General features: G+C 46.4%; 1 protein-coding gene and 1 pseudogene across 2 annotated transcripts; one reads left to right on the top strand and one right to left on the bottom strand.

The window, feature by feature from the left end:
* Positions 1-14,141: 14,141 nt before the first annotated feature.
* On the top strand, positions 14,142-34,345 carry LOC119464110 (venom protease). Of its 2 annotated transcripts, XM_049655585.1 has the most exons (9): positions 14,142-14,240; positions 21,422-21,504; positions 22,327-22,360; positions 23,118-23,185; positions 24,843-24,940; positions 26,114-26,255; positions 27,742-27,856; positions 28,366-28,502; positions 34,033-34,345. In XM_049655585.1, the coding sequence occupies exons 2-9, from the start codon at positions 21,454-21,456 to the stop codon at positions 34,216-34,218; spliced, it is 831 nt and encodes a 276-aa protein (XP_049511542.1). In that variant the 5' UTR covers positions 14,142-14,240; positions 21,422-21,453; the 3' UTR covers positions 34,219-34,345. The 2 variants fall into 2 exon arrangements, with proteins under 2 accessions (XP_049511542.1, XP_037580881.1); XM_037724953.2 differs by lacking the exon at positions 14,142-14,240 and having other exon boundaries at positions 21,385-21,504.
* Positions 34,346-58,253: 23,908 nt separating this feature from the next.
* On the bottom strand, positions 58,254-60,235 carry LOC119463821 (WD repeat-containing protein 37-like; annotated as a pseudogene).
* Positions 60,236-60,948: the final 713 nt, after the last annotated feature.

Raw genomic sequence — 60,948 nt, 5'->3', positions numbered from 1 at the left:
GAAGCCAACATACTTTTCAGCTTGCGCTCGCACGCCTTGCCTTGCACTCGCAGCATAGCGCGCCTTGCCCATACTCATTTCTGTCCTAATCGCACTAGGTACGGAACATCACGGCGACGTCGAATGTTGCTGTGGAGTTTCCATGTGGCTGCTATTACAATAAAAACACGTATTACGGTGCTTACATACCATCCCACTGATATACTTTCCCCAATATTTGCAGATTGATAATCCGAGCCTGAAACGAAGTTTCGCCTTCATCCTACTAGTAGCTTGCGGGACTTTACTTTCACAAACACATTCATACAATGGAAGAGCACTGCTTCTTATCATTTATTCACTGATGCATCTTACACCTCGCGATCAGCCGGTTCACCATTTGTCTTATTGATATTTATTTATTTATTTATTTATTTATTTATTTATTTATTTATTTATTTATTTATTTATTTATTTAAAAATACCTTACAGGCCTAAAGGGCATTGAGTAAGGGGGTTTTACTTAATACAATCAAAGCACAAGCAAACTAGTATGGAACAGGGTTACAATGCAAGTGAACATCAAACCGCAACGCAACAGAGTAAATTGCAAAATGCAAAACAAGTCTCCAACGCAAGTGAAGAAAAAAAATGCAGCACAACAGAATACGTTTTCGAAATAAGCACTAAAAGAGCCTTTGAGTGCAAGTGAAGAAGAAAAAAAAACAAGAACGCAACACGTAGCAAAATGAACAAAAGAACTTAAACGACGAGACCATGTTACAGCACTATTTAACAAAAAATATGTGCCTCAAGCTTGTGGCAAAATGTGTTAAGGTTATTATCAGAGGTGATATCATGGGGAAGATCAATCCACATGCGGATGGCTTGTGGAAGTGCGGATGTGTTAAAAGCGTTCGTATTGCCAAAGATGTACGTGAAGCTGAGGTGATTATGTAGCCTGCGTGACGTGAAAAGGTGTAACGAGGCTATTTTATTGCTGTAGACGTACTTGTGAAACAGGCATAGGAGAGACATTTGACGGCGAATGGCCAATGGTTTAAGGGAACGATCAAGTTTAAGTGGAGTCACACTTGAATGATTCTCATAGTTCCTTGAAATGTAACGGGCGGCTCTGTTCTGAACTGCTTCAAGCATGTTAATTGGATAATGAGCGGAAGGGGACCAAACAGATGAGACAAACTCAAGTTGTGGGCGGGCGAAAGTTAGATACGATAATTTGCGAACGTTTCAGGGGCAATGACGGAGGTTACGTCGTAAATACCCTAAAGTTCTTGAGGCCTTCGCGCACGCAGCAGTGATGTGTTCAAACCAGGAGAGGCCTGGTGTAAGGTAAACGCCAAGATATTTATAACATGATGCCCGCGAAAGCTTATCTCCCTTTATGTGGTAGAAAAAAATGGAAACGTCACGCTTACGTCCGAAGGAAATAATTTTACATTTGTTAGTATTTAGGGTCATGAGCCAGGTGCTACACCAGATAGAGATAGTGTTGAGATCGTCTTGAAGGATCGGCTCGGGACTGTTTATTGCTCTGTATAACATGCAGTCGTCAGCAAAGATTCTAATACTTGATGATATGTTATTTGGCAGATCATTTATATAGATCAGGAAAAGAGGCGGGCCTAGAACAATGCCCTGTGGAACGCCAGAAAAGACGTAGGAAGGGTGAGAGGAAGTGTTATTAACAATCGTGAACTGCTTGCGAAGTGAAACGAAATTCCGAAGCAATGATAAAGTTAGAGAATCTAATCGAAGGGCAGTTAAATAATATGTGTTTAATATACGAGTTAAACTTCACTCACTAGCCATCAACTCTTGCTGAGTAGAGAGAATTACGTTTCTGCAAGGACTTCTGTATCTTTTTGACCAGAGCACATCAAACACACTTCTGCTTAATTTATAGAGACTGCTTGTCGCTACTGACAGCGATATCCCAAAGAACCGGGAAAAACCCACAAGTCAGATCAATAAAACAGCTGCTCCTTACGAACTGAAAAACGCGAATCCTGCGCTTGCTGTTGAAGTCACCGACACAGCTGCTTCCGCTGCAGCCATTGTCGGAATCTCACGTACACCACTCTCATCGCTTCTGTCTATTCCGCCAGCATGCTTCATTCCGTCCGCAGGGGTGTGCTACATAGACGGGAAAAAATACGGGCACAGCACTTTTTTAGTGGGTGGATAACACGTACTCAATTGAACAGTTCCTGTCGCTACAAAGACCATTCATACGCTTCCCCATCACGGACGGCCGGTTGTTCTTGTAGATTCAACGCTTCAATTTATCTGTCACACATACGTGTACATACGGCAGGCCATTAAAATTATTGGACATTATTGTTTGCACGTTGCCTGCATCAACATTCAACCTCTTAACGAACACAACCTCTTATTGAAATCCCTCCTGATTCATATGAACACCTTCGCACAGACAAAGATGGTCCTACATATTCGTTTATTCACAATCTTTCCATAATTCATCCTACCAATTTCCACACAATTAGTCCATGCTTTCTCCGTTCATTTTTCTTCTCGTTATTGAGCTCTTTGTTTCCCTTTCTTTGAACCCATACAAAAAATGCATCCTTGCTTTCTTTAGAACTCTTTACAACTATATATAAACTTCATTAACATCCTTGTACTTTTAATTTCTATGATCACATGTTGCAAGAAAGTTGGTAGGCTCTGTTTTTATTTTCGCTTGAAGAAAGCTTGTTTAAAGAAAGTTGGCTGGCTCTGTTTTTACTTTTGTGCAAAGAAAGTTATAACAATTGTGTTTGCTTCATTCATTTGCTCATTTAACACTAACACAAAGAAGCATAACACACAAAACTGGTGATACAATAATTACTACGAATACCAGAGTGTCATAGTGAATTTCTTCCTGCAGCGTCAGAGAAAGCGAGGAGACAGAATTTTTCTTTCTTTTTTTCTTTATTTTTTTTTGCTGCGCGTGGGTGGTGAACAGTAGCAAAAGTAAAACACATTTGCCTGCCCCAGTGAAATGGTCTATTTATGACGCATCTTCTACTTCAAAATAAAATTAAATTATGCACTAGTAGTCGAACCCAGGACTTCTGCGTGTGAGGCAGAGATCAGCCCAGCAATTCACCAGGCTCCCCAATACTGCCGCATCGTCATCATGTGAGGAACCACTACCTACGTTGCAATCGCCGGTTTCGAACACTTTGACACGGATCGTTCGCCGGGCAACATAAGGGCAATGTAGCATCCCAGTCGCGGTGGTCGGCAGAAACATACATGGACAGCATGTCGGTTATGGTGCGATTCAGGCGTTCGGTGAGGCCGTTTGTCTGAAGGTGATAGGCGGCAGTGACTTTGTGTTTCGTGGAGCATGAGCGCAGAAGGTCATCGATGACACGGGACAAGAAGTAAGGACCGCGATCGGTGAGCAGTTGACGAGGCGCTCCGTGATGCAGAATAACATCGTGAAGGAGGAAGTCGGCAATATCGGTAGCACAGCTGGTTGGAAGTGCGCGCGTAATAGCGTAACGCGTGGCATAGTCTGTCGCGACAGAGACCCATTTGTTCCCTGATGCTGATGTAGGGAAAAGGTCCGAGCAAATCGAGGCCGACGCGGAAGAACGGCTCTACTGGGACATCGATAGGCTGAAGAAGGCCGGCGGGAAGCGTCGGTGGTCTCTTGCGTCGCTGGAAAAGTTCGCAGCGGCCAACATACTTCTGTACGGAGCGATAAAGCCCAAGCCAAAAGGAACACGACGCTGCACGCGATCATAAGTGCGCGTTACACCAAGATGACCTGCTGTAGGTTCGTCGTGAAGCTGCTGGAGGACAGTAGTACGCATGTGGGAGGGCACCACAAGCAAGTGTTCAGGGCCTTCGGAGTATACACTGTGGCGGTATAAAGTTCCATTATGTAAGGTAAACATCCGAAGTGACTCGTCACGGGGCCCGGAACTGAGACGGTTGATGATGGAACGTAACGCCGGGTCACGCCGCTGTTCATGGCAGAAATGAATTAACTGAGATGTAGAAAAGACACAGGCATCGGTGTCAGGGTTGGTGCTGTCGGGTGGATCCACGGGATAACGGTACAGGCAGTCCGCGTCCTGATGTAATTGGCCTGACTTGTGGATGACGGAAAACGAGTACTCTTGTAATCGCAAAGCCCAGCGTCCGAGACGGCCTGTAGGATCTTTCATCGAGGAAAGCCAGCAGAGCGCATGGTGGTCAGTGACTACCGTGAATGGGCGGCCAAAGAGGTACGGCCGAAATTTGCAGATTGCCCAAACAAGGGCAAGGCATTCACGCTCGGTAATTGAGTAATTGCGTTCTGGGGCTGAGAGCAGGCGGCTGGCGTACGCTATGACGCAGTCACGACCATGCTGGCGCTGGGCAAGGACGGCTCCGATTCCGATTGGCGGAAATAAGGTGCCTTGATGCGCTGGCATCGAGGCACCCTAGGCGGACACTGAGGATCGCGTTGATTGCGCGCCTCGTCTGAATCGCATGTCGTCGTCTGCACCTGCGCACGCTGCATTTGCAGGAGCCTTAACTAGATTGCGCTACCATACTGGCAGAGACTCGGGATCGCTTTGATAGCGCACCTGGTCTGAAACACATCTCGTCGTCTGCGCCTGCGCGCCGGCCTAGGGAGCGCTTATAGGGCATTTTTCCGCTGTCCGATAGCAAGCGCTTGCGTAGCTCAGTGGTAGAGTGTCTGACTCCTAGGCAGGGGGTGCGGGTTGGATCCCGGGAAGAACCAGGTACTCTTTTTTTCGCATTTCCGGCGATAGCGGTTACGTTCACAGGCGGCGGTGGCAGAATCGGCGGCGGCGGCGAACACCATCGCGAACGGAAACGGCTATTGGAATGAGCCCGTAACTGCTTACGCTGTAAAATATAGGCAGGACATTAGGCAAAATAATAACAAGAGCTTGGTGGCGCAATCCACCACCCCTTTTTAAAGGAGATGCTCATATCTTCCGTCCTTCCTGCAGGAAAGAAACAATTTATGATAACTCAAAGGGAAGGTCCTCGCTTTTCGAAGCGAGTTCAGGATGCCTTAGAACGCTTAGTTATAAAGCACAGAACACCAATGACGACGACTCATTTTCATGCTGCGGTAAAGCTAGGGAAACGATGCAACATGTTTTATTGGAATGTGAAGATATCTACCCAGCTGCCAGTTTAGGCTTCTCTGAGCTCCTTAAAGCCCTTGTGTTCAAGGATAGCAGGCGGAAAGTAAACATGTCCGCTATAGAGATTAGTAAGAGGCGATTGGAAGTTTGGTGGCAGAAAAGCAGGGAGACCACAAACAACGGAGACGTACAAACACAGAGTTTCCGGTGATAATTCAAAAAGTTTGATGCTGAGAATTCTTTGCATCTGGGTGTTTTCTCAAAAATATAGGCAGTACATTAGGCAAACTAATAACAGGAGCTTGGTGGCGCAATCCACTACCTCTATTCAAAGGGGATGCTGACAGCATCCATCCATCCTGTAGGAAAGAAACAATTTGTGATGGCTCAAAGGAAAGCTATTTACTTTTAGAAGCGAGTTCAGGATTCCTTAGAACGCGCAGTTACAAAGCGAGGTACAACAAGGAAGAAGGAGCACGGGCTTGCTGCGGTAAAGCTTGGGAAACCATGGAAGATCTTTTTTTGGAATGTGAAGATATCTACCCAGCTGCTAGTTTAGGCTCCTCTGACCTCCTTGAAGCCCTTGGGTTCAGGGATAGCAGGGAGTAAGTAAACATGTCCGCTGTACAGCTTAGTAAGAGGCGGTTGGAAGTTTGATGGCAGAAAAGTAGAGAGACCACAAAGAACGGAGACGTACACAGAGTTCCCAGTAATGGCTTAAGCAGTTTGATGCTGATAATTCTTTGTATCTGTGTGCTTCCCCAAATATATAGGTAGGACATTAGGCAAAATAATAACACGAGCTTGGTAGCGCAACTCACCACCCCGTTTTGAAGGGGACCCTCATAGCATCCATCCACCTTTCTTCCACCTGTCACAGCGCTTACTCAACACACCGCTGTGACAGCGAGTTCCCGCGGTCATCTAGTGCGATGCGTTCATTTTTGCTTCTGCGTGCGTAACACCATGCTTGCTAATTTAGCTAATCTGCCTATGTTTACATGTTTATACGGCCGATAAAACTACTATCCTTACTTCGTATAGCTGTCCACAATTTGCTATCGCAATCGATGCTCCGCCTTTGGGGCAAAAGTGCGGCTTTTTTTTAGGTATATTTGTGGTATATTCCCCACCCGGCTGTATGACATGTGGTACGTGCCGGTTATGTTGGCACACCATTCTATCACGGAAGTTGCTCATACCATTTCTTTTGTTTTTGACGAAATTATTTCCTCAGAATTTTGAGGATGGCAGCCCACAAACAAATCCATTGAAAGGAAACACCGACAGCAGATGTCTTTTATATCAAACCTTCTCAGACTTAACTATTAAAAGTGCGAAACAATAACAGAGTTCAAACGCGCAGATGATGCAATTTATTGGCGCGGTTGTGCACCACCACCGGGATCGTTCCATCAAATAGGTTTGAAACATACCCGATACGGAAAGGAGCGGTAAATGCGCGGAGAGAAACGTTGGCTTCAATTAACAAACATAAATATAAATTTTCCGATGGCAGGATTCAAACAGAGGACCTTCAGCACAACAGCTCCTTTTTAGCCCGCTTACATTTACTTCAATTCATACTGCCACTGCAGCTACGAGTCTTACAATTGGTGTATCATGCTAACGCTTTGCTATCGCATTCATTGCTTCGAGCTTATGGCGAAACTGTGATAGCTTTACATATTATCGGTGCCGCAAACATTTTTAGATCAATAGACATGAAGGATGAATTTTCATATTCTGATGGAATAACTTTTCCTAATTGCCTTGTATTAGCTTCTCGGAAGGCTATTCAAGTCGGGAAGAATACCCTTTCTCAAGAGTGAACACTTATATGTAGTGAGTAAACTTTCTCGCCCTATTAAGTGATTTCGTGTGAGGCGGTCGTAGGAGACGATGCGTGTTTGTTTTAAAACAAGGCCAGGGTGTACGTGGCATTGTTGTAACAATGTTGCCGAGAGTGGCATTCATGTACTTATGTTTAGCGTGCTAGATGACCTGTCCCAGTTTGCTGCTGAGATCACTAATTTTTGCAGATAGGTTTGAAGAAGGAATGTAGTTCGTGTTGCCTGTCAGGAGATAGCCTGCGTTTCATATGAATAATTTCATTACTTTTTCCAGGGGTTCGTTCTTCCTTTGGCCTGTGTTTTACTACGGAACGTAGGCTGATAGGAAATGCTCTATTTCATAATGAAACATTAGCCACAATTCGTTAATAGCAGATTCTCATAATCGACACGGTTTCCGAATTTGTTAACGGAGTTGTCAAGAAAATCAAGAACGCTGAGGACTTCAGCTCGCGTTCACTCATAACTACGGGTTTTATTTATGAATGCTTGGTTTTACTCAGATGAAAAACAGCCGATATGCCCTGTGCTATCCCACATGACACAAGATTGCCTGTAATTCACTCAACAACAAACGTCAAATCTGGTGTGCTTCTACTGATGTCAGTGCCAAGCGTAATGTATGACCTGCCTTGATCCAAAGTTGATTGCAAATCAAGAAGTGCTGCGCCATTTTTATCCTCAAACTGCACATCCTGATTCGCGTGCCACGTCATAAACGGAAGAATTAAATCGCCGGTTAGCCCTAGTGTTGAGTCATCACGTATATATAGACTATAAGCATATAACCTCAATAGGATATATATATATATATATAAGCATATCATCCAGTATGCCTTGCAACGTGTCTTTCTTATCGAAAGCGTCTGTTACATAGTGGAAATATGTAATTCCATTGCCCAGTTGAAACTTTGTGCCAGATAGCTTTTTGAGTTTTCAATGACTAGCAAATGCGATTAATACATGCAATCTTCAGGAAAGATCGTGACTCCACCACCAGGCCAACATAGCTCTTTACAAATGTTTTTACATAGCCGGGGGCAAAAAACGCCTTATTTGCGAGATCAGCAGAAAGCCCGGTCCCGGTAACAGTCTGGACATTTGGCAAGTGCTCTAGAGGAAAAGCCTCTGGTTCAACAGTTTTGCTGGCTACATCCATTGCATTGACGTTGCAAAAGGCAACTTGTGAAACAAAGACTTTCACAAGTTGCTTTTTGTTCGGCATTTTTTTACGCTGCGTTATTGTTTTGTAATCGGCTCATTATTATTCTTCTTTTCATTCTAGAAGAAATTCTTGTCGGCCACTTTATTTTGTTGTACACTAGAGTAACATTGTAATCATTTTCACGATTCTGCCTGCAAATATAACCTTAAACTTTCTGCGAATTTTATGTGCGCGCTTCGGAAAGTCACCACTTATCGATGCTGGAGTCTCTTAGTTTTTTCATCTACTTCGTATTTGCGCCTTATCTCCTAATTTGCTGGCCTGGTTCTATTTGATTTTTCGTTGCGAAGCAAGAAAACTAATAAATCTGTCGATGCAAAAGGTATTTGGATTTTTCTTCTTTTATGATCCTCTTGGATACTTTACTTAGCAACTGCTAAGCTGTCTCACACTAACTTTCGGGTTGGCCATAAATTATAACATTGGAGCGCGTGTTCTGTTTCTCGAGATTATCAGTCTGGCTTATGTAGTATTTCAAGTTATGCGCAAGCTGCTCAATTTTGTCTTCTGCCACTGCCATCCTACCGTGAAACTGTGTGATCCTGCCCAGCTTCTCGACAACTAGTGCAAGAGATTGCTTTGTCTGCTCACTTTCCCTCTTGATGCCACTAACAACAGGAGCAATCTTTGTTATCTCAGCAAGAACATCTAGCAGGATGGGGCAGGGATTAGATTTCACATCACGAGACAGTAAAGGTAGCTTTTTCAAACATATAACAAAGCTACCGAGATGAGAACATTTCCGGCATGGTAATGGCAGCACCAACAGAAACGTTGCTAGTACGTAAACATTTTCCGAAACGGTTCTCACCGGGTTTGTAAGCAATATTGTTGCAGCGATGTCACCGTTCCCAAATGCCAATACCTTGCAATTCACGTAGTTTAAACGTTTCCAGATGTGATGCTGTCACAGATTGCTGGTCGATATGAGGCGGCGTTTAAGAGTGTGTATATTTTGGGTTTGTGAGCAAACTTCTTGCTGCTCTGCCACAGTGCTTAATGCCAGGACCTTCCAATTAGCCTAGTTTAAATGCTTTAAAATTTTATGACGTTACAGATCACTGCTCATCGGTTGGATTAGAAACGAGAATTAATTTTGCGCTGATGTGAACCAGCCAATACTCAACCGTCATACTTATCCTTTGACTCCCAATCCCTACCCAATACTGGACTTGTCCCATTGCCAACAGCTTCAATGGATATACTTTCTGCCACCGTCACTGTTGTGACTGCTGTTACTACTACTACAACTAGCACAGCTGCTGCTGAAGCTGCTGTTACTATTACTGCATCCATCTCTTATCGACTTCAATTAATCGCTGTTGACCTTCGTGACTCCTCACTGTTAAATTTTCGCATCAGTAATTGATCCTCTAACATTACTTAAAGAGGAGGACAATATTCATTTTCATCTAAATAAAGCAAACAAATTCAACTCACGTTGTTATGCAGTATGCAGATGTGAGCACATGACGGCTGGTTATAATGCTCCGTTGACATTCCTTGTGAAAACGTCCTTCGGTGAACACTTTCACGTAGACCTTAACAGAGCAGACGCCAGTGTCGTGAGAATTCATGAGGTGTGAATTTATTCCATACGGCGAATAATTTGACGCAAGCGCCTAGGGACCATGAGGTCCAATCAAGTGGCACATAATTGGAGGCAAAGAGAGAGGGAGAGAGAGAGAAAGAAAAAAAGAGAGACGGGTGTTGTTTTATGAAAACTGGGGATTCGCAGTGAAGACACAGTAGGCCGGTCTAGACTGGTAGGCTGTTCTTTCAAAGCCACAATTAAGTTAATTTCGCGTGAATACATTTATTTTTTTTCCTTACTCACAATTTTCAACCGCCATTAAATCCACGTCACTTCTGTGAAATTGAGGTCAGCCCTCAGGAGGGTGTAACCTAGTGAGGACGCCTGCATATGACCTGTGTCACAGGGTGGGTGCGCGCGTCCATCTCGACATGGCGGCCATTGCCACCGCAGCCGCATCAGCGCTTAACCTGTGAGGGACGGAAGCTCCCCATTGTTCCTCATGTCGTCCGACCTGTTCGTCACGTGAGTCGCCGGCGCGTGAAGAGGGACGAGATAGCCGCGGTGGGCAGGTAAATCGGTTTGAAAGGCGGACTGGCATGGTGGTGCGTCGAGACAGCTGAAAGATGTGGTCAGTGAGCTGAAACCCCAGCTCGCAGTCTTTGGCACTGGACTGATGGTCGGTGAAAGGCAGCCATGATCTCGGGCATCGGGATGCCAGCAGCCCGACGATTCCTGAGATCGCGTTTTCGACGAGCACGCCACACATAAGCCTCATGTTCCAACCTGCTCTCAGAACTTCCCGCCGAACACTTTTAAAAGCGAATCCTCTCTTTGCGAACATCGCCGGCTTTCGTGACCGTGGCTGTGGCCTGGCTGTTCTCTTGCCGAATAGGCCAACCAATCACAGCGAAGTAGGCGTGTCGCTGGGTTCCTTGCACCACCACCACCAGATAGCGCTCACCTCTGCGCATCCGCTGCGGCACCGGCCGTGCGGGGAAAGAAAGAAAAATATCCAGAAAGCTCGCATTCGTGCATCCGTGGCTGCACGGTAATGAGAAAGTAAACGCTTCTTGCTGATAGAATGAGTTCGAATTGCGCGACTTACGAATGCGCATGCTGCGTCTGAAACGATGATGCGTTCAAGACGTCCGTCAGCGGCGGTCAGCAACTCCGCTTAACAAAAGGCTCGGTATAATTTGTGCGCGCCGCGCTTGTGTGCGTGTTTGTGTGTTTGTGTGCATGTGGGCGTGTGTGCGCGCTTGCGTGCATGTACTCGTGTTTCGACTGTTTATGCACTTACACAAAGCTTGGCTGTATGTAGATCACAATGGAATGAATCGCATTTCAAGCATGCTCACTTATACTCTCTGGACCCAAACCTAAGCCTTCGAGTACCATCAGGGCTTCGCCGAGGAGACGCAACCCTTTTGTGCATATTATGGTTGGGCGTTGCGTTTACCAACGCCTATGCGTTCCGCATAGGAATGGCCGACAGCGCACCCTGTGACCACTGCGACAATCAAGAATCGATTGTACATATTTTGTGCGACTGCCCTCAGTACAGTTCGCAGAGACAATCTTTCAACAAAACGTTCAACCAATTGGACAACCGGCCTCGGTCGGAAGAAAAAATTCTCCACCATAAACTGGACCTAACGTCAGAGAAGAAGGCCGTGCAGGCGCTTCTGCGCTTCTTGCGACCCACCGGCCTATCTGAACGACTGTGATTAGAACGCTCTTCCAGCGTGTGCGTTTTTTTAATGTGTGTGCTTTATTTTCTTTCTCAATCTCTCTCTGTCATTTTCTAACCCCTATTTCCCTTCCCCAGTTAAGGGTAGCAAACCGGATTCTAACATCTGGTTAACCTCCCTGCGTTCCTCACCATCTCTCTCTCTCTCGCTCATGGCGCATTTCGGCCGTGGCCGTCGCCGCGAGGTTCCTTATAATATCCAAGGGCGATAACATCGCCACCGCGCGCCATATGCTGTATGTGCGAGTGAACGCGTGCGAGGGTGGTAAAGTTAATCTTGTTTATTGCCCTGAGCGGCATATATGGCTGTGATCATATGCTTTTCCACTTGTACATAGGTTAATCGTGCTGATATCTGAATCTGCATGTGTAATTATGTGAATACGTCTTGCTCCCCATTCTTCTTTTGGTGTGAATATTGCTGCCCATTAAATATTGACCTGCTTATAACCATTGATATTTTTTGTGATTGTCTGCTTCTGCTTTATTGGGTTTCAATTTGTATCCGTTCTGAGTGGTGCTATTTTGATAGTACGATGTCTTATATATTGTTATGTGTCTTATATTGTACTATTGTACCTTATAGTCAGGGCCCCATCGTTCTTACTCAAAAACTTAAGCCATTCGTTATTATTGTACTTTTTTCCCGACCTTATTAATGCTGTGATTCTTGCCTTGTTCCATTGTCGCATGTGCTATTTTGATTCAGCTTCTGTTCTTTGTAAATATTCTAAGCTTCCCTACGCGCTCTAGAAGTCTTTAGTTATGATAGATGTGTTCTCTGTCACAACTGTACAATATAGTGCTTATGTAAGCTGGGAGTTCCCAAATAAATCACTTGTAACCGCCTGCATCTGATTGATTATATTACCATATTTGAAAACCTGCGCTAAAAGGCTTGCTTTTGAGGACAGCACGTTATGGTCCATGAATTATACAGTAATTTATTAGCGGCGTAGTCGGGGTTAATGTTTTCATCCATGTTAATCGGTTCAACCATGCAAGGAAATTAACTTATCGTGTGCATCCGAAAATGTTTGCGTGCACCTGAAGATATCTATTGACGTAGTTAGTTTTCCAATCAGTATAAGGTATCCAGCTTCAGTATGGCAATAATTATTGCTCAGTAATAGCACGCCGCAAAATATAGCAATTAAGGCTGCATGACAGCGATCACAGGCTGCAGAAAGAAAGAAACGGGGCGGTTTTTCAATCCCATAGTCGTGTAACATTTCTGTGTCTCCTTTTATTACTATAAAAGAATATTAGTAAAAATAAATTCGGCGTTTGGGTGGACACTGCAGGGACCAACTCGCCAGAAAGCGTTTCTCGCCTGCGGCGCCAGGCTTGGGCGCTATAACGGAAAGCTATTACAAACTTTTCTATTCCAAGTCTGTAATCAGCCGTCCACGATTGGTAAAAAAAAATTTTTCGGGCCACCCCGCACTGTGCCTGTCTGTCACACGACCTCACTAAAACGCTAAAACGCCCCATCTGATATGATATGCGCGCACTGATTAAGCATGATTTAACCTAACGTTATTGGTCAAGCGTTTTCGGGCTGCGCCCACTTCGCCTGTCTGTCACGCGACGTCACAAAACCGTGAAAACTTACCGCGTCAAAGTGACGTGTACGCGTTAAGGACCCATTATATGCCCTACAAAACTGAATTTTTTTTCTGAATAGCCGCACACTGCCCCGTGCCAAAAGGAATAGAAGATGCCTGCCCGCCGATCGATGTGGCATTGACTACTCGAAGTAACCAAGGCGGAGGGATTTTCTTGCTTAAAAGAAAAATATTTACGTCTCAGTATAGCGTTAACGAAACCTTTCGGCACGTGTACGACATCGCTCTGCCTACTGTTCTTTGCTGACGATCCATTTTAGCGACATTGCTAACCTTCCGTTGCACGCCGCAGTGACTTTCGACTAGCCACCGTAAGCTAATTAAGGGGAAGTGGACCAATCGCAGACACCGGCACCACCCTCCTCATCCAGTTATCTACTTTCACTGTGCTGGCTCGGCCCCATAGAAACTCTCTCCACTTGAGCGTGCTTCTCACCTCTTCTCATCCCATCAAATAAGAAAAAACGGATCAATGTAGGCAATGATATTCGCTTTGAAAGCTAAAAAAGTGACATCCTATAACGGAGAAGCGCGTTTGATCGGGTTCTTCAAACGCTGCGGGTTACCGACTGATGCTTGCGTCGGTCGTTCGTAAATTTGACGTCAGGATATTGGAATAAAAACAGATTGGAATAGTTTTCCATTATAGAGCTTATAGAGATGGCCGCCGTTCTATACGAGTGAGAATGTTCACGGACCGTGAAGCATGTTCGCAGACTCTGCCGCTCTTCTGACAGCGCGAACCAACGTACTTCTCGAATTTCGTCGAGACTTTTTCACATGAACATCTCTCGCTGAGCAAAAACGAACGGCAAGCACATCATGAAGTATTTTTAGACGCATTGCTTAGTGGAAGGTGGCTGAAGAGTTGCTGACGAGGAAGCGGACGCAAGGCGGTGCAAAGGAAAAGATCTAGATATACGCCTACTACCGACACATTGCTGACGCTGACTCCGGAAGTGGCATAGCGGAGCGTGTTTTCTGTATCGATGACGAAAGCTGCGCATCGCGCGAGGGCAACGGTTAACCGTTGCTACAAAAAGACGCCGCAAGAAAGTGTTCATCAGCAGTCCAGCGGCAGTGCACTTTGGCATCGTGTACTAAAACTACGCCTCTTTCAGGTGAGAAACTTCCTGTTGCATTTAGCAGCAGTTTAATTTTGCAAGCTGTGCACTGGTGCCAGACGTACTGTTCTGGGCTCTGGTGCTTTGCTAGTAACTTCATTTGTGTTGGCTAACCATGTCGAAAGATGTGCGCGATACCGCCAGAGTCATCGAAGACTTACGACGTGAATTGAGACAGCAACTTTGAGATGTAAAAGATGCTTTGAAGGAAGCGAAAGATCCCTGAGAAGATATGAGAAATCACTAATAAGGGTAAACGAAGAGCTCAGAGCTGAAAAGTTAGACTGGACTGCAGCATAGAGGAAGTTGAGCAATATCAGCGCTCAAATAATCTGGAACTTAAGGGTGTTCCACCTGATGTTGAACCACTTGTAGCGGTGAAGAAATTCGGTGGTCTCATTCAAGAAGACATAACTGCTGATGACGTCGATATCTACCGCAGAGTACCGCCTGCTCATCATAACAAAAGTAAAATAATTGTCAAAATTATGCCAAGGACAAAAAACGTTGCTGTATTAAGCAAGTCAAAGAAAGTCAGAATTGATAGCAAGGACTTCGACAGCCAGGCGTCCTCTGCAGTATATGTCAATGAGCATCTGACGAAACACAGCAAACAGTTTCTCTGGTCCGCCATACAGAGAAAGAAGGCAATGCGGTGGAAACTTATTTGGACATCCCGGGTCAATGTCTTTCCAAGGAGAAAGGAGGGCTCACCTGTACTGAAAATAAGAAATGCAAACGACCTCGATAAGATGACCGCAGAATCGGCAGAAACTGCTGCAGAATAAGCACGGTATTTGAATAAGCCCAACCTGATAGACGCTCGCAGTATCATGAACAGCGATGAATATCATGATAGCTATTCTCTGAATAGTCTACTTCGGTATGCGCGCAGATGCGTAAAGGTCTTTCAGCTAAACACCGGCAGTATACGCAACAAGACAGATATGATCCTTGATATATTTGGCTCCGTTTCATTTAGTTTTGACTTACTGTTGTTCTCTGAAACGTGGTCAAGATGCACCATACTTTGAAAAATATATTTACAATGGCTTAGGGAGTCCCTTAGGAAGAGGAGGGGTTGTGGCTATTTTCGTTAAGCAATCATTAAACATGAAATTATCTCCCCATTTTCCATTATGAACGAGGTTGCAGAGTATCTTATTGATTGATTTATCTTATTGAACATACCATCAGCCCTTTACAAGGACAAGATAGGAATGAGTACAATAACGTGTTGCATTCTATACAACACTTGGTGCATCAGTTTGTGGCACTTAGTACAGTACTAAAGGTAACAAAGACCAAAGTCATCCGCCACTAAGAAGTTAATTGTTGAAGGTGGGTGCGAAACTGTTGTTATGATAGGCCTAGAAAATCATTTGCTTGTGGACCAACCTCTGGGAGTAAATCTGGGTTTGCTAAGTTCATAGAAGACGTTATGGAATACTTGTGTCACACTGGATTTCCATTTCTGTAAATATTGATATGTTATCACAGCATGCATCGTCGCGGCAGTTAACAGTACTAGCAAATTTATTTGCTTGCAAAAACGCAATTTCCAAGACAAACCCGTCTGACTGCACAGACTGCAACAATGTTTGATATGTTTGACGAACACACACACGCCGCATTCCGTTCCTGAAGTGTTGGCATTTGAAGTAAGCGACCATTTGCTTATATTTACAGCGAAGCTGTATATGGCTACCCCGGCAAATTTTCTGCGTCCGTGCATGTACACCGTCGCGTCGACAAAGAAGCATTTTCGTCTCCAGAGCTAGTGTAATTTTGAGTTTCCGCGTAACAGAATTACGTTTTCTCTTATGTTCAAATTACCATTGGATGCTATCACGTCTGCAGGTTATGTGTAAGTCGTATTTTACAAATTTTGTTACGCACTCTACTTTGAGAAATTGAATTAGTTCAACTGAAAGGGCGCGAATCAGGTCGTGGACGCTACATTGACCTCGACGGTGCGATGCCTTGTAATGGTGGCGCTTGTGCAACGTCGGCAACTGCTTCGCTTTACATCTACTTTCCCAGGGTAGAATGGAGGCGCAAATGTTTTGTACCCTTCCTTCCAATGATGGTCGCGAAACTGGTCGTGAAGCGTCAGGACATTAGAAAAGCATGGATCACTAATACCTTAGATAAAAAAATAACAAAGCACAGTATGTACGATTAACTTGTGAAGACACGCGACCTGAATTTATTCACTGGGTATAAAAAGTCCGGAAACTAGCTAAATGGTGAATTAAGGGGTGTAAAGTTCAGATATTATTAGAACTTATTTTGATCAATAACTAATGTTTCCAGGACAATCTGGAACAAGGTTAGAGATCTCTCCGGTCGAATAAAACAAAACCACATCCCTAGCATTCGGGTCAACTCTGGTGGCCTTGGATACAGAGGGGTTGCAACTGCAACGAATGATTACTTCGTTACAAGTTCTGATCACGATGAGATATGTGATGATGATGATCAAAATTATCGTTAAATGACTGTGATTTACCTAAATGCATAGTTTTGCAAACTGAAGAATTAATAACAAAGATTGACAACATTTCTGCGGCAGGACATGATGACATCAAACCTATTCCAATAAAGTACGTTGCTGATGTGAAATCGCCCGCGCTCTCACACATAATTAGTTTAACTTTCTCTCTACTGGCGTTTTTTAGATCAATTGGGACACGCTTGATATCCGCCGTACCGTATCTAGGTGTTCACTATTCAATCAAATCGATCAGAACGATGCCGCCGTCAACCGCTTCGTTTCCCTAAAAAACCGCAAGTAATGTAATAGCTTGGGCCACTAGATCGGAACAGAAGGCACGACGTCGACGACGACGACATGACGATTGGCCGTCGTGATGCCTTCGTGGTCGTTGCAGAGCCTTTATTCTAGCTTTGTCATCCGACACTCGTCATACCGTCGTTGTCACGCCATCGTCGTCAGACGGTCGACGACATCTCACTGTCCTCATGTCACCGTCACGTTGTCGTACTTATGTCATCGTAGCAACTTAAATCGAAACATCTCATTGTCGTCATGCCGTCGTCTTATAGCCTTTGCCGTTCGACCGATATCGTTCCTTCTTCACCATTACATCGTGATTGCGCCGGCGTCATATAGTCATCGTCATGCCTCCATGTTCACGGGCCACCTCGGCACTCAAGTGCCATGGCAAAGTGGGACGATATCGGAGTATGTGGCCTATAGCCAAAGCAATGAACGCCTCATAATTACCACTACACTTATTAAATAAACGTGACTTCAGAATTTCATCTGTCGTTGCATGGCTTGATTGCTATGTACACTACCGTCGATAGCCATCGTAGGATGAGTGCTGCCGTAATTTTTTTAAAGACCGCTACAGAAGGTGTACAATCTCGATTTGAACAACCCCCATCTTGGGGCTCGCGTATGTAGACAAAGAATAAACTCCCACAGGCTGGGACTGCGAGAGAAAAGAAAATAAGGTCGGGACAAAGAATAACTGGCCTCTCAGTCTGACTTATCGCATCGGTATTAAAGTTTCTACGCACTATGCAGAAAAGTCAACACAGATTTGTAGAAATACAGGTGTTGCGGTAACTACACACCAGTAAAACAAAAGGCCCTTTGTAAAGAATGGCGATGCTTCCCAGACCACCTCTACTCACTTTAGATACCTTCTTGGTGCAGTTGTTATGACTATGAACAAACAAAATAATTACGTGGTAGCCAGAAGCGTCAGCAAGATTTTTTCCTAAGACGAAAGTTTAATGTTATTTGAAGTCAATCTACGCTGACATACATCTGATGTTCCTGTAGATAGTTTTTACAGAGACAATATCCTGTGCACCTGACAAAACTCACTAAAGAACTGAAAACACTTAATCTATTTATTAATACTTAACACTTTAGTTAATAATAAACAGAATTGTTGACGTCGGAAAGGGTTAAATTCTACTCCAAGGATTCCATTCATTGATTCCATGGGGCCAATTTCAGACAAGCATTGCAAGTATAGGACTTCTCAGGGTAAAACGCCACGTGAAAAAAACTCTGCAATTAGGCAAAACGCATTATAAAAGAAAAAACGAAGAGCACCTAAATTTGCCGTATGAACTTAAATAATATGGAGATATTTCTGTGTGCAATGCTAGCTATTGAACCGGATGCTAATAGGGTACCGATGTTTGCGGCGCGTATTTAATTCTCGTATTTAGTTCAAGCTTGTACAGCATTTCTTAGGTGTCATTGCTCCAGCCCACCGTCCCATATATAAATTTCGTCTAGTTCTCACATTCATTTCCTTCTAAATTTAGGGGTTTATCGATTGCTGATGCTTTTGCATATAATTCATTACTGTTTTTTAGTTTGTTTTTGTGTTCCCCATTGAGCACACAGATAGCAGCTGCATTATACTCTACAGATGTGGCCAGTCACTTATACTGTAAATAAAAAACATCCTCCAACACCGTTCCGTTGGCACTCGACAGTCTGCCTGATCATCACAAATTTCTCTATCATATTAAATTTCACCATGGTCTAATCGCTATGCGAAAGTACTGCCACGTGTTTGACAAATGTATAGCAGCGGTTGTATGATGGTGTGGGTATATATTAGCGCTTGTTCGATTCTTTCAGGACGCTCCCTACAATCAAGATCAGTGCAGACCATTGTACTGCTTGCCATTGTGCATTGTTAGTTTTCTCTTGCCTTTCTTTCAGCCTCCCATAACTTGGTATAAGCTCCACTCAGCAGTAAAACAAAACTCGTGCTTTCATCCTTGCCATCATGTTTCCCATCCATCTTGCTTGATAGCTGACTGCTTTCAAGATTGCTTTAATAGTGTTTCTGCAGGTGACGTTTTACAGCGAAAAGTAGGAGCATGTTAATATCACAAATTTTATACGCTATTCAAATAATTTTCTAGGTAGCAGAAAATGTAATGTTTCCACATGTATGTTTAAAGCTTCTGAATGTTTCACACTAACCTAGCACTTACCGACAAGCACATTTGTAACAAATACATCGCAATTTCGTAGACCAGGAACTTTAAGCAAGACCGGTGACTATCTCGGAAACTACTCGCAAAGCTCACATCACATTCCCAATTCGGAAATTATTCGTAAGCAGCTCGATTATTGCTCAATTCGTTCAATCAATCGATGAATCAAATTTTCATTATTTCACAAAAAGCTTTTGCAGATAGAGGTATACAGAAGGAGGTCCCACAGTAAAAACTGGATTGGGACCTCCTATTCATGGTTCACATAAAAGTTAGAAGCACAGCGAGTTTGCGCGGTCGTCGAGTGAGACGCGTTCCTGTTTGCTTGTGCGCAACTAACGCTATGCTTGCTAACTTACTAGTGTGCCTATGCTTACAAGTTTATACGGCCGATAAAACTAGTATCCTTACTTTGTACAGCTGTCCACTAGTTTGCTATCGCAATCGATGTTTTGCCTTTCGGGCGAAACTGCGACTTTTTTTACACAGTGTCCGCGTCACTCTCTGTACAGAGAGGTCTATCAAAAGTGCATAATGTTTTTTTTTTTCATAAATTCGTCGCATTCCACCGTCTCGAACCAAATACCTGTATAGGGAAGCAAGACAGGGTCTGTGCAGTTTCTTCAATTTTTCATGGCAGAAATATAGTTGTGCATACAGCACCAAACAGAAACGACGAAATTCGATTTTTGTCACACTAAAGTTATTCACACGTAGAGGTGTGCATTTGTTCGCGCCCATTATCAGGTTTGGCGGTTCTGTTTTGCGTCACAACAAAATAAAAAGACGCGCCTGTTCCATGCGTTGCTCTTATTCCGTGTTTTCATATTATGCTTCACTCCACAAGTTGTAACAAGTGACACATGTGCAAGGAATTGGCATGCATACAGTGCAAATATACCGGTAACCATTCGCGTCAATCAATTCATGTGTAAAAAGCCGGTAGACCCCACGCCCTGTGGGAATCGATGTTATGCGAAGCACCGTGCGGGAAGCCTACCAAGTTAACGAAACGACCAAGAGAGTACCAAGACGTAGGCGGCTCTTTCAGGACCTACATGGCATGCATGTCTTGACATTCATGTCATAAGTCCTCAGGAGTTCCTTTAGCAAGACCGAAGAGACCTTAAGACGAAAGCCTTAGTCATGCTCATCACTATGACTTCGACCATCAACGTTTACCCTTTTCTTTCACTTAGTGTCCACGTCCGTACCCATTTCGGGGGTTTTTCAGAATTAATCTTCTTTTGCTGAGTCATTGTCATTTTTGCTGAGTCATGCCCATGATTATGACTTCTACCATCATCCTTTAGTGTTTCTTTCACTTAGTACCCACGTCAGAACCCATTTCAGTTGCTTTTGAGCGTTAATACTTTTTCGCTGAGTCATTGTCATTTTTGCTCAGTCTTGGTAATTACTATGACTTCTACCAGCATCCTTTAGTGATTCCTTCACTTATTACCCACATCCAAACCCATTTCAGTGGCTTATGAGTGTTAACCTTTTTTCAATGAATCATTGTCATTTTCGCTCAGTCATGGTCATGACTATGACTTCTACCAGCATCATTTAGTGTTTTTTTTTTCACTTAGTGCCCGCGTCGACCTATTACAGTGGTTTTTATTGTTAATATTTTTTCGCTGAGTCATTGTCATTTTTGCTGAGTCATGCTCATGACCATGACTTCTACCAGCATCCTTTAGTGTTTCTTTCACTTCATAGCCACGTCCGAACCCATTTCAGTGGTTTTTGAGTGTTAATTTTTTTCGCTGGATCATTGTCATGACCTACACGACACGCGTGGCCTGTCATTTATCTCATGACCTGTCATTTAAGTCCGTTGTACACTCGTGTCCTACTATGCCAATTTTGGTACTTACTAAGTTAACGAAATGACCAGAAGAGCACCAAGACATAGGCCGCTGTTTCATGACCTACATGACACGCGTGTCCTGAAATTCATGTCATGACATATCATTTATGTTCGTCATTTACTCTTGTCATAGTATACCAATTTTGGTACATACCAAGTTACCGAAATAACCATGTGAGCGCAAAGATGTAGGCGGCTAGATAGATAGATGGATAGATGCTGTCAAAGTAGCAAATGTTCGCCAAGAAATGCTTGGCATTTAAATCGTAAGTACAGAAATGTCTCATCTTCCTTTCTTCGGCAGAGTGTCCCCGTTGTGAGCAAGACTAGGGAATAATGGCCCTCTTATTCATTGGCGCAAACCTGTTGCTTATAGTTCTTCATTCGGTGAGTAGAACTATTAGCTTTGATTTGACAGGATAAATGCAACAGCCCACAAATCGTGGTTTAGCGCATATGACTGCACACCGTTTAAAACAAAAAATAGGATGGAACAGTAGTAGGAAGCAGAGAAGCGGTTAAGTTCAGTCTATTCAATCAGATTTTTGAGCAGATAATGACGTAGTAAATAACCTGCAATGAGCTGAAGCCACATAAACAGGAACGACTGAACAGACGCCCCTGCATCCTTTACAAAAGAAGTACGTCATAATGATGATTTAGGCAGTTTTACTGAAACGGTAAAACATTGTCAACCATCTGAAGGAGCCTCGTGCTACTCCTAAGTGGATGATAATTTTTCCTATTCATGAAATTTTTTCATCAAGCGCATATCCGCATAAGTGATTTGCCATATTCAGCGACATTTATTGTTAGTTTCGAAGTGAAATACAGTTTATGGGATAACATGTTTCTTAGTGATGCAAGTGGAATCTACAGGTGCTAATGAAAGAGCGGTATATTTTGAACTTTCAACGAAATTTGGACCCCAGGATACGTTACGAGAAACATTTGGCCTCTCACTTGCGAAGTAAACGAGAACTTGAGTACTCATTCAGTGCCCACGTTTGGTTAAGCTATCGAAACAACTCAACTTACCCAACTTACCATTGCCCAGCATGACGTGTAATTTTATTGATAAAATCAATGACTTGTCGTTAGAGAAAACAGGTACATACTAATTGGTTACGCCTATTCCCAGATATTTAATAGCTGCATTATTAGGTGTGATTTGACGCAACTAAGTCACTGTTGGCATTGATTTTTCAGCTCGCTGCGCCAGAGGCACAGCTCAATGAAGAAGGCAAGTATTCTGCACCACATTCAGATGTCGAGCAACTAAATTCGTAATTATTAACTATCTGATTGAGTAACGCATTCAACACAAATATAATGTTTTCGTACAAATTGCAGACAGGACATCACACAACCTTCAATTACGTCACGACAACAGCATCATCATGTAGCATACGCATCCACTCAGTAATCAAAAGAAGTTGGTATGTTTTCCCGGAAATAATTTCCTCTAATCTCTTCTTGATAACACTACGTTCAAGGTTCAACTACAATTTTCAGAAGAGACGTATTACTGATAAATATTCAGGGCGTTTGAATACTCAGAAATTTTGAATAGTGACTCGAATATATTCCTCCTTAATTGCAGTCCTCAAACAACACCAATTCAAAGATATATAATTCATTAGAAAAATGTCTAATAGCATCTGAATAATTCACACTGACATAGAAGTCATTGAAAGTCACTAGGCGTTCCGTCATTTCTACCTCACTCGTCACAGACACGTGCAATTTGTTCATTTCAATAAGATACTCCTGTATGCTTCTGTGTCCATCCAAAATTATGCATAAAAACAGATACTTTTGCTTATAATAGCCTTATGTTGTATTTCTTGTTTCCATAAGAACATTCGCGATTATTATATTTTATGCCTCAAAGACATAGCAAAAAGCTTATTTCCATCACGCCAATTAAAATAACTTTATGGAAAATGACGTGCACCACAAGTCCATCTGTCACATACACCACTTTTCTTTTTTTTCAGACTGTGGGTTTGCTGCACAGTATATTGTAAGCGGAACGACAGCGAGACCGCATCAATTTCCATGGGTGGTAAGATGGCCGCCTTTAAAATGTATTGATAGTATTACCTTATTACTCCATTGTTGTGTCTCCATTTATGCTAGTTTTCTTAATTTACTTGTTTACTTACTTGTTTTTACCAGCATTCAGCCGAGACATTTCTCACTGCTCGTATTCCCCACCACAAAATTGTGCGTTAGACGTAAAAGAAAGATATACGGGGTGTTTTTACTCATGGTTAAGAGAATTTTACGTAATAACAAGTGACACGCAGCAACATGCAACTGCTTGAACTAGATTACTCTCAGAGGCAGACATTTGCATAACAAGGTAATATTTCACTAATTACACGTTTGCCCTATTTCCATTTTAAACTTAGTACTTTACGCCACATTTGGCAATTTACGAATTGTAGCTGTTACATTTTAAAGTCATATCGACGTGCAACGAATTCTGAGGATGACACCAGTTTCGAAATACGCATTCCCAAAGTGAGCGACAAGAGGCACTGGTGTTCTAGTAACTCGTGATCTTTAATGCATAAAAAGGAGCTCTGTTAAAAAGGCACGTGGAACAACACTCCATTTTTACGGCAAGTTTGACTGCGCTCATCTCAAAATTGGTGCTAGTTTCGAAATTCGTTCGAAGTGGATTAGGCCTTATAAAATCACTGCCGTCGATTTGTGTATTGCAATACGTGCGCTAAATTAAGTAGTTGAAACAAGGATCAGTGAAGCTTCAATAATTAATCAATTATGCGAGTTGGTTTTCACTGTAAGTAATGTATACCTCTTCGACTATTCCATCCCTATGAGTAGATTTGCCTTAAACGCCACAGGGGATTAAAAAATATATGTTAGCGTTAAAATGAAACACCCGGTATATACATTTCATGTGATATAACGGAACATGAATTCAACCACTTTCATGCCGCAAAATATAGCGTAATTACTAAGTTAAAGGCGTCGCACATCTTAATGTGAATCTATTTACTACCGAAAGAGCGGAGAAACATAATTCTGCGACCAGTAGCCACCACGCATTGATGGCACTCGCGACCATAGCATAGTACGTCGCCTTCTGGAAGCACAAATGTGCACAAAAAACACATAATCTAACATAACATTTGTTCTAATAGCAAGTTTTAATACATTTAAGTAGTTATTCTATACTAAATGACACTGATCAAAACTGACTGCACTGCGAAGCGAGCGAAGTGAGACCTCTGCGACCCGGAATACTTGCGCAGTTTCTGCAGCGTTGCGCGCTGTGTATGCAATGGAGTATAGATCTCTGACGAAAATCTCTGCTGAAAAAGTTAGTAGCGGTAATAATAATAAAGCTGCTAATGAGTGTTGTCAGTGGCGAAGTATCTAATCTCTGCGAGCGAGGAATGACAACAAGAGCGTGCTAGTTCAAGCACAGGAGCGGTTTGCAAAGATTCAAAGTGGTAGTGCTGGTTTTTTCCCTCTAAGTTCAAGATTACGTGTATCTGCGTCTCATGGTGCAACTGCGAGAAACTTTTTTGATAATGTAAAACAAATTCACTGTTCAAAGCATGTCGATTCTACTTTATTTCCTTGCTACAATGTATGGTGCAGTCAGTCACGCGGGCGTTTGGAAAACATTCATCGGATAGGTTAGCAGTCATCATTTCCTGTAACATCGTCCTTCTCAATGTTACCAGGTTTTCTTGGAGCTGCATTTCCCATCGTTGAAGACCCGATGTGGAGGAAGCATCGTCACTAAGCGTCACGTGCTCACCGCGGCCCACTGCACCACCCTGTGAGTATCCCGCACTCTTCGATCTCACGGCGCTCAGTTTGCAGCATTGCCTCAAAAGATCGAAGGATCATTGGTGATCTCTCCTGACTCTGCGAAACGTACGCAGTACTGAAGGGAGGGGAGCCTTCTGCCCGTCGCCTCCTTCGGGCACTGTGTGCAAGCCGAAACCCAAAACAGTGCACCAAAAGCGAAGGAACTGGTGATAACATTGAGGCTTAACGCCTGTCGCATACAAATTGAAGCTCTTCTGAATCAACCCGTGCTGCAAGTTTGAATACAATGTGTATAGTGCAAGATCTTCTTGGACTACTTGGTTTAGTTGTTAAGGCATGATTGTTAAGTGCCACAATTTAAAGAAAATGACAGAACGTAAAAAAGATCAAGCGTTTCATCTTTCGGGCAGAACTGATACAACTTATTAATCAGATGCATAATCAGTATAGCATTAGATTCCATACAATAGCTTGAACAGGGCACATATATTAGAAGAAATATATTACAATGTATCAAGAGCAATTTCGAAGTAAACAAGATAACTCACAATATAACTGTATAATTAACAATATATTAGGCGTAATATAGTTGGACTTCAAGCTACATTTGCGCACTGGAAAGAAACAAAACATGCACTGATTATTTTAATAGTGAAAAGAATGACTGAAAAGCATTAGTGAGTAAAAATAACGCCGATTGTGATGCGTTGAGACAGAAAATTTCGATAACATATAACGTGACTTTTAACGAAATAAATTTCGCACGTAAACAAGCAATACAGGGAAGTGCTAAGAAAGTGCCGCGACACTTGCGCTTTTCTGCATGACTCTTTCGATTCATGTTGGCGGTTGATATTAGAAGCCCAGATAATGACCAAGTTGACCATGGCTTCCGAGATCGTAGTCAGTGCACATTTCGGAGGCCATGACTTGAGATGGGCAACGCTTGATGCGTTATCATTGGGCCTCTTCGATTATCCGTCCCTAACAGACCCGGACTGCCCAAGTCAGTGCTTTCGGCCAAGCAGCGTAGTGAGTGCAGCGACTCGTGAGTGAGTTTGCCGACTTATTGGTGGAACAGAACCAGTCACTGAGGTAGCGTCGTGAAGCTTTAGTGCAAAGATTGCCACCGCAGTTGTGCTTTTTTTTGTTTTTGGGAATTTTATTCAAATGCGCGCAGGAATGAAGAAGGAGTCGCCGCAATTGACGTCATCTACGGCAACACTGACATCAAAAGGGGCGCAAGGCTCAAAGTCACGAAAGTGCTGCTGCATCCCGAGTACAACCAAAGCACGTTCTTCAACGATATCGCCATCTTGCTGGTAACATAGTACAAAGTATCCGCTCGTATTTCCCCAATATTCGATACACTAAGATTACTATAGATACTAGGGTACAAGCGTTTCCTCCTCTAAAATTTTTGTTTTAATGCGTCAGCGTTAAAAGTGTCAAAGTGCAAAAAAGTGCATGTGTGTGAAGCCGTTCGCGTGGCAGAGGAAGAGATGGCAAAGGAAATGAAGCCTCCCGTTCCATAGAAAGGGGGTTAATTAACAATAAACCGAGAAACGACTCCGTGTGTATAGCTGCTGTAGCGCGTGGGCCCAAGCACGAGCGCTTCGTCCTCCTCTTTGTCGCTCTTTTTCCAACAGAGGGCATGGAAACACTTGAAATAGCTTATATATATACATATATATATATATATATATATATATATATATATATATATATATATATATATATATATATAGCGGTGGGTGCTCTGTTTTCTATGCTCACGAGGGTTGCGACGGGCATTTAGGGCGCAGGATCTTTTCCCAAGCGTATAACCGCTGAGGGAAGCCGAACGCCCGGCCGGGGTATGCTTGTGCCCATTTGAACTAGTCGATGCCCGGCGGCGGTAGGAATCGAACCCAGAACCTCCCACAGGCGAGGCGGGCACTCTCTTTCTCTCTCTCTCTCTCTTTATATATATATATATATATATATATATATATATATATACCATAAAGGAAGTCCTGGCGCACGTAGAAAAGAAAAAACATGTAATTTCGACGTTTCGGTAGGGCCGGCCGAGGCCGTTTCGACCTCGGCCGAAACGTCGAAATGACAAGTTTTTGTTCATTTCTGCGTGCGCGTGCATTTCTTGTAACCTATTGAACATCGGATCCGAAGATCTGTTATATATATATTGCACAGGCGCACGCAAAAAAGCAAAACAGCATTTTCACGTGCGCCTGAACTTCTTTCAATTTATTGAACACAGGAAGAATCCGTCGAAAATCTGCCTTCACATATATATATAAACCTGCTGTCAACGTTAGAGAGCCCCAGGTGGCTCAAATTAATTAGGAGTCCCCTACTATGTCGCGTCTTATAGTCATATTGTGAATTTTGCACGCAACAACCCAGAACTGAAATTTAACCTCGAATGGTTAGGCGCGATGCTGGCGCATTAATCTCGAATTTACGGCTAAATCGCCACTTAAATCTTTAACCTAACACGATTATAAGAAAATTGCGTGCTTTCATCAACTTTAATCGCGCAAACATTTTCTTAAAACACCACACTTTCGGTCCGCATCGTTCCGTATAGCACATGATATTCTTGCTTGTCGAATTCGTTCAAATGATGAAGAGAAAAAAAAAACATGAGTATTGTATTAGCATAAACAAGCTGATGCGTGAATGTGGATAGCTTTTTTCGCGCGTGGAAAACAAAAGTAAAGAGCGTGGACAAAAGAAAACTGCAACTTCATAGATATTCTCAGAGAACCGCCTAAGTAACCATCGAAACCTACATGTCTGCAGGTAGAGAAACCATTCCGATATGGAAGAGACGCAATACCCATATGCCTCCCGACGACACCGATGAACCTCTACAACACGGACGCAGTCGTCGCTGGTTGGGGATCCCTGTCCATGTGTGAGTTATAGTACGATCTGCATATTCGTTCCATTTTGTGCGTCACGAAATTTGAGTGGGCTTTGCCTGGATTTTCGCTCCAGCTGTAAACGTTCAGATGCGACAAATAACATACAGCAGAATGTTTCATAAAAGATAGAAATACGCCATAAAGGTACAGCAGATAAAATGCAGTGTGTTAAAAAAAAGGAGCGGGCGGTCTGGGCATCTTCGCGTTGCTACGCAGTCCCGGTAACCTGCTGTAGCAGTCAGCGAAATAAGACGCATTTGTGTGTCGTAGGCCTAACCTGTCACGTATCACGCAAAGCTACAACTGCCTCATAAACCACGTTAAAAAAATCGAAAGCTACGCACGTTCTAGTTCCAAATCAAGCGGCAACTTGTCACTCATGACTCGGCAGGCCTTGAATAAGCTTGTTCCATGGTTTCTCCGTTAGTTTCCTGATGCAAAGTAAGCACGTGCAAGCAGTTTTTTTAGACTTTAATACAGCTTGCTTACCGCACCGCAGCCGGCAACGTTGCGACGGACCATCTGCTGTACACGGAAGTCATGATCCTGCAGAACAAGATTTGTGCAAGGATCTACAAGAACTTCAGGGAGGACATAAATTACTGCGCTTTCCGGAACTACACTGACGCCTGCCAAGTAAGCGTTGGTTTTTTGTTACAGGAAGCGAGGGCTCCGGTAAAAAAACCTCTCTATGGTTGCTGCATTTTAGTTGTTGGGAGTGCGGCCTTTTCAAGGCAACTGCGGCAGCCCGCTGTTCATCGAAGCTGTCAATGTAGCCTCTTCGATTGAAGGGAGTGCTGCAGATTGGTTTTGTGAAATTCTAGAGTTTTTGAACTCCCCGACGCTGCGCGTAAAATTTGCAAGCAGTCAGCCATCTGCCTTCGGAAGTGCAAGAACTCTTCTGAAATGCAGTTAACGAGAAAGATTATGCACATCCGGCGCACACGTTGAAATCTATGTGAAGAGAAGCTCTCGCGAAGCCGGTAATTACATGGTACAAAACTGTTCACCTTCGGCACCATGTTTTGGAGCACAGCGATTGTACGTTACATGCTCAGCAAAACTTACGCGACCTCGGCGATCGGATCACCTTGCTATGACAGTGCCCACGGTTGTCCACTTTACTATTGTAGTATATCCAGGATCGGTCAGCATCTATTGGGTGAGAAACTAACCGAATGGACGCGAAAGACCGTGGAAAGAAGGCACAGAAACCGCTGCTTTTATAACTGAATTATGAGCTTCAGCTAGTGTTACTGTTAGTGACATTTAGGCACCATTTGTTGTGCCGGTCTGCAATTTTGTAGAATACAGAGCTGGCCACCGGCTGTAAGGCAAAGATAGTACGGACGGGGCTGCATACAAGTCAACGTGTTATACGAGTGTTGTCCATGTGTGTGAGCTATTCGGCGAGACAGTCAAGGATTATTGTGGCATGCGTGCACTCGTCTCTTTTCTGCTAACAACGGGTCTTTCTCTAGTATCAGATCGGCGGAAAATCTTGGAATATTCCTATTGGTGTATTGGCTTAGTAGGGCCGGTTCTATGTTTAATTTTTTTTTAGTATGTTGTAGCATAGTCTTACTTCCTGAGCGTCCATCAGCATATTACAAACTGGCGGTCAAATTCAACCGTTTCCTGACATAGCAGTTCCCAGATTTGGACACCTAAACAACACTGGTTGCTTGTGTTAATGAGAGTGCTTCCTAGTTTGAGCGGAACAATACGGAACGCCTCCAATGCCCCTTCCCCCCCCCCCCAAAAAAAAAGAATACAAGAGCTTATTACGATGTCTTTTACCATGCGAGCTAAGTTACCTTGAGTGACGGCGCAGGTGGCGCGTTCTACAAGCTAAAGAAAGACTTCACACTGCGCCAATAGAAACCAGAAACTACATAGCATGCTCTGTGCGAATGTGTAGTTGCACGTGCACCTTGGACACTTATATGTCGCATGTGCTCAACGTGTTCTCAAGCTTCTTTTTAACCTCCAAGTTTCAGCCCCGTTTGTTAGCACCGGTAGAATCGTACAAAGAGCGATGCAACGAAAAATGTTAGGCCTAACTTTAATAGACAGAAAGAGAGCGGTGTGGATCAGAGAGCAAACGGGGATAGCTGGGCAGGCCATGTAATGCGTACGACGGATAACCGGTGGACCATTAGAGTTACGGAATGAATACCAAGAGAAGGGAAGTGCAGTCGAAGACGGCAGAAAACTAGATGGGGTGATCAAGTTAGGAAATTTGCAGGCGCAAGTTGGAATCAGCTTGCGCAAGACAGGAGTAATTAGAGATAACAGGGAGAGGCCTTCGTCCTGCAGTGGACATAATATAGGCGGATGATGATGATCACGATGATGTCGCATGTTCAGTATGCGTATATATGGCTGCCAGGTTGGGCTTGTTGGTAAAGCATGCTTTCACGTTCTTTATTAACAGCGCAAGGACACAAAGAAGAGACAGAAGAGAGAACAGAGCGCTCTGTTCTCTCTGTTCTCTCTTCTGTTCCTCTTGTGTACTTGCGCTGTTAGAATTTAAACACGTATAGATTCACACAAAGGGAAGAAGCGTTCGTTGTTTGAAAGGTTAGTACTTGTAGCCGCAATCACTGCATTGTGGCGTGGCGCCGCCGTTACTTCGCTTCCATCAGCGGTAAGCATTATGTATGCCATAAATAGCCGCATAACAATTGAAATTTGGAGTTACATACAGGACCAGTTTGTTGTTGATGGTTAGGAACGTTTGCTACGCCACTGGTTAACGAAATCCTTGACTATTTGAATGGAGAGGTGCATTTAAAACGTGTTCCGTACAAAGCTAATGGTATATGAGTTATTGTTATATTCATTTACTTCAACCCACTGAGTATAATGCGAAAGCATTATATGCCCCATTTCGCGTAAATCCTGTGGCGGGGTGGCCAAAACATGGTGTGACAAATGGCCGACGGCACAAAGAGTAAAAACACGTCAAGAAATGCTCGGATTTCTGTCAAATTTCTGAATGTCTTAAACAACCCGACATCGTGTCTTTCCTATGCAGGATGTTTCACTTAACTTGGGCCAAACGTTAAAAATTGCAAATGCTGCGTAGGTGAATAAAACCAAGGTTGTTTGCCGTCACTTGGATATTATTTTTCGCATACCACCTATTCAGATAATTCGACTTAATTAATTATTCAACTTCTCAATTATTATAAATAGACAAAATTGTCGATGACAAAATTGTAGAGCAACATGGGAAACCCCCGATACAGCTTTCTGTTGCTCAATACGTGCTGCATAAAAGTGGTTTTCCTGAGCGTGAAAGAAGCCCGCGAATACACGCAAAGTGTCTTGAGTGGCCAGCCGCGTGTGGCACGAAAATCTGCGCACAGGAAGGCAGAACACGTCTTTTCGGTCCCTAACTGCATGTAAGGGAGCAAGCCTGTACGTAGCCGCAGCAGGCAAGTGCGACGCGACCAGCCAGTGGGCACGACGCATGTCAACTGCACTTGACGAAGCTGCACAGGCTCAATTTCGCGAGCACTGTCGGTTACACGTGCAAGATCTGCTTGCCAAGCGCTTTTCAGAATTACTACAGTTACTATCAGTCACGATGGCGCACGAGAAGCAAAGACAAGTTGTATTCAGGGGCGATATCGTCGAGAGTTCATTTTCGGTGATGCATCGTCTTCGAGACATTTTGCGCGTCTTTACATTGGACGCGTCTTTCCGATACAGCTTTGTGACGAAGCCTTTCTGACACAGCGCTAGAGGCGCTGTCAGGACGAACCGCATGCTACAATCGTCACGAAGGGGAACGCGACGCGGCGGCCATGGAGTATATATGGCAGCAAACGATGCCGTAATGCGATGCAGCCAGAGCGAAACTGGCGAAACTTTACCACGGCGTCACTTTACGCACTCTTTGCCGACGTTACTAGATTACCTATAGTAACGGTGCTCTTTGCGCCAGCCCTCAGCTACTTCTCATCCTTTACTACAAATGGCGGTAGTTGCCTGCTCGGTCGACTGGGTTTAAGGAGGCTAGGTTAAACGCGCCAGATATATTAAAGCGAAGTTTTCTTTGCCTCTTCTCCCGATTTTCCGGGCGCTGCTGCTGAGGTGGTCTTGATTGCACAGGACGCTGGGTTCCTTGGAACAAACCAGATGGCGCTCGCCTCCGCGCATCCCGGCTCTCACCGCCGCGCAGCGTTCCACACTTTGTGCTTACGGCACGTGCTGTGTCTGCTTTCTATGCTACAAAAAGTGCAGGTGCTGGGCTGTGGAGGTCGAGCGCTGAGTTGTCATAGTGTAAACACTACAATCATCCATAGCCTGAAGAGAGCGCTTGCAGCTGGCGTCTCAGCAGCGTGCTGGCCACGTATGCAAAAGGAGCACGTAAACACGCGCCAGCAAAATGGCTCCAAAGCGTGCACTCAGCGTCGAGGATGCCCAGGCCCGAAAGAAGCGTCGGGCGGAACAGGAGCGTTTTGGCTACGCTGCGAAACGGGGCGCAGACCGCGAGTGCATGCTGGCTTTAAGACGTGAGACAATGCAACGATGCGTGATGGCCATGAAAGCCGACGAGCGCCGTGAGCACTACTGCCAGAAGCGAGAAGCGGAACATCAACGCGTGGCGGCCATGGAACACGAGGAGCGTGGTGAGCATCACGACCACAAGCGACAAGCCAGAACAATAATTATCGTCAATCAAAACAAACAGCATACGAAGCTTCACTTACATCGATTCCCAGAGTGCGTGGGATCCACACATATTTCCAGCTTGAGAGGCAGCGGCCGCCAGCAGTCGGATACATCATGCCGGCGACGCGAAGTTCTCTGAAACGGGCATGCCCGCAGCAGCGCGCCGATCAGTTGTTGCCGCAGCGCATGCCCACACATGCTCGGCGAGCGAGCGCTTAGTTGTTTGTCGAAGGCGCAAAGTCCGCACGCTCGCTTCAGTGAAACCGAACTGTAGGCCAGCATGATGCTGGCCACGCAGGCTAGTGTGCTTCAGCGGCTCCGGCGTGCGATAGCACACGGTCGATTCCCGCGCTTGCCACGCTAGTCTACTGAGCGTCCAATTTTCGCCGACGCAGCGTAACTACGCTGCGCGCGGATCGCGTTCGCTTTACTCCGGTGTTGCATTAGCTTCGTCACACCAGTGCACTCTTTATCTCCGGGCCGAGACGGAAAACATCGAGACTCTGCTCGTTCAGCATAGACAACTAGATACCGAAAACCCGTTTGACTCGTTAAAGAACATCGCGGGCGCCGAAAGACGTGGTCAGAGCCGCAGAGTTTCCTACTATTACTACAGGGAACTGCGAGCATTGCTAGCGCTGCTCCTAACGGCTAGTGCTGCTAACATTCAGCTATACGAAGCAAGGATAGTAGTTTATATGCCGTATAAAGTAAACATTCGCTTACTAACTAAATAGAGAAGCGCGGTGTCACGCGCGCACAGGTAAACATGAACACATCTCGCTCGATGACCGCGGAAACTCGGTGTGAGAACGCCGGAGTGAGAAAGCGTGCCAGCAGCAGCGGGCAAATTGACCTTCGCGCTGTCTCTCGTCTCGCTTCAACGCGAACTAAACGTCGAAAGCAGAGCGTATACGAAGCTACCGGCACTCGGCGCATGCACTTTGTCCCCATCGCAGATCGCTTTCAAGATACGGCGCGGCCGCGCTGTGAGCAGCAGCCGACGGGGCAGAACGCAGCCCCCCCCCCCTCCCTTCCCTGCCTCTCTGTCGCCTCACCCCCGTGCCTTCCTCCCTCGCATTCGCTACATTGACCCGCGATTGCCGGCTCCCCTCGTACACTGTTACTCGCACGCACAGCATACGGCGCGCGGCGACGATTTTATCGCCATTGGACTTAATACGGAACCTCACGGCGACGGCGACGGGAGAAACGCGCTCGGAGTGTCCATATAATTGCTATCACAAAAAAAAAACAATAATTTTTTTCTGCGTTTTGTGACGCACATACTGGCATTTGAATTATTTTTTTTCCGCAGCGGCTACTGTATGTCTAAATAATCTGTAACTGGGATTTTTACACAGTCAACAATTTTGTTGCAATTGGTCGTTAAACCTAGCAGTCACTCTAGAAGAAAAGCTTTCTTGGCATCTTTTTGCGTTTTCATTTTCGTGCTAATGCGTCGTCACCACTTTTTCAGGGTGACTCCGGCGGCCCACTGTTCACGATGCAACCTGGCCACATGCGCTACGTGCAAGTCGGCATCGTCTCCCACGGATACGGTTGTGCGATCACAGCTGGCGTCTACACCCGAGTCGAAGCCTATTTTGACTGGGTTGAGAAGTCGACTCGCTCACTCGAAGGCTACATGGACCTGCCTCTGTAATCGCATTGAGTTTTGTACTAAGACTATCAGCTGGCGATTCAATCGCTCACCCGCTATAAGCATCTTAGTGAGTGACGCATTCTTCTACAATTTGTCATTAAAACGTCTTTTAAAAAAGATATTGCGACTTATTTCGTATGCCGAATACCTGAGTAAACAAAAATTGCCTAAGCGGAACTTCAGCTTAAGTGGAACAGCCTTACGGTTGGTTGGTAATTAATTAAAAGAATGGGAATAAAAACATTTCAACGGACCTACATTTTTTCCAACTCCGGGTAAGCGGAACTCAAGATGTTCGCGAAAACAAATTCAAGGGCCAATCTCAGTGGCATCGCGAGTTCTCCTCGTCCTCGTGAAGGCGCCTTTTTCTCCCTTTCGCTTGTTCCGCGGGTAGTGTGGCTCTGCCGTGGTCGTGTCTGCAAGTAGATTCTGTGTATTGGCAATGTCGGTGGCCTGTGAGATTGCTTAGCGTTTCCGATAGCGGTACAGACAAACAGCCGCACTATGCGCTAGCGCTGGAGATGAATATCAAAGTTATCGATGACGTCGGGAATGGGTGCTTCAATAAAACGGTTCTTCTTTTTTCTTTTCGCTAACTACATGGCAATTCTTTTTGTCCTTTTGTAGTTGTAGTTAGTGCTGCTAGCTCTTAACAATGGCTGTACGCAAATAGAAAATCTGCATAAAGAATCATTGTAATCAGATATGCTACGCCTTTGTCTGCTGTTGCTAATAAGATATGTAACTCTTTCCTGCCCCTACGTGGACGCGGCCAGTGACTACTACGGACTTCCCACAGGGGGTCCCCACGTGGTTCCTCAGGACCAAATAAAGTTCATGTCTGTCTGTCTGTCTGTCCTTTCAAAAGAGTATCTTGTGTACCCTTGGGCTCAATATCTCGCTACAGGGAGCTCCTGATCAACGGAACTTATTTCCCTGGACCCTCGAGATTAATCTTATCCGCTTTACTTACAATTTTAAATGCAGCCAAATTAAATCTTTAACGAATATAAAGTGGTCATCCACCCGTTGAGCAAGAATCTACGAAGGCAACCCGTGCGAGTAAGCCCATGGGAAACCCACTGTGTAGGAAGTCTTGGGAGCGGGCTTGTTGGTAATCCATCAAGCGCGCAATTAACACAAGGGACAGGGAACCAGATAGAGGATAGGGAACCAGACAGACAACCAACTGACTCCCACGGAACTTGGTGTGCGCTGGCAGCTGGCGTGGAAAGATACATCGACTGGGTGGTGATCTCGACTCAGTCGCTTGAAGGCTGCAGGGACCTACCTGCCTGTGTAATAAGTTAACACTTGTCAATGCCTGGTTCCTTGTCCACTGTGTCAATTTCGCGATTCAACTCTACCCCCTACGTAGTTACCTCAGTCATACCCAGCACCTACACCAAGAACCTAATGTGAAAGGAAAGAGGTATAAGATATATTTACCAATGATCCTATATATTACATGTTGCACCAAGAAATACGACGAAACCCTGCTCAGGACGACAAGGCGTTGGTTTAGTCGCAGCCCGACGTCTGCAGCTGTAACCCGCCATGATGAACCGGTGTCTATGGTGGTTCGCTGCTGAGCATGCGCTCGCGGGTTTGATTGCCTGATGCAGCAGCCGGAATTTCGATGGGGCTGAAGTGTTAAAGTGCTCGTGCGCTCAGATTTGGGTGAATGTTAAACAACCCTGTATATGCAGTTGAAATTTGTCTATAGCCCCCCCCAATGCCCCTCTTTGCATAGAGAGAGTAAGAAACAAGGAAATGCAGGGAGCTTAACTAGACAGACAGTCGGTTTGCTACATGCATGGGGGAGATAAGTTGAAGGATTAAAAGAAATAACCCATGAATTGCTTTCGTATGTCATGTCACACAATTCAATTTGCGACTGTTACTGCACTAACTGCCTCGAAAGAACGTCTCTTACAGCGAAGCTGTTAGCCTCTAGTTGGTCGGCATTTTCGTGTCCGCGTCCGTCAGCAAATGGAAAAGTCGCGGTACACGCAGCACAGACACAGCGTAAGCTGGAGGAGTGGCTCCATAGGCACTCCCCCCATTTTCGGCATCACGAACTACAAGGTCTTGACGGAGAAGTGTCTTCGCGTCGTTTTCACGAGAACAGTCTGGGCTGTCCGCCCGGCGTCGACGGCGAGCTGCGGCTTGTACTGCTCTCTGCATAGCGGTCTGCTGAGGCCGATGTTGCCTGGTTGCGGGCGCGCGCGTAGCTCTGCGATTCGCTTCTTCAGCAGGGGTTTGTACCTTGCGAGAAGGCGCCATAACGTGTACCGAAGAGGAAACACAGGTATCCAGAGTACGTGGCGCACATGTCACATCCCTTGAGCGGTGGCACGGCACGTTGCTGTTGATGATGATGATGATAATGATAGTTTATGGGCATCCCCTTCGAAACGAGGTGGTGACAAATAGTCACGTAGCCTGGATGAGTTAAGCAGGTCCAGCTACATGCAACATGCAACTGCTATATGCAACTGGTATATGTCGAGACATCTGGTAGAATATAAGGAAAGGTACGCGGCGCGTATGTTACATCGTGTATCAAATGGCACGATACGATGGTAATGATGATGATTTAATGGTATGTCCTTTGAAACGGCAGGTTCACAAACAGTCACTTAACCTGCTTCAATTATTCAGCTACCATACATGTTTTTCAATACATCAATTTTTATACATCTCCAATACTTCTATTTCTTCCTCAAGACTTCTCTATATACCTTGTACCGTTATTTATGCAACTGCTACATGGCGTGCCACCTGGTGTAATAATATGCTGCTGGAATGCAAAGGACGCACGTATACACGCTACGCGGCGAGCATCTCGCATTGCAGGACAAGTGGAGCGATACGATGCTAATGATAAAGATGCTTATTGGCATCCCCTTTCTGACGCGGTGGTGACAGTGACCTAACCAGCTTGATTTGAGAAGTGGCACGATTTGATGGTAATGATGTTGATGATGATAAGTTATTTGCATCCCCTTTGAAACGCGGCGGTGACGTAGTCACCTAGCCAGCTAGATTCAATCAGGTACACAATGTATACTTTTTCTAATATTCTTCTGAGCACCTCCTTAAGCTTCTGTTTCTTCCTCAAACCTCATTTAACTGCCTTGTACCGCTACCTCAGCACTGCTACATGGTGTTCTACCTGGTTCAATAATGTTCAAGTACAATGCGAAATGTGCACGTATCGACGCTACGCGGCGCGAATGTTCCATCGCGTGTCTCCTCGTGCGCTAGGACGCCTATATAGGACATTTTTACGATGCATGCTAGCAAGCACTGGCGTGCCTCAAGAAAGTGAAAGCATTCGACAACCTCCTTCAAGAAGCCCCCAAGGGGCCAGTGGTGCATCTCCGACACATGACGACACAACTATTTCGGGAAGGTAATTGAATAATCGAAGTTTTAACATCTGTCTTAGAAATGGACTCTTTACATCACAAAAGAAGAATAACCGGGAGACCAGTTGCCTAACAAAAAGATGAACTAGGCCAAGACCCCCACTCTCAACAGGAAAAAAAAAGGTTTTCACGCCGCATGGTCTCAACACGTGAGCTCGATACAAAGGTAGTAAACACAGGATGGTAAGCTTGCAACCTAAGCGTCGAGCAGTGCAATACATGCAGGACATACATAATTCGACCTGCTATAGGAGCACACTGCAAGCTTCAGCTCGGCTAAATACGGACAACTACCGCCCCTGCAAGTTGTTAACCCTACGTTATACTTCTGCAACTTCCGCTGAAAAGTGTGCATTACTATTGCGATATTGAGAGAGGTGTAGACCTATGCACCTAAAGTCTTGCCTCCACTGAACACCTGCGAAGTGGGTTGGCATCGTACACCATAGACCAAACCAAAACCCTGAACTCTTCTGAAAGTTTTCTGCTGCACCAGAAGCTGAGTAAAACTGTTCTGTTGTGCAAAGGGCCATGTTTACCCTTTTCTTGTCCGCGCGGAAGAAGGCTATGTCTTCTACACAGGTATGTATACAGTGAGGTCCGGCTGTGCCACCACCCGGACTTTACTGGATAACAATTTGAACCCGTGATAGGTACGATCCTTCAGAATTCGTGCGCAAAGAGCGAATAATAGAGGGGACAGGGGATAACCTTGCCTTATACCGACGCCCTGAGATAGAAAGATTGAGATAGCATAACAGATGGCGATGCCTTCACAAAGAAGAGACTCGATGTTTATATGCCCGTAAGGCTCGCTTCAGCATGGATTAAATTTTCACTGCCTCCCGCAAAGAAATTTCTGTTACACTCAAAGACACATTGTTTCCTGATGCTATTGTCGTGCGCCTTGTTTGGAATGCTATTACCTATATGTATATATCAGGCATCGGTTGTGATACGTCCTCGTGAGGCCGTAATCATCGTTACGATTTTATCACCCGGTTGTCGTCATCCAATTGTCTACATTTCGTCATCACGCTGTCGTTTTTATGCCACCCTTTTCAATTAGAAATCATCCCCTCCTTATCGTCATGCTGTCGTTATCATACCACTTTCTCATTCCATCCTTGTGACGGCATCAGCGTTATGGGGTCATCGTCGAGCGGCCCCGCTCATGGGCGACCATGGCAAGTGAGTGCGTAGCAATTTAGCTCAACATCGGTGTATGCGCATATAGACGACGCTACTGATGTCTCACAATGACCAGTACAGATGCAGAATAAATTGGCTCCATGGATCCGGTATGTTGCTACATTGCTCGGATGCTAATCGCAATAACATAGACAGTCATCGCGAGTACATTTCTGCCGTACTGTTGCGATAGCAATTATATGGACACTGCAGGCGCATTTCTATCATCGGAGTCAGCGTCGCCGTCACCATGATTTTCTGCACAATGTCCAAGGGCGATAACATCGTCTCCACGCACCGCATGTGTATGTGCTAGGGAAAGCGTAAGAGGGTGAGGCGACGATTGTGGTGCAATCTCGCGCGAGCCAGGGCGGAAAGCGGGGAGGAAGCACGGTGTCTTCCATTGCGCGTATGGCACGGCCGCGCGCCCTATCTTGAGAGCGATCTGTGATCAGCAGAGTCTAGGTGTACTGAAGGCTCTTGCGCTATGTTTTCTCCGCTTGGTTCGCGTTGCAGCGAGGCGCAGCACCAAGGTCAACTCGATCGCTGCTGGGCCGCGCTTTCTCACTCCAGCGTTTTGGCAGTGAGTGCGTGCGGTCATCGAGTAAGATTCGTTCTTGGCAGCTCATCCAGTACGGCTATGAGCATCAGTAGGTGGATTTACCTAGACGTTCTTGACAATTTTAAAATGCTACGCGACTTTTCAAGTGGATCGTGTTACATAAATTATCGCGTTATAAGCGCCACAACGCCCCATCATATTCATGCGCTCAGAACCTTTTTCTCTCGCCGTACTTAAAAACGCTGATCCCATGAACATTTACAAAGAAAAAGCGAGCAAAACACCGCCACGAGAACGTCTGATGCCACAAGCTTGAAGATAAGGAAGAACAAGTGGCTGCAGGGGGGATATCAACAAACGAAGGAGCAATTGCTTTTTTTTTTGTCCTGTGTCATTTTTATTGAATTATCTGTTTTTTTATTAGGAATAACAAATTATTTCCTTTATGCTGTCCGTCATGTCGTTATTTGGTTTTGTTGGCGTATCATGATATGACTCTTTCTCTTTAATCTCTCTCTCTCTCTCTCATATATATATATATATATATATATATATATATAATGACCGGTTTTAAACACTTTGCACAAGTACCGATCTTGTTTCTTCTCATTTTTGACTATCTTAATGCTACAGCAATGAAATTTCTTGTGATAGAAGCGTGTCTGAGAAGAGTTATCAACCGATCATTATGTTAGACATATCAGTGAAGGCTACCGTCCAAAGATAAAAACAGTTTGTGAAATAAATGGGTAGTAATTTGGAAGTACGAACTTTTCATTCATAGCAGCTGTTTGCCATTGGCCCACTGCATTCGCTAACAATAAGTTTAACACCCCGACTTCGAGACACCTGTGCTTGCGAGCATTTCAGGCATATCAACATTACTTATTGTGATGAGCGGGCCCATACGTCAAAGTTATTGACGCATGACAACGCCTTTCATATGTTTCCGATCTAACTACAAGTTTCACGCGATTCTCTGTCGTGAGTTTGGGAAACGCTTGGATCAAACTCCATCCACATTCAAGTCACGCACTCACAATGCCTGGGCGAATCGTAAAAGAAACGGTTGCGCATATATAAATAAAAAGAAAAAAGCCTGCACGGCGTTCTTCTTTCTATTTCAGCAGGTACAAGTTATGTCGCACAATCAACGCGCGTATGATAGACAATCGGCATTGTTTATTTTCCTGTGTCTCTCTCTCGCTTCTTTCCAATTATAATTTTAAAAAGAAAGGTAGCAAGATTGAACGGTAATGCTATTGCTTCGTTTGTTCCCGATGGCTCCATATATAGTCGAAGTGGACCAGACTGGCCCTGCTCAGCATGCGGCTCGCTTTACCAGGTTCGTACCACATGTTGGCTTATTAGAATATGCATACGCGGTAGGCGCTCGCAGGAACGGGCCACCTATTAGAGCGGGTTTCGTGCCGTATAAGTTTCTCCAAGCCCTCCATTTCCAGAAATCGCTCGCAAAGACTAGAAAAACGGCTGTTTTCAACAGCCGTTTTCCTCGTCTAATACCACAAGCAGAATAGTATAGGTATAGAAGAACCGCGCATTCAGGCCATAGTCTATTAAATAGATTATCAAAGTATAGAATCCAATAGTTCGGTTTGAAGGTATTCAATTTGTACTTGAAATTTCTAATATTTGAATTACCGTGTTTTATTTTCTTTATTTTCAGTGGGTTTAAGTTTACGTCAGTGTGCAGCGCTGTACAGTAATGAATGAAGAGGCGCAGATAGGTTCTTTACTGCGGATTGAACATGAACTTGGTTTTAAGGGGGGGCCTGCTATCCATCTCAGTACATGCCAGACTTCAGCTCCAACGATTGAAGACTGCAAAGTGTAAGGTATCTCGCATTCGCGTGGTGGTGGGAACAAAAGTCACATGTTAATTCAACTCTCCGTCGTGGCATGCCTATGCTTATTAAGATTATCTGCAATATTAACCTTAATTATTCATTTTTTACTACGCATCTCGCATTTGTTTGCGTGCTCTAGCTGTCCTAAGTGATGAAATCGTGTCGTTCTCTTTTTACTTTGCAAAAATGTCCACATATTTTCGTAATCAGGTAATGTATCTTGCCGTGTTGTGCCATATGCGCTAATACCACGGCCGAGCGGCTGTTTCTTGGCGCTATAATAAAGCATTCATTATTATACTTGCCGTAGAACAGGAGGAATGGAGTATGCGAGGTATTTTTAGTTCGACCTCTCCACAGATGCTGATTTTCTTGCCCGGCCTCAGTTTTAACCTCGTAGAAAAAAATGTAAAAGTGCATGCAAATAACGTCTAAAGTTGCCTTTTCCTGCATACCCGCTATCTTCTGCGCAGATAACGAAGCTGCAGGGATATCGTGCGCTATGATTTACTTCGTCGTTGTTGCGAGTTTCCTGGCAGGATCTCTTGTTCCGGTAAGATTGAACTTGCTTTTTTATTGCATTTCACCTAAGCATGTATCCGTGGCGCAGACCAATTTCTTCAATGCGTTTTCGGGGTTCAATGACTGGCTCACCCTCATTTTCTCTACACACTTTATTTGCTTTTTTTTAAAGACGTTATGGTATAGTTTGAGTTAGCTTTTCCTAACCTTTCCTGTCATATAGTACCTAGCAGCATTCTGAAAGCAATAAAAATAAATTACACATATGAAAGTAACTTCTTCCGATGGTCTGATCAGCGCAACATGCCCCCTTTCAGTACCTTGTGGCATAGAATACACAACTAGCGTTGTCATATGTCATATGCGCTGATGAATATGTAACATACTATGAGGCAGGTGGTATAGTATGAATGATGCGTGTGGTTAGTCGACAAAGCTTGAGAATCAAGTACTAAATCTTTGTCCCTCCCCGAAATGAGGTTGTTTTCTGTTACAGTTGCTGTTGTGGTTGTTCTTCTTGCAGGTACACGCCGACGAGGTAGAAATAAATGGACCTGGCAAGTAGTTTTCATCTCTCTTATTCTGCGTAATATACGTGGTTACTCTTGCATCAATTGTTAGACTGATTTAGTAAGAAAATAAAATTTATTGCACTCACCCATCAACCACGTGAAACGCGGCTACCGCAATTGTTGATTGCTTCATCTAAACAGATAAAGGTACAAGCAAATAAACAAAAAACGAGACAGGTTGTAAAGGTCCCCCCTTACATCTAACTTTGGGCACTGGGGGCATTACATTAACCGTTATACCGACAAGCATACTTCTTTAACTTTCTTCCGTCACTGCTTTCCCCGGCTGACTAGTGTTGAATGTTATTGCTACGACGCAGGACGCGGCTGGATGTACCGGAAGTTTCGCGGATGTTATCGATAGTTCTATCCATTGGCTGTTTTCACCATAGTTCTTTTGTGAGCCGATTGTACGCGCGACGCGAATTGTGTACCACTTTTTGGAAGCCAGCGAGCACCAACGATTACACTGGAACCCTTGACGAGTCATGTATAAAAGCCGAAGTGCTTGACTCACAGGTCAGATTTTCGACCATCGCGGACTCTGCTCGCCGCCATCGTTGTGCTACAGTGTCACTTGTTTTGCTGGGCACAAGCTCGCCCAATTAACGGGTAAATTTACGCTCACAGTTTTCACACTGTGCCGTTCTTCACCGTCACCACCGGCTAACAGCATCACTGCTTCATACGAAAACATTTATAACGTTTTACAGCGAAGCTGTATATGGCTACCCCGACGAATTTTTCAGCGTCCGTGCGTGTACAACGTCGCGTCGACAAAGAAAAGTGCTCCTTAGCTAGTGTAACTTCTACCATCATCCTTTAATGATTCCTTCACTTAGTACCACGTCACAACCCATTCCAGTGGTTTTTGAGTGCTAATCTTTTTTCGCTGCGTCATTGTCATTTTGCTGAGTCATGCTCATGACTATGACTTCTACCAGCATCCTAACATCAACCTAGGTCTCGGTTCCAGATTTCACAGCTACGTCAGCTCTTTTCTAACGGACAGGAAAGCCAAGCTTCGCATTGGAGATTTCCGCTCCGAAGATGTACCCCTCGGAGGACGGGGCACTCCTCAGGGCACCGTAATCTCCCCGAGAGGTTGGCACGCGTCGAGGACGTCAAGCACACCATCTACGCCGATGACATTACCATCTGGTGCGCCGGGGGTTGCGAGGGCAGAGTCGAAGAAGCCATGCAGGAGGCGATCGACGTGATCGAGGAGTATATCTGACATGCGTGTCATGTAGGTTATGAAAGAGACGCCTACGTCTTGGTGCTCTCATGGTCATTTTTTTAACTTGGTTTTCTTCCCGCACACTGCTACGCATAACATCGATTTCCACAGGGCGTGGGATCTGCCGGCTTTTTTAACAGTCTTACTCTGATGTCGATTACGGTCGCAGCAAACTCCTCGAAGAGCTGGGTTACCCTCCTGCGGTATCTTCGAGGGTCAGTACCCCGATCCCTAGGTGCATTCGAGACAAGTTCGAAGTGGCCCCCGTGCCTCGAAACATCCATCCCGTCCACAACGAGGGCAGACGCAAGGCGAGAGCAGTAGCAATTCTCACACAGATCAAGCAACAAGGCATCAGAGCATGCATCGCCAACTCCGCGGAGTACAGCGATGGAAAGACCTTTTTGCCGTCGTCGTGGTCGACTCCAGCGGCAAGCTTTCCAATAGCGCTTCAATTCGCACTTAAGACCCCGAAGTCACCGAGCAAGCCGCCATCTCCTCGCCCTGCTAGACGGTTGTGGGTCTGAGATCTATAGCGATTTCAAAACGGCAGTTAGGGCTTTTCAGAAGGGTCGCATCGCCAAGGAAGCTGCTCGTCTTAGCGTCTCCAATCCGGATGCTCTCACGCATCATTCGATTCACTGGTTTTCCGCTCCCGTAGGGTCGGTCGAGGGTGCTCCCCAGAACCTCAATGAGTCTGCTCACGAGGCTGTGCACGACCTCACCAACCGTGCTTCCTCTGTAAGGAGAGCCGACACCCCCCCCCCCCTTCCTTACGGCCACAGGGATGCTCCCGCCACTCACAACGAGGTTACAAAATTCTTCTACATGTCTACAAGGGTCTTTCCACCCTCTCACCCCAAATTGAATAGGGCGCAAGCTGTTTCGCTTGGACATTTAAAGACCGGCACATATCCGTGTCTGGCCGTTCTGCACGAAGTTTACCCTGACGTATATCGCGACGACGCCTGCCCATCCTGTGGGCAGACCTCCACTCTAGCACACATGCTCTGGGAGTGCGCGTCGAGATATCCAAATTTCAGCAAGGATGAGTGGGACTCGCTTCTGCGTAGCCCCGCTCTAGACAAGCAAATCCTGGCTGTCCGGCGTGCCCACGACCGGGCCGGTGGGGTAGACCTGCCGGTTCCGACGTGGGACTAGTCGGGTGCGCGACGAGTCCGCGTCCTCGCCGGACCTCCAATAAAAGTTCTTTCACTCATTCTAAGCTAAAAGACCCAATGAATCTGACGCGCAAAGCCAGGCACTCACCCTGGTCCGTACATTCACGATGCGTTGCGTTCATCCAGCCGCTTGCGAACCAGCTGTTGGCAATTGGCGTTGGTTGCAGGTTCCATCTTGCCTGTGTCATCCAGTCACTCGGTAACCCGTTGCCGGCGCCTGGCTTTGCTGCAGGCTGCATACCATCGCTGCCATCCAGCCGCTCGCGAACCAGATGTTGGCGACTAGCGTTGCCTCAGGGTCAATCTCACAGCGGCCATCCATTTGTCGCGGCTCGGGGTAGCGTTTAGGCCGGGGATTCCTCAGCCATACGTATGAGTACGTCCGGAAGTAGGAATACAAAGAAAAGCATTTATTTTACGTTATTAACAGTGGCTACACAAATGGAAGCCCACTTCATGTAGGAGCACCTTAAATATCTGAGCTCACTACAAGTCTGAGCACGCATCAATACACGTCAGGAGCCACTCGCTACACCAAAAGTGTCCACTTATAACGCAGTCGTCTTCCCTAAGTGACTAGACTAGGAAATCTGAGGACTGTCTCTTAGCAAATCACAACCGTCGAATTCTTGGCAAAATCCTCCCCCCTCCCCCCTCCCCCCTATGATGTTGCCCCGTTCCCCTCGACTGCGGCTCCAATGTTGCACGATCGCCCCCGCATACGAGGCAACCACGTGGCAGTGGTAATTTGGGAACCGAAAGTCTACGTGGTTCCCACAGAAATAATTCTTCGAAGTACACCCCTTGGATGAATTCGTGGCATTTCCCTGACAGTGGGCTCGTCAGGGTCAGGAGAGTGGCCTTCGGGGTAGTTACCGCTTCCATGGAGGGTGGCGGTTGTTTTTGCCCCGAAGCGAGCTCCTTTGTTTGCTCGTCAGTCTATGTCGGCTCGTATCGCATCTTGGCGGGTGTGGATGAAGGGACTTCCTTGTGGGAAACATCTATGGAATGCGCACGGCCGATTTGGGGCATAAGAGTGCCAAATATCTCAGGTGAAGTGCAGGGGCTTACACTTTATCTGTTGATATACCAAGTGTAAGGCAATGTAGAAAATGTATATGTACAACCAGCCCCGCAGCTTTGCCAAGATTGTTTCGATAATGTTAGCTACCTGTAAAGATGCCCGTCCTATTCGAAAATGCGCCTTAACTTGAAGCCCGTGCTGCAATTAATCTAGATGACGCCTGGCGTGAGGCCTTGGGTTTGCCTCGGCGCTTTCACGTCATGCTTTATTTTGACCAAGTGTCGGCATCGTGTTAACACGCGTTTCTGGTTATGGAAGCAAGTCTCAACAAGCAAAGCGCAACGTGTCTTTCTTACTGTGCAATTAAGAAAAGAAATCAGTATTGTAGAACATTCTTTGCGCAATATATTCAATTGAGATAGTTAGTCACACATAACGAGAACATTAGATGGCGATAAAGACGGGGAAAAGATACATACGGCACGATCACCGACTACCAACTGATCTTCATCCGAAGGTGCATCCTGCTTGCCTGATGAGCGTAATCGCCATCCCACATAAGAGCATATGAAATTGAAGGCTGGAACGTGTTATCAACACGAACTGAGAGAGGCATCTAAGAAAACCAATTCTTTGTCATAATGAGAAATTGATGCCACGCTGATCCACTTTTCACCTTTACGTTTTATGTGAAAGGACTCTATAACTTCCCTCTCCAATTTTCTAAAGATGAAGCGCCTACAGTGACAACACACTAAAAAGGAACAAAGACAGGACAAGGCGCGACAGGACAATGAACAAAGACAGGAAGCGCCTTGTCCTGTCCTTGTTCCTTCTTAGTGCGCTGTCACTGTTGGCGCTTCGTCTTTAGAAAGCTATGCACCAACTAGCCCTACAACGTGTTTTACTGGAATTCTCTCTCTATTTTGTCTAGTCCTCTCCTGATGAACTCACTCTAGCAAAAAAGCGGAAAGCCGCCACAATCCTTGCAGTGAGCTGCCAATAAACTGCCGTATCTATTCTTAACGTTTATTCTGTATTGGCGCACCCATTCCTCAACCATTGTCCGGCTGTCCGATGTATTCTTTGCAACAGTTCAGCATAATTGAATAGATCACCGCCGAAGCGGGACCAGTGAACTCGATGGGTTGTTTCGTGACGCATGTTTCCTTGTGGCTGTGGTGAATATCGGCATAGTTATCGAGAAGCTTGCCAGGAGGTGACATGACAATGTTGACGTTACAGCAGCTGGCTGTTTTCTTTATATTGTGAGACAGAGCACGCATGTTTGGGATGACTTGAATAGTGTATGCTTCTTTGTGTGTTTCATTTCTAGACCGCTTCTCAGCGCGTTTCACTTTCTATAGGAGTTTCCCACAATTTCACAAGATTAAGGTTGGCGGATAGCCTGCTGTGTCGATGCGTTCAACTTGTGCTCTGAATTTCGGCCTAAAGAAAGGAAAGCAGAAGTTTTCTATAGTCGGTGTTTAATCGCGTGGAAATAGCAGCTCTACTCGCTGTTTTATAGTGCGCGCTTTCATTTTCTTGTAGGTGGTGCGAACGACCAGCAAACGAGATCTTCATTAGGGAAATGAAGCTTGATATCAAAAAGAGAGAGAGACAGGAGAAAGGGGAAAGGCAGGGAGGTTAACCAGATGGGAAGATCCGGTTTGCTACCCCACACTGGGGAGAGAGGGGAGGGGGAGGTAAAGTGACAGGAAAGTAGAGTTTGAGAAAGAAAGGAGCACAGATACACAATCACAATCGGTCACAGGTGGCACAGCACAGTAGCACTTGCAGCACTATATATAAACATCTGTCCGGGTTACAGCCGCTTGTCCGAGTCTCGTTGGCCTTAAAAACTGCAAAAGTGCCCTCGTCGCCCTCCGCTGCGATGGCCTGTAATGTCGGCATTCTAAAATAAGTTCCTTTGTTAGAGGTCTGTGGTCAAAACGCGCTATCGCGTGTACGAGCGATCGTCTCTGTAAATTATAGCGAGGACAGTCACAGAGAAGGTGCTGAAGAGGAGACTCGTGAACTAGAATTGTGATACCTACTACAGGCAACATTAAAAAATTTTTGACAGTGTTCGCTCAAACAGCCGGTATATCGAATCACCATTAACGCGTAATAACGCTTTTAAATATAGCTTCTTTCCTGGGGTTATTAAAGAATGAAATGCTTCCCGATTCATTGGCTTCCTCCTCTTCGATTAAAACTGTTCTAAACGACTTAGGTGCATTTGTTTATACACACCACGCAGTGCTTGGATACAATTCTTCTATAAGCGCGCAATGGTGACGTTGAGTGCATTGTGTTCGGTTTATTGCCGCTGTGCATCTGTGAGAAATGAGCAGTCCAACCTATTGTCTTTCCTTTTCATGGATACGCGTGCAGGTATTTGTGACAGCTACTACAATTTCTATTTCCACTCCTGTTGTGACCCCTTTTAGGGCTAACAGTATTAGTAAACAAAGAAACAAGACACGGCTATTTTTCCACTTTTGTCATATACATGAGATCAGATAAAGTGACGGTCCAGATTATGTTACACTCGTGTTACTTAGTAATTACGTTATGTAAGATCTTAGTTGAGGGCCTCCCTTTTCTTGGACGTCAACATGTTGGTTTAGACTACGGTGGGACCCAAATAACATTTGCGTCAATCAATACTTCTCAGAATGTAGGTGTTTTTCAGCGAAAGCGAAAACGAACAATTTTCTTGGGTTCTGAAACTGATTTCTAACCCAACATTTAAAACCAGGTTAAGTAAAATAATAGTTTCGGTTACAGATTGGGGTTATTGAAGGAAAACTAAGAACCAACGACCAAAAAGGGTTGTCGTTTTCCTTTCATTATGCCTCCGCCCGACCAGACGAATTATCTTCGAACCATCGATTTCAAAGGTTGCGATTATATAAGATGAGGGTTCCTGTTACATTTACATAATAAATGTTAGCCTCTGGGTTGGCGAGGATTTTGTTTAGATCTATAATAACTGTCTTGGGCCAGAAGTTTGGGCTTATAAACGTAGTCGGTAACTTTTTTCCGAAATAAGATGTCATTCATAAGCCACATTCATATATTTCTAGGGGTGGGGGTCAGAACACCTCCCCCCCCCCCTTATTACTGCCCTGTAGACTTAAGATAGTTCAGGACAATTTAACAAAATGCACGTTTCATTTAAATCACGCTGTAATCACGAACAATATATTGTAGTTATATCAGGTATAATTCATGACACCGGTATCTGACAGATGCTTACATGTCTTGCTTCCTTTTTTCTTGTTTTCAAGAGTGCGGAATCTTTACCTCTAGGCTCCAGATTGTGAATGGAAGTATCGCTAGGCGGGACCAATTTCCTTGGACGGTATGGCAGCCAGTTCCAACTTTCGAACAATTATTTGCAGTATCTGAGATGACCTTTCTTTTTTTATGCACTGTGTCAGAAACACACATTCGCTTAAGGAAACGGACCCAACTGTCACTGTTTATTTCTGCGTAGCAATGGCGGCAAAAGAAAAATGAACACGCATTTTAGGAACGGAAAGAAGCGGCAGCTCGTCTTATAACCTATGGTTTAGTCTTCTTGCTGCGTTCACAGGAACATGATTTTGCTCAGGTTCTAATGACAGTGCTGACTTCCGACTAAATAATTTTTTATAGCAAACGACTTGCAATGGTTTCCTTAGATTCATCGAGGATACTGGCATGAGACCCTTTTTTTAATACAGCTCTATGCCGAAGAGCAATTAGCTGGAAAATGGAAAACAAATCATAACACTTTTATCAATTCTTTTAGCTGGCCAAACTTTTGGAACGTTCTTGACTTGTTGCTAAGAACATCTCACAAGGACACACTGACGATTCCCCATGTTCCTCATTCTTCAGGTGTTACTTAATATCAGGACTCGTGATCATCAAGAATATATATGCGGAGGAAGCATCTTTACCAGCCGCCACGTTCTCACCTCAGCACACTGCCTCACATAGTGAGTATGCTTTCTTCGAAATACTCGGAACATTTATATTGGAGACTCTGCGCGAAAGCTTTCCTCTAAGGGATGAGAAAAAAAATATATGCAAATCCAACGCACAATTTGGACTAGCAAAGTTCTTGTGAAGCAGTCAGTTAAATTCTCTGGAACGTTTCATCTTCGGCAAGCGCGTTATGCAGCATCACGATTAGGCATTGGCCCGGCAAATCAGCAAAATGTCGAAACCTGCAGCCTGCGACACCCGTGACGCCAGGCGCCCGCGGATGTGCACCTCCCTCCGGAATCGGCGCATCTGGTTTAACACGAAACCGACCGTGCAAACGAACCAAACACAAGGAAAGATAGCACATGTAAACCTTACCTTTAATGAAGGAACGACAGGGTTGAAGGCGTATGTTTGTTGCAGTGAGTGTATTGATGTTGCACTTGTTGTTTTAACTGCGCAATTCCGTAAAGAGACAACCACCCCACCTGCAAGGGGGGTACAGGTGGGGTGGTTGTTGGCTCGGTTCTTATATAGGGGGGTACAGGTGGTGTGGTTGTCGGCTCGGTTCTCGGTGTAAGCCGATTTGTCCTATGGGTGCCGTGCTTTGCCTGAGCTAAGATAGTGGCGGCAGCAGCCACAGTAGGGAAATAACACGACGGTTTGCCTAGAAAACTTCGCTGTAATATATACTTGAGGCTATTTCATGAAACTGCAACTAAATGCTCTTGTGATGGCAAGTTCAGAACTCCCTTGCACATGGTGCCGATGATTTATTTCAAGGATTACTGCTTTGTACAAGTTAAACTTGGTCTAGCAAAGCCCATTTTGATGGTTGACGGTTGTTTCCTACAGAACACGAAACAGCTTTTGTACTTTTCCATGTTTTGATGTATGTTGTTGTTGATGGTGTTTCTTGCGTCATTAGACATTTTACGCACAAGAAGCATCATACAAGCTGTCATTAACAATAAAAACAGAAACTGTCAATTCCTATCGCAAACAGGATTTTTCGTGATTACGGGTCTTGGAGTCACATATGAGACATAAAGGGCTTCATACAAGAAATTCACTACCTAGTGCCAACACCAAGTGTCTCTGTCGCTGTTGCAAGTAAAAAAATTCAAAGCCCTTTCACTACTGTGAGAGAGAGAGAGAATAAAATTTATGCAAAAGAGCACACGAGCGTATGTAGCTCCTCCGCTCTGCACTCGGTGGTCCCCTCTGTTCAGAAGTCCAGCGGCCTCAGCTGCTCTTCTCGCTCAGTTGACCAGGTTAAGCTGGTCCGACGAGTCGGAGCTGGACAGCGCTGCCTCCCATTGCCGTGTGGTGGGGTGTGTTATGGGTGTGAGCTGCGGTGTGTTTGTGCAAGCCCATACCATGTGGTAAAGCGTTGCGCATTGATCGAATTGTGGGCATTTATAGGAATACCGCGCAGGATGTATGGCGTGGTAATGACTCAAATGTGGATATGTGTTTGCAGTTTTCGCCATATTACGGCTTCCTCTCGCCTGAGAGCATTGTGAGGCGGCGGTAGAGTTCTTCGTGAAAGGCGATAGTGATGTAGGATGTGCGTATACGTAAAGGTATGTGCTCGAGATTGAACTGGTCGGAGCGGCCCTCTCGCGGCTCCCGTAGCGCATGCGTTCGGGCGCAGGCGTGTGCCTGCCGATTTCCGCGTAAGGACTCAGGCCCCGGAGTCCACACGATTTGCATGTATATGGTGGGAGCTGGTGCGCTCCATTCAGAATTGCGATGTGCGGCCCTGGAAATTTTGGCCCTGGAAAAATTTCTGCATGCCGTCTGAGAGTCCGTCCAAACTATGACGCACTCCCTGTGTGGTCTCGTCGTGATGGCTAACACTATCGCTAGTTCTTCTGCCTCTGCTCTGCCTCCGCTCTGGACACCGATGACGCATTTATTTCGGTCCCGTGATTCTCGACTACACTGGTGACGAATGCGGTACTTCTTGCGGTGCAGTCCGCGTCTACGTACAAGACATTGGGGTGGGCCTCATACTTTATCGCGAGCGCTCGCGCTTGTCGCCGTTCGATGTGAAAGTTTGGGTGCATGTTCCTGGGAATCGGTGAGACGTGCATAGTTTCTTGTATTCGTGTTGGGATTTTTGTTAGTGCGCTGGTCTTCCGTATGGAATATTCAAGACATTCTAAAACGCAGCGTCCCGCTGTTGTGGGTAGTATCCTTTCCTTCTGGCTTACCAGGTGGGCCTTTATGATTTCCCGTGCGTTCTTGTACACCCCTGTCTCCTCGAGGAGAAAAGTAGCCTTTCCATGTGGCAGTCCGAGCGCTTGCTGATACGCCTGGCGTATCAGCCGGTCGAGTACCTCCACTTCCGTGTTACTGAAATTTAAATATGGCGCCGAGTACGTCATGCGGCTCGCAATCAGAGCCTGTACTAGTCAGATCAGGTCGGAGGTCCAGTTCCTTGAGTCCCCTCTTCCTGCTCTTAATTCGTTGCAACATGCGTGGAGATGGAAGCCACCGAAGCTGTGTCTATGATGGGTCTGCTATAGTGAATATTGCTATAGTGAATTTATATATTATCATTATTGACTCTATTGAGCGTCTTCTGCATTTTCGTCAATGAGACACCGGCATATTGTTTTCACCCGGCGCAAATAGTGCGTTTGCTGCGCGAAGTCCACCCCATCGTCATAGACTAGCGTATGAGCCATAGCGTTCATAGCCGCGGCACACTGCATGACATCATCAGGATCCTGACGTCAGGATCCTGAAAGATGTGGTTAATTGAGCGTCTGTCTCATAGCCAGTTCAAAGGGCAACGGCTGATAACAGCGCTAGAGCGATCTCTACGTCACGAGACAAAGTGGCACAACGATTAATGGGACGTGCCGCCGCCGAGTATGGCGACACTTGTGAAAAAGGCACCGGTGGTGGCGAGGGGTATAACAATGGACAATCCATCATCCGTTTTGACACCTATGCTGCAGTACCTAGAATATGTACCTATGCAAAGGCAAAACTGGTGGGAAACCGCCGCGCAAATGGAACCAAACCACCACGCACATGGAGCCAAAGCATTTGCTGATGAGGATAACTTTTACAGCGAAGCTTTTAAGTGCTAGGTTCCCCAAGATCGTGTCCGCGTATAGAAAAAAAATGTTATCAGCATTTGCTTTGGCTCCATGTACGTGGTGGTTTCCCGCCAGTTGTGCTAAGGTACAACTGGCGCAAAGATGGTCCCCACGATCGCAGAAGCATCAACTGTCGCACTACCATGCAGGGGCGAGTACGGCGGCTTCATCAAAGCGCATAGCTGTGCCTTGCTAGCACAAATGTGGCAGCGTTCACCTCATATGGCAATATATATGCAATGCATGGTACAGCTTTATTAAGAGAGGTATGGCTCATGGGCATATTAAGGCCAATGGAGTTGAGAAACTGTGAAATGAGGATAGGGCGAACCAACGAGGAGTGCTTCGCCGCATGGTTACACCAGGCGCAGAATGCTCAATTCTGCAGCAAAGGCGAACAGCGCTCGCAGGACACCGTCAGCCTCCCTGAGGGGCGGATCCACTCCTCAAAGCTGGCCACTTGCTGCCGCTGTACTTTCGTCAGAGGACTGCATAATTTGGACACTCCCACAGCGGGTGCCTGACTGTTGGCGCACCTGCCGTTTTGCACGCTGGTTAAACTGTTGGTATGGGTGGCAGCTCTTCCACCCTGTTGTCCGGAAGACATCTTTTCTTGTGTGCACGCCAGCATGCAAGTACATCCGGCGTACCGATAGTGCAGTACCGATGCGGGCCTTGTGCACGTGTACTTGACATGCACGCGACAAGCCAGCAGGCAGCAGATCTTCCTTCGGCGTGTCTTGTTGTAGGTGTCCACGGAGCTGCCGTCTCTTTCGTTCTAGGAAGGATGTCTCTTCATTTACGTTATTATGCAGGTGCACAAAAGTTGCTACGCCGCTGCGGCGATTAAAGCTTACTATCGTGATCGCAGCGCAATGAGTCACTTTGTGCCCTGGTACTCCGCAGTAGCTGGGATCCCACCATGCCCTACTTTCGACTGCGTGCACCGTGCGCAGCTTCCTGTTTGCCTCTGCTATCTTCCTTGCTATGGAGTCAGGCTGAGGGACGCGTAATACGCGCACCGCCCTGACTGTCTGTATATACGAGTATACGTTCATTTGTGAATTACCGGGAGGTTCTTCGAGGGCTTCGTGCAGTGCGTCACGGATGGCGCGCAGTTCGACCGTGCGTACGTCTGGTGTTGCTTCACTACCAAATACGTACTCAGGGGCGCGTGTGGTTTCAGCGTCGAGGTGTTTTATTCCAACTGCGGCTCGCGTACCGTCGGTCATCGTGCGGAAGGCCGCGTCCATATGAAAAATAATCCCGTGGGTCGCCGACCGCTTGTGAAGGAGATACCTAATTGGTTTCAGTTTTTGCAAATGCAACTTAATGGGAAGTACCTTTAGCTTTCTTGTTATTCTTGTTTCCTAGTTAGAAATGTTTGACGCCAATATCTCCCGCCATATTACAAGTTCTGCAGTTCCACAGGATGATTTCTGCCAAACTTCATTGAACCAAATTCCGGAATCCTATGCCAATGTGGTCTAGCCATAGTCCGTTCAGCGAGGCTAGGCGTAGTCGGGGTCATTCCCAGAAAAAAAATTGCGTAGCTTGGACTGGAGGCGCAATGCTAAAGAGACAGCGGAGCTGATGGGCATTGGCTAGTCCTGGCTTTTGGGCTAGGCTAAGCAGTACCAAGTTATCCCCAGGATTTCGCGGAATTTATTTATTATTGATCGATTATCAATCAGCTATACATTGACTGTCGATTGGCTATCGCAAGGTATTGGCCACATATTTGGGCTAGGCTAAACACTACCAAGTCATCCCTTGCATTTTCAAAAATTTTTTGATTATTAATGAATCATCTATTAGTTATTGATTGGCTATCAATTGCCTATCGATGACTGACTAGGCTTAAGTAGTCACAGCCATGATTAGCTAGAGTTAGCCAGGCTCAGCTTCGCTAGTTCACAGGGGTATGTGCCTTACGCTTGGACCCTTTCTGCACGTCCGCCAGGATCGGCCCACATTTTTTTATTCAGCAGGCACATTACGCGCGGCTTAAACAGGTCCGCTGTAAAAAACAACAAGAACGCAAGTCATGTGATATCTACAGTAATGAAAACAGACAGCCGGCCGTCCACCGAAACGCCGGTTTACTTCTTTTCTCTAGCCCACGCCGCGCAAGCGCCCGAGCCCCAAGTGCAGCTTTTCTTCTTCATTACACTCGTCCATAATGTCGCAAATGGCGCTGCGGATGCGAAGTTCCCGAATACGGCTTTGGCAGCTGGCATTGGCTCTTTCGGAATGGTCACCGTTGAGAAAACGCGCCAGCAGATTCTGAGTGTTGAAGAGGGGCCGACCGCGCCGTGCCATGCTAGCAGTGAAACGGCCTGCTCACTCGTCGGGTGCAACTTCGTAGTGTTGTGCGAATGAAGCTTCGCCAGTGCATTCGAATTGCCCGAACTCGGCGATATGCCACATGCCGCCGAGTCATCCATGTACGACGATGTGACAGGGGACAATTCCTGGTCTTCGTGCAGTGGGCGACTGCACGAGCACTGTCGTTGCGACCCGGGAAGTGGTTGTTCCAAACAGGGTACAGCTGAATCTCCGCCGAAATCTGCAGTCTTTTGCACGTTTGATAGGCGGAAATGGGCCAATGGGAGGATCTGCAATGACGACGAGCTCAGCTGTATTGGTCGCTTCGGCCTTCTTGAATAAGATGTCGCTAAGCATGGCGCAAAGGCCCATGCCATCGATGAATGGCTACCCTGAGAACCGAAGATATGGCACTGGAAGGTCAGGAAGTATCTCATTTCCGTGGTCGATGGGCTCGTCGGGAGCCAGGAGTGGTAGAACGTCTAGTACTATAGGTGCAATGCCTGAATGTGCCTTATCATGGAAGAGCGCGAAGGCCGCGTCAACGACTGCCGTTGTTGAGAAGGTGTCTCGATCAGGCTCTTCAGAACTTTGTGTATATTAAGGACTCGAGGTCTAGCGGCAAAATTTTACTGCGGCGTCATCCATGGTGAGCCGAACTTCAACAGAGAAGTGGTAATCAGATCCCACAATTTGGTCGGCGGGCAAGGTCCTTGAAGACAGGAACCGCAGCTTCGTTTACGGCTTCAATGGGGACCTGAAGGTCAAGCGCCCCGACAGGCATCACGGCGCTGACGAGCTCACTAAGGGGTGCCTCGGTCCAGAACTACATTACGACTGGGGCGTGGCGTCGAAGCAGCGCCGTACTCTAAGCGCCAGTGTCCACAAGAGCGGTGAGTTCCCCTATACCGTCGATGCGTACCCGAAGTGTTGCAAGCGGCCACCTTTGGTGGTGAACGGCCTGAGATGGGCCTTGCGGGCGGTTCTCTTATCCATGCCCGAGGCATCCGCATGGAAAGCATCCGAGGCTCGAGGTAGCGGACTCCCGTGCACTAAAGGTCACGCGCCACCTTGTGGTATACTGCAACACCACCACTCGCCGGACAAAAACCTGGAAATCATGATCGAATGGCTGCACAGACAGTGTGACCTCGTGCGTCGAGTCATGCATTCCATCGACAACATACTGCCTGGCTGCCGGAGAATAACAGACCAGGCCGCAAGCTTTCAAGAGTCGTACTTTGTAGTAGATGTAGACTGTGACCACGGTGGTAGAATAGGAGAGGTGGGCAAACTCAGAACTGAAAGAACTGAGAGAGCAGAAGGAGGGAAAACTATATTTTCGTCAGATGCAGAGTTATTTAAATTACTGGGTTTCTTCTGCTGGCGGCGTGAGGTGGACGTAAGTCCTTGACTTTCAGCGACCTCCAAAGCCCAGTTGACGGTCCGCAGCTGGACCGCGGGATCCGAGCTGGACACCGCTACCTCCCAGTCTGAAGTGTTATTAAGTTAGAGTTCCGCGCTAAGTTTGAGCCCGGGGCAGTCGCTCAATATATGTGTCAGGTCCGCTTTATAGGAGTCGCAGTTCTAGCATCCCGTTTCTCTCAGTTCTTTCATTTAGGGCTGCTTCTCACCTAAATGAAAGAACTGAGATAAACGGGATGCTTACCAGTTAAGAATTAACAATGTGGTTTAGAAGCACACGTTTGCGTTTACATGCTCACATCGCAAGGAAACCATTATGCATAATTTTATGCACTACTACATTTTGTGGGAAACGGCTTCTATCTCGCAGTCCACGGCCACAGCTCCAGCCTCGGCCGGCCGTGCCAAAGGGCGCCCACCGCAGCTCGCGCATCTCTCGCACCACTGCTCGCGCGTGCGTCACCTTCCTCGTCCACAGTTGGCTCTTTATCCACTAATCACGTCAGCGTTCCCACACTGCTTCTCCCTCTGCGAAGGCGTTGATGGCATTGGCTGGCAACATGGCGGTCGAACCCGGCGGCACGGGCGACGAGAGATGCCAAGTCGCCATGGGCGACGACGCGACGCGCCCACTGAGCACGGCCACGATAACAACGAAAGACACACACACACCGCTGCTTCGAGTTGCAAAATCACTCGCTCACTCCGCCACGTCGTCACAGCGAGCGCACCGCAAGGCACAAAACGAGAAGAAGCGACAAGTCGTCGGCGGGTGGTGTAGTTGGTCGTTGGCACAACGGGTACAAGCATTCATCAGCGACATTCCTTCCTCCATGGCCAGCACTTTTCCCCGAAGCTGCGCTACGAAGGCGCTGACGGCACTGGCCCACGGTGGCTGGCAGCGACGGCATGACACTCCTACCGGCGGGCGAACCTTGGAGACTGATAATGCACCGAACGAGTATCGGCGGAGCCGTCAACGTCCGAGTCACCGACGTCTTCCAGGAACACGCAGGCCCTAAACCTGACTGGCTTCCATGACGGACTCCTCGCGAAGATTGATCAGACCAGGTGGTGCAGCCTCGGAGTTGAGGTCTTGCAGGAACCGAAAGGCCCTAAACCATCCCCTGGTGCACACCTGGTCTGGTTTTCCGCTCCGACCTCGTACTGACGAGTGCACGCAGCAGGTCGCCGGAAGGATCCGCCGCCCACTCAATGCCTTGCCACCAGAGACCACACCGCACCGCAGCCCGCAAGTCACAGGAAGGGCAGATCGCATATGATCCCGATCGCTCTAACAGTTCCGTTGCCACTACCGTTGGCAACTGGCCCCAGAGCTCCCGAAATCACAGCGGAACACTACCGCTCACCAGGTCCTCTCGAGCCGTCTGTGTAGAACCATCCACCGAGGGACGGAGCCGCTCTTGAGGTGGTGTTGGCGCGATGGCGCGCATGACGTCACCTGCGCTGGCGATGCCCTTCTCGAACGGCGGCGCCGGGAGCTGCAGCAGCGCGTAGAAGACCACGCCACCACCAGGACCCACGCCAGGCTCGATGACGGCGACGAAGAAGGAACCGGCGGAATCGCACGTCATCGAACACCAGAGGTGTAGCTCGGACCGCGCAAACGGTCACGCGCCATGGCCGGGTAAGAGTCACTACTAGCCGTGGAACGGGTACCTCCAGCCTTCCCCACGGTCATGGGCCGTCCCGGAACGCAGCCGGGGCCCCAAGTTACGGGCGCCAATGTGGGAAGCGCCTCGGCCCCGCAGTCCACGGCAACAGCTCCAGCCTCGGCCGGCCGCGCCCAAGGGCGCCCAGCCGCAGCTCGCGCGTCTCGAACCACTGCTCGCGATAAGTAGCCCTGCTTTCGGCCCAAAGTTTGCTGCGCCCTGTACGTGCTGTTCCAGATTTCATATCGACAAATGGGAACATGTGGGGGAACAGAGCAAGAAACAAAAGCAATCTGGAGAGCTTTCGACAGGTTCAGTGCTGTGGTCTCGCAGTTGGCCTTCAGAACGCAGGCCTTGCACTCCTCCTTGGAAGGTACACCAACATTCCAGCCCAGAGTGTTGCGATCAAAGCCGCAGGTGAAGAGATTCGCCTTGACATTGACCTGGTCGGTGTAGAGCCAGGCGGCGGCCCACACCATGCGCCGGTGGCCCTGTCTGCTGTTGCGGGGTAGTCTCGCAAGACGAACGCCAGACATGTCATACAGCCTGACCTGCCTGTGGTGGTGGTGGTTGTGGTGGTGAATTGAAGCAACAGGCGGGTTTAGCCTGGCGATCAAGGCCGGCAATTGCTCCACCCTGACCTGCCTGTTGCCATGCGGAATGGCTATGACATTCTGGTTTGCGATGGCAAGCCTGTTAACCGGCGAGTCCAACCTGATTGTTGTCAGTGGTGACCTCATGTTCTTCAAGTCCCAGATCTTAACCGTGCGGTCATCGCTTCCTGACACAACCTTGTCTGCTGATGCAATTACGGTGGAGGTGACCGCCTCTGTGTGGCCCTTAAACACGCTGACCGAGTGTCTTGGCTCCCTGAAGTCCCATAGCCGGAACGTCGTATCATTGGAGGACGTCACAACCAGTCGCTACATCGGATGTGCGCTGGTGTGGGTCAATTCTTGGTCGGGGTCAACAACCTGAATTTAATGTCGTAGACGTGGGCTGTGCGATCCCAGGATGAAGTGACCCCCTTGACAGCCAGTCGGATGCTATCGCAAAACTGCTATGGCCCGTCAGCTCAGTCAAAGGGCTTTTGATCACAAAAACATTGCTTGCAGAGTCACTATCATCCTCCTTCTCTGAAAGGTCAACCTCGTCTTCAGATGAATGTCCTTTCACCAAATCCAGAACAGCAGCTGCTGATGTGGCAGCCCTCCAGATGTAGGCGCTCTGGTCTCCCGAAGCTGTCACGAGCAGGTCTTGTGTTGGGTGGAAGCGCACAGAGTTCACCAAACCGTCATGTCCCGCGTACTGCACAATGCAGTGGCCCGTCTGAATGTCCCAAATCCTGGCAGTATGGTCTGCGGATGCTGTTGCAATGACCAAAAGGCCCGAGCGTGATGTGCTGACCTCCCAGATTCTATCACGATGGCCAAAGTGGCTCACAGCCAGGTGTCAGCTCAGGGTGGATGATTCGAAGCTGGAGGCAATGCGACTGGTGGAAGCTTTCAACCTGTATGTGCTCTTTAATTTGAGTGACACCTGGCTTGCGATGATGGACGCCCTCTTGGCCTTGGCCGTGGCCCTGGCCCCCGCGGCGGCGGTGGAGGTGGGCTCCCCGGCCACGTGCGCGTTGACGGTCAACTCGTGGGCGCCGCTGGCCGGCAGCAGGGAACAGTCGCCCAGCTGCTCGCTCAACGTCTCCACCTTCTCCTTCAGATCGAGATTCTCGGCGTACAGCGACTCGAACTCTTTCTGGATCTGGCCGAACAGCTCAGACAGGTGGCCCCTGCTGTGCAAAAAAGTCAAGAAGAACGCCAGCTGGTCAGAGCCCATGCTCGGCTTGCGGCCATTACCGTCCACGACGACGTCCATGGCTATACACCCTGTCTAGTGTCAATACTTAAGGCCCACTAAGACTCAAAAACGGTTCGACAACTCGCGGCAACAAACTATGGCGCTGGCGGCGTGTAACGCGCACATGGACACACAAACACACACAGGCGCGCACGAATGATCAAACACGGCGAAATATGCGTCGTCGAAGAAACGCGGTACGCGCACTCTTCGTCCTTTCAGCGCTCGGCAACAAACCGGAGAAATGCGGTCTAAAGGTTCAGGCACACAGTTTTCAACTTCGCCAGAAGCAGAAAACGAAGTATACGCACAGAGACAAGCAAACGATAACGGCGTTCAACAAACACAACAACAACGACGAAGCGCAGGAAGGTCACTCCGTTTTCTTCGTCCGTCCTCAAAGGCTACAATACGTGGAAGCCTCTATGCAACGCCGGAAGCATCCAAGGCGATCGCGACGGCCGAGGAGAAAAGGGACTGCGGCGGCACGCGCAACTTGCAGCCGGCATCCGGAAACCACGTATTAATGAATCTGTGATTTTATTCTGTCCGACATACTATACGTTTGTCGACACACCAATGGGAAGCGCTAGGAACACTGCCGGTGACACCACGTCGCAGCGCACACTTCGCTAGCAGCATAGCAGAGCGACTCTCTTGAACAAGCATTGTGTTCTTTTTCGGACAGAAGTTGGCGATGTTGCCGCATTACGAAGACACTACCAGGAAGAGATGCAATTCTGGTTGGAGTCTATAGGT

This window comes from Dermacentor silvarum, chromosome 9, assembly GCF_013339745.2.
Source record: "Dermacentor silvarum isolate Dsil-2018 chromosome 9, BIME_Dsil_1.4, whole genome shotgun sequence".
NCBI lineage: Eukaryota > Metazoa > Arthropoda > Arachnida > Ixodida > Ixodidae > Dermacentor > Dermacentor silvarum.
Note: the sequence above shows the minus strand (reverse complement) of the source record. Positions and strands in the feature narration are given on the sequence as shown.

Excerpts from the sequence above, each read along its gene's own strand:
- LOC119464110 (XM_049655585.1), top strand. The coding sequence starts at position 21,454 with ATGGCCCTCTTATTCATTGGCGCAAACCTGTTGCTTATAGTTCTTCAT. Across the intron at positions 26,256-27,741 it reads ACGATATCGCCATCTTGCTG|GTAGAGAAACCATTCCGATA; the intron begins GTAACATAGTAC and ends ACATGTCTGCAG. Across the intron at positions 27,857-28,365 it reads TTGGGGATCCCTGTCCATGT|CCGGCAACGTTGCGACGGAC; the intron begins GTGAGTTATAGT and ends ACCGCACCGCAG.